This window comes from Arachis hypogaea, chromosome 3, assembly GCF_003086295.3.
Source record: "Arachis hypogaea cultivar Tifrunner chromosome 3, arahy.Tifrunner.gnm2.J5K5, whole genome shotgun sequence".
In the NCBI taxonomy this organism is placed as follows: Eukaryota; Viridiplantae; Streptophyta; class Magnoliopsida; order Fabales; family Fabaceae; genus Arachis; species Arachis hypogaea.
In genome coordinates this window covers 106,989,016-107,061,104 of record NC_092038.1, presented here as the reverse complement: position 1 = coordinate 107,061,104, position 72,089 = coordinate 106,989,016, and the positions used below count along the sequence as shown (strand labels likewise).

The 72,089-nt window shown below is 36.7% G+C and overlaps 1 protein-coding gene and 1 non-coding gene across 3 annotated transcripts; one reads left to right on the top strand and one right to left on the bottom strand.

Moving 5' to 3' along the window:
* Positions 1–18,934: 18,934 nt before the first annotated feature.
* Positions 18,935–19,042, bottom strand: LOC112793483 (small nucleolar RNA R71). Its single transcript, XR_003198171.1, has one exon. It is a non-coding gene; the product is annotated as a small nucleolar RNA R71 (small nucleolar RNA).
* A 17,190-nt stretch (positions 19,043–36,232) lies between these two features.
* On the top strand, positions 36,233–41,462 carry LOC112790853 (monodehydroascorbate reductase, chloroplastic/mitochondrial). Of its 2 annotated transcripts, none has more exons than XM_025833449.3 (16): positions 36,233–36,629; positions 36,717–36,985; positions 37,076–37,153; positions 37,458–37,529; positions 37,736–37,854; positions 37,943–38,027; positions 38,283–38,372; positions 38,770–38,871; positions 38,972–39,061; positions 39,224–39,304; positions 39,534–39,605; positions 39,690–39,784; positions 39,873–39,961; positions 40,035–40,097; positions 40,273–40,313; positions 40,595–41,462. In XM_025833449.3, exons 1-16 carry the CDS (start codon positions 36,617–36,619, stop codon positions 40,724–40,726), a joined length of 1,491 nt encoding a protein of 496 aa, XP_025689234.1. In that variant the 5' UTR covers positions 36,233–36,616; the 3' UTR covers positions 40,727–41,462. The 2 variants fall into 2 exon arrangements, with proteins under 2 accessions (XP_025689234.1, XP_025689233.1); XM_025833448.3 differs by having other exon boundaries at positions 36,244–36,629; positions 36,714–36,985.
* Positions 41,463–72,089: the final 30,627 nt, after the last annotated feature.

The window sequence follows — 72,089 nt, the reverse complement described above, 5'->3', positions numbered from 1 at the left end:
GTAACTTGTTTTACACTGTTGGGCAATACTATTTAAGTCAATGTTAATCTTTTATGTTATTTGTATTAATTTTGCATTGACATGAATTTATATTGTCTTACACTCTCCTCCCCTATGTTACAAATTTTATACCACTGGTATGCCATGGCTTCTATCATTTTCTCACGTACATGTTGAAGCTTCCATGTAAATGAGACCATTATCAATTGGCATTACTCAACCCATATTTCATTTACTTTCTATCTTTATTTTTGGGTTACTTTTCTTTCCTTTTTCTTTCAGGATGGCCACCCGGAAGGGAAGTGAAAGACGTTTACATGGGGAGATAGACAAGTCCATCTACAAAATCTTGAAGAAAAGCTCAGTTGGAACAACCCGTCCACCTGCACATCTCAGCATGCACCGAGGACGGTGCAATCTTTAAGTGTGGGGAGGTCGATACCGATCTCCGTGGGTTAGTACTTTCTTTTCAACACCAATAATCTTATTTTCTTTATTTGTTCATTGTTGCATCTGCATATCTGATTGCATATTTATTTGATGATTTTGTGCATTTAGTTACTACTTGGTTAAAATAATAAATTTCTTTTAAGATCCTATTTTTGAAAATTTTCACTAATTTAAATTGAAAATTTTTATGTTAAAAATTTGTTTGAAGTTGTAATTGGAACATGAATTATAGCTAAAGAACACACAACCTGTGAGACTTTGAGCTTATTTACATGGTTACATTATTTAACCATAATTATTTTTGTGTGTTTCCTTCTCTAGAATTGCAATCTTTGCTTTGTTCCATTCTGTATGTCCATATTTAATATATCTACATGCTTGCATATGATTGAGGCCATTGTTTGATTCTAACTTACTTATCCCAAAATTAGCCTCCCTTTTATATCACTCTTGTTAGCCCCCTTGAGCCTTTAATTCCCTCTTATTCTATAAATCATAACACTAGCCTTAAGCAGAAAAACAAATTTAAAATCCCAAGTTGAATCCTTGGTTAGCTTAAGATAGAAGTTGTGTAATTGTTTAAGTGTGGGAAACCTATTGGGAACATGGATGATAAAAACAAAGGGTAGGAAGTTGAAAAGAATGAAATAATTCAAAATAAAATTTTTGGGAAGCATGCTCATGTGAAGTCAAAATAATTAAATTACCATGTGCATTGAAAAAAAATATATTAAATAAGGGGATACAAAAAAAAGTAATATTACCCCCAATGCAAAATAAAAAGGATCAATGCATATGGGACGAAATTCAAAATTAAATTTGATACATGAGCATGTAATACAAAAGTAGGAAAAATTATGGGAAGCTAAGTATAATTTTAAATTTTTTATATAGTATGTATATGTTAGGTGAGATCTTAGACTACTCAAGGATTCACTTCACTAGCTCACTTAGCCTTATATATATACCCTCACCCTTACCTTGGCCCCATTACAACCTTGAAAAGACCTCATGATGTTTGCATTGGTACATTAAATATTTGTTGATTGGTTAGATGAAGAACAAAGTTTAGAAAGCATGACTAGAGAAGAATAGAGAGATTGACCCTAGACACTTGAGAGTTAGAGTGATATACACTACCAGTGAGGGTTCAATGCTTGATTCTATGTTCCCTGCTTTCATGAGCTATCTTCTCACAAGTTTACCTGTCCTTATTTTATATGATTTGAATTAGTGGGATTTGAATTATTTTTGTCTTGGAGAACTTATTTACTCTTAACCAAGTAGGTAGAAACATTTAGCATGTAGTTGCATTCATAGGTTGCATTTCATACATTTCACCATTCCTCTTCATCTCTTTATAGTTTCTCTTGAGCTTAGCATGAGGACATGCTATTGTTTAAGTGTGGGGAGGTTGATAAACCACTATTTTATGGTTTATCTTGTGCTCAATTGAGTGGTTTTTATCAACTCTTTACTCACTTATTCATACAATTCGCATGTTTTACATTTTTTTTCCTGATTTTATGCTATGACTGAAAACATGCTTCTTTGATCTTATATTTGCTTATTATTAATCCTCTCTTATTACCATTAGATGCCTTGATATGTGTGTTAAGTGTTTTCAGATATTCTAAAGGCAGGAATGGCTCAGAGGATGGAAAGGAAGCATGCAAAAGTGAAAGGAATGCAAGAAGTTGGAGAAACTGCTAAGCTGTCCAGCCTGACCTCTTCGCACTCAAACGGCTATAACTTTAGCTACAGAGGTCCAAATGATGCAGTTCCAGTTGGGTTGGAAAGCTAATGTCCGGGGCTTCGATTTGATATAAAATTTGCCATAGTTGCCTCGACGCCAGGCGACGCGAACGCGTGACCTGGCCAACACCCAATCCGCGCGGTCGCGTGGACGACGCGACTGCGTCACTTTTCCGCGACCTATACGGACCAGAAAGCGCTGGAAGTGATTTTTGGGCTGTTTCTGACCCAGTTTTTGGCCCAGAGAACACAGATTAGAGGCTATAAAGTGGGGGAATGCATCCATTCATAAGGGGGGCTGGCATAATTCTACTTTTCCATGATTTAGATTTAGTCTAGAAAGAGATTCTCTCTCTCTCTCTTTTTAGGATTTAGGATTTCTTCTTGTTTTAAGAATAACTATGGATCCAGGTTTTTATGTTCTTCTATTTTAGTTCCATAATTATTTATTCCGGCATTTGAATTGATCATTTACTTTTATAATTTAATTTATGAATTATTCCATGTTCCAGATTATTATTTGAATTAATGATATTGAGGTATTTTCAGTTTATTATTGCTCTTGTTAATTTATGATTATCATTGTTTACGAATTGAAGATATTTTATTCCAGCAATTTTACTTTTTTCCCCTTTTGGTTCTGATTAAGGATTTAGTAACTCAACAGTTATTAGACTCAACATAATTAATAACCGTTATCTTGCTAATTGAGCTGAACCTGAATAATCCCAACCTTTTCTTCGGAAATAATTAGGATTCAAAGGTCAATTTAATTAGTCCCTTGACTTTCCTTTACCTTGGCAAAGGTTGACCAAGTGGAGTTTAGATTCAACTTTTATTATAGTTGAGAGAGATAACTAAGTTAGACCTCTAAATTTCCTTATCTTGCCAAAAGTTGTTTTACAATTATTATTTATTTTTAATTGCCATTTAATTCGCTCGTCATTTAAATTACTTGCTTCTCACCTTCTAAACCCCGATTACAACCTTTATAACCAATAATAAGAACATACTTCCTCGCAGTTCCTTGAGAAGACGACCCGAGGTTTAAATACTCGGTTATCAATTTTAAAGGGGTTTGTTACTTGTGACACCCAAAACGTTTGTATGAAAGGACTTTTGAAGGTTTAGAAACTATACTTGCAACGAGGATTTATCCGCAAATTTCTAGACCACGCAAAAGTCTTCTCATCACGCATCTTGCGCGCGCGCGCCGATCACCCCTGTACACTCCTGGTACATCTTCCAGAGAGTTGGGCCACTCTCGCGCCTGCATTAAGCTCCCAGCACACGACCTCTGCCGCGTGCGCACACTAGGTGCCGACGCGTCAGTCCGCTGATGACGCTATGGACGCGCCCGCGCCCATGCCGCGCACGCACCCCTAGTCCTGCAGCAACCTCTGGGCCATTTTCCAGAGAGTTAAGCCAATCCCAGGCCGATCTCATGCCTGAGGCATAACATCATTGCCGCGTGCGCGCACCTGCCGCGCGCGCGCCAACATCCCTGCAGCCAACTTCTGGTACTTCTTCCAGAAAGTTGTGCCACCTCTAAGCCAACCTTGTGCCACCAGCACAAGCGCATGGGCGCCTACGCGCATTGTGCGCGCACGCGCCATTTCCCTATCCCGCTTTTCTGCGCAGGCGCGCGCCGTGCGCGCACGCGTGGATACCCGGCGTGAATATAACAAGGGAGCACACTTGCTCCCATCATTCTCCTCTCCCCTCCTCTTCTTGCCCCCTCTACCATCCACTACCATTTCTCCTTCCAAACACCTACCTCCCACCATCATCTCCGGTGGCCCCTACTTTGCTCCCCCTATTCTCCATCACCCCACTATACAACCTCCTTTCCCATACCCCCCTTTCCATCTCTCTCAAGGTACTTTACTATGCCTCCCTCTTGCTCTACTTCTCTCTTTTGCTTCTTAGTTAGTTGATTTTATTCTCTTTTAAGTAGTTCTTTTCTTTCTTCTTCTTTTTTTCCCCCTCTTTTGAACCCTCACTTCTTTGGGGTGTTTTTGCTTAGTTCTTTATGGGTGTTTTTCTTCTAACTCCTTTTGCATTGATGGATGAGATGTGTTGCATGATTTTCTTACAACCATTGTGCATTGTAGTGATTCATATTGGTTTGTGGAATGTTACATTGCTCTCCCTTCCCCCATTTGCTTACTACAAAAGGGTGCACGCCAAGTGTTTGAGGAAAAGCATACATGATTTTTTGAGCTCATTGTGACTCATTGCTTCTTAACTATGTGTTTTTCCCAATACCTTAGTCGCTCTTTGGTACACCCTCATATTCTACAATCCACCCGCTCACCTTTTCATAACTTGCTTTACACTCTTGGTATTTGTGGGTATATACTTCTCATGCCGTTTACTTGCATGCTTACACTACCCCTATACCACATGCCAGTGATTTGCCTTGCTTATCAAATATTATCTTAGTTACATGTTGCAGCTATCATGTAATGACGATACCCATACTCTTAGGGCACAATTTCTCACTTGCATGACCCCATTTTGTTACACTTCCTTGGGTCTGATATCATCTCTATTCTCTATTATCGTAGGATGGTCATCAAAAAGAACAAAGGGAACCCCGAAGAAGCCAAACACCAATAGAGCGCGCCAAGAACCAACAGCCAAACCCCTCCTAAAGAAGGTTAAGGGTCCCGTTGATGCTCTAGAGAAGGACAACCCTCCAAAGGACCCCAACAAGTTCCCTAACCGCTACTGCGAACTTGTTTACTCAAGGATGATTGAGCGAAATTATCACCCGGAGCCCCTTCTAGTCCTATTGGCCCACCTCACTCCGATAATGATGCCACACATTGACCGGAGGCAATGGAGGTTCCTCTTGAGGCAACCAAAGGAGGTCAATTTATCATGGGTGGTGGAGTTCTACTCCAACTACCACTCACCCTTTCTCACTTCAATCTTTGTGCGTCGAAAGCAAGTGCTAGTCACGGGGGAGGCCATCCAAGGAGTACTCAACATTGGACCATTAGCGGATGGATATGATGCCTATCAAGAAGTCTTGGCAGCATGCAACGAACGTGAGTTCGATTGGAGCGCGGTCCTCCGCGTAATAGCTTTACCCAAAGCATGTTGGATTCGGGGAACCATAAAGCAAAGACCAAAGGGTTTAGATGCACGTTTCCTCACTCAAGAAGCCGCGGCGTGGGCCCAAATCCTTTCTCACTACGTACTACCAAGCACCCATGGGTCATCCATTACCGCCGAGCTTGCCTTATTGGTATGGTGCATCCTAACCGAGAAACCGGTTGACATTTCGCATGCCATTCGCCAATCCATGGGGCGCATTCATGTTAAGGGAAACTTACCCTTCCCCGCTATGGTGACCAAATTAGTAGCGGCAACCGGTGTCCACCGAGAGGCTAAGGATAGGAGGAGCTCAATCCCGGTCGAGGGAGATGTTATTCCGACCAAGAGGTGCCTCAAGCCGCCAGAAGTCACCAAGGACCTTGGACCATTCACCCCAACTCGCAACACCACTACTTCATCCGCACCACAAAAATCAGCCACCCAACGCCTTGAAGACCTTCACAAGAAATTGGACCGTTATGAGAGGCGTAACCAGCGCTAATATGCTCACGTGATGGAGCTTCTAAGCATTGTCACCCCGCCTATGGAGGAACCGGATATCTCCACATTTACCACTACCTCAAGCGGACATAATGATGACAACGGAGATGAAGGACACTCAGGACTCGGCCACCCATTGCGCATCACCTATAGTACGGAGGACCGTGCTAAGTGTTAAGTGTGGGGAGGTCGGCCGACCGATCTCCGTAGGTAACACCCGAATAAATTTTTGAACTCCGTTATAGTTAGGATAGGTAGCATGATTAGGTTTTCTTCGACACCATTTGCATGATAAATTTGCTTGGTTGGAAAAATGAACTTTCTCCTAAGAAACTAATACTTTAGGGCAAAATCAAGATTTTGGGGCAACCTTGACATTGCCAATTTTGAATAGTTTGGTGCTAAACTTGCTTGAAGATTGTACTTTGGAACATGAATTCTGAGCTAAGAACACAAGCTAGTAAGCTTTGAGCCTTGTTTTGTGGCTACATCTTATAGTCACTTATTCTCCTTCTTGTGTGCAATTGTTTTCTCTCTATAAGTGTGATCCTTGCTTTGTTTGAGTCTATATGTCCATTACTCAGTGCATTCATGCATTTATATGATTGAGGCCATCATTTCATTAGCTCACTTACCCCAAATAGCCGTACCTTTTATCTCCCTTTGTTAGCCAATTTGAGCCTACGATTAACCCACTTGTTCTTAATTTTAGCACATTACAAGCCTGAAGCGGAAAACAATAAATGTCCTTAATTTGAATCTTTGATTAGCTTAGGCAAGTGTGTGTGAGTATCATTCAAGTGTGGGAATCTTGGGACATTGGGTGAATAAAAGGGTAGTTTTGTACTTTTATTGAAAATATTAGGAATTGGGTACATGCTCATGTATTGATCAAATGTATAGACCTTATGCATTGATGCTCTTATATATAGAAAGAAAAAAAAAAGAAAAAATGAGAAAAAATAGAAAAAAAGAAAAGAAAAAGAAAAAATAATATGGAAAAGAAAAAAAGAAAAAAATAGAAAAAGAAAAAAAAAGAAAGAAAAAAAAGGGGACAAAATGCCCCAAGGCAAGGTGTAGCTCAATAAAATCAATGCATGAGTGTTGTGAAACGAAAAGAGATACATGAGTATGTGAAAGAGTGCAAAATGGGTAGTTAGGCTAGCTTTGAAATTGTATAGGATGTCATAAGTTAGGTGGGGAGCTTAAGCTTATCAAAGATTCAAATCCCAAGCTCACTTGACCAAATATGCATCCTACCTTGACCCTAGCCCCATTACAACCTAAAGACAAGACCTCATGATATTTGTACACATGCATGGAATGAATGTTGATTGTTAGATGGAAAACAAATCTTGGAAAGCATGATTAGGAGAAAATTGAGAGAATCAACCCTAAACACTTGAGCGAATAGAGTGTAAACACTTCCGGTGAGGGTTCGAAGGCTCTAATTCTTGCTCCTGACTCTCACGAGCGTTCTTCATGCAAAGTTGCATATATTGCACTTGATGACTAAAAAAATTGGTAAGTCCCATGTATTGCCCACTAGCTTACCCTATATGCTTGAACGTATCTTAGGAAGGTTGATTTGTTCCTAACCAAGTAGATAGTAGCACTAGTCATAGTTGCATTCATGTAGGTAGGTTGCACCTCATGAGTCCTATACCTTCATGATCCTTTGGTTTTTTTTTACATTTCTCTAAGCATGAGGACATGCTAGAATCTAAGTGTGGGGAGGTCAATTTTAGGGTTTATCTTGTATCGATTTCAGGGGTTTTATCGACGATTCCATACGCTTTTCATATGAAAATACACGGTTTTGTGTTTCTCCCCTAGTTTTTGCCTTATGGATGAAAGCATGCCTATTTTGCACTAAACTAGATACATTTCTATTCTTCTATTGGTGCCATTTGATGCCGTGACCTGTGTATTAAGTGGTTTCAGGATATAGGGCATGGATGACCCGAAGGAGAAAAGGAAAGTGGGTGCAAAAGAGGGGAGCATGAGAAATTGAGGCTTGGGAACTTCAGCAAAGGCGCGTGCGCGTACTTGGCGCGCCAGCGTGGATTGCGCAACCAAAAGCCAAAGTCAGAAGCCAAGCCACGAGCCGGCACGTGTAGCGGCTGAGCCATGACCTCCATGGACGCGCACGCGTACGTCACGCGTCCGCTCGAATTGCGAGATGGCCCAGTGGCGCGCGCGCGTACTTTGCGCGAGCGCGCCGATGATTGAATATGATTTTTTTTAGGGGTCACGTGACCTGGGCGTGGAGACAGTTGGAGATCCCATTTTGGGGAAGTGCCTTGGCGGGAAAAGCTTAAAAGACCAGGGGTTAAAGGGTTAAAGGACTTTTAGCTCATTTTTACATGTTTCTAGATTTTTCTCCTTGTGGTAGTTACACTCTTGGGTAGAGAGAGAGATCTCAAGCTCTCATTAGGGTTCATCTTCTTCAATTTCTGAATTCTCAATCACTCTTTGGTGAGATCAACTTGCAATTCTCAATTTACTTTGTTCCTATTATAGATCTTCTTTTCTAATCTCAATTAGTGCTTGTAATTGATCAATTCTCATAGATCCTAAATTCAACTTTATAGTTTTGGATTCTATCAATTTCTTGAGAAGTTTATTTCTATTGTTGTTCTTAGTTAATTGTTGTTAATTTCTTGCATTGAAGTGCTTTTAATTCTAATTTCTTCTCATTCTTACTATGTCTTTCATCCTTTCTCATCAAGTGTTTGATAAAATGCCAATACTAGTTATGGAGTAAAAGTTTCTTACTTGGCACAGGGGTTTGGACCATTAGAGAACGTTGAATAGTTTATGTCAATTGTTGATTGGGAATTAGGAATTGCTAATTGACTTGGAGTGCACTAAAGCTAGATTTCCCTAGGGTAAAACTAGGACTTGTGACTCAAGTTAGTTAATCTCATTTGACTTTCCTCTATACCTAGGGGTTAACTAAATGAAGTAAAGCCTAATTGTTATCATCATTGAAGAAACTATAATGATAGAATTTCTAATGCCAACCCTAGGCCAAGTCTTTTAATATTGATAGTTCACCATCTATTCTCGCTAAACATCTAAAAGAACCATAACAAAGCTTCCTAATCAATAATATGCATTCTCTAGCAATTCCAAGGGAGGACGACTCAGAAGACTAGTACTCTCGGTTATAGATTGTAGGATTGTTTAATGCGAAGTTGTGAATGTCGATTAGACTATACTCACGATCATATCCATTATCGAATTCTAAATCGGCATGCTAAATTTCGTTTATCACAAATCAAGGTAGGTTTTGGTAAAATTAATCTTGATTAATTGTGTTTGAGTTGTGTGATTATGATATGGTTTGGTTATGCTTGAAATTGATTGTTTACATGAGTGATTCTTGTTGAAATTTTGGTGAAAATTTGATGAAATTTGATGATATTCAAGCTATGAATGCATGTTCTTGTGGCTACTAAAATTTTGAACCCTAGGACTCAAATTGGGGTTGAATTTGTGTTGAAATCCAGGAGGAAATAAGGGGATTTAGTGGCTGTAATTTTATTTTGAATTATAGTAAAAATTGGTTGCTGAAAAGATTGAAAAACGTGTAAAAACAGAGAAAGAATTTGAAAAATTTACGAAAAACACGAAGAACACATTGAGTGTGATGAAGAATATTAAAGAACACCTTTTAGATCTTAAAAAAGGCAAGGTTGTAATTATTTTGGTGTTTGAGGGGTTATTTTGTAATTTTTAAAAGTTAGGATGGTTAAAGTAGAAATATTAAAAGTTACGGGTGGTAAAAAGTGAATTTTAAAGGTTAAAAGTTAAAAAGGGATAATTTTCTAAAATATATTAATAAAATAATGCGAAAAGACAGATTTTTGTAATAGCTTTAGAAAGACAACTTTAAACTCAAAATCTCATAATCACCTTAATAAAACACTTAGGGAGGGGTAAAAACATATTAATGAGGCAAAGAGAAAGGAAAGATAAAAAGTTGAAGAAAAGATAAGAATCGGAGAAAAAGTCTGTAAAGTTTTAATGACAGAAACTAACAGAGATTAGTAAACGAACTAGGAGCAACATAGTTAGTTCTTGAGTTGCACCTTGGGCTAAGTATAATATGAAAAGTTAAACTGTTTCAGTATAGACTTAATGAACCTATACTTGGGACAGGTTAACTATTCATACCAAAATTTACATAAGCTATAACTACATACATTAAACCGAGAAACGAGAGCAGAGTAAAGAAACTAAGAGAAAAGAGTAAATAGAGTAGAGTAAACCGACTAAGAGAAAAGAATAATCAGATCAGAGTAAAGAGATAAAGAGAGTGATGAAGAGAAAATTGGTTGGTAAAGAATTCACAAATGAAATCTCATTGAAAGTATAGTTTCTAAACCAACAAATAATCCTTTCATGCAAAAAATTGTTTGTCACAAGTACAAACCCCAATAAAAATAACCGAAATATTCAAACCTCGGGTCGTCTCAAAAAGGAATTGCAGGGAAGTGTTCTTGTTATTAGTTATGAGACGTATATTTTGGTGTTTTGGATAAGGGACAAGAAAAGTAAATTACAAGAATAAAACTAATAGCTAAGAAAGCTCTTGGAAAGGAATGAGAACTAGAAGTCCTATCCTCATTATCATCATCAATTGTGACAAGAATTGTCCATTGCTCCCATTTAGTCAACCTCTAACTATGAAGGAAAGTCAATGGGATAAATCAACTTGATTCCTCAAGTCCTAGTCAACTCCTAAGGAAAGACTAGCTTTAGTGGAATTCAAATCAACTAGTAACTTTTAATTATTAATCAACAAAAGAGTTTGACAACTCAAGAGTCTCCAATTACTCATCCAAAGCCAAGAGGAGAAAAATATATTCTAGCATTCTTCCAAGCATTTAATCAAACACTTGGAAGGCATAAAAGGAAAGCAAAACCAAATTGCAAGAGAAATAAATCTACCATTACTCAATTGCAAGGAAATTAACAACAACAAATCAAATCAACAATAAAGGAACATAGAACATGAATTGTATTAAAAGAAAACAAGAGAAACAAGAGTGCATCAACATAAGAGTAAAGAATTACAAGAATTAAATGCTAAACTAGAGAAAGTAAAGGTAGAAGAACAAGGAATTGAAGAGGAAAAGTAAATCAAAGCATGAATTAAATCTAGATATAAGAAATCCTAATCTACCTCTAACCTAATTCTAGAGAGAAGAGAGAACTCTCTCTAGAAACTAACTAAAGCATTCCCTCCAAAATTCAGTTATGACTTCCCCCCTTGAATCCTCTTGATTTCTGCATGAAATAGGCTCAAAAATGAGTTGGATTTGGGTCTGGGAAGCCCAGAATTTGCCCCCAACATTTTCACTTTAATGAAGTCACATGCGAGCATCGCCGTGTACGCGTGGGTCACGCACACTCATTGCTTGGCAATTTTTCATCCACGCGTACGCGTCATGTATGCGTACGCGTCGCCATGCAACTTCGAATTCATGCGTGCGTGTCGACTGCGCGTGCGCGTTGGTGAATGCATCCCAAACCCTTGGTTTTCCATGATTTCTCCACTTGCTTTTCTCTTCATTCCTTTGATTCATCCCTAGCCTTTTCAACCTGGATTCACTTAACAAACACATCAAGGCATCTAATGGAATCAAAGGTGAATCAAAATTAATCAATTAAAGGCCTAAAAAGCATGTTTTCACACTTAAGCGCAAATTAGGAGAAAGTTATGAAACCATGCTATTTCATTAAATAAATGTGGAAAAAGTGGATAAAATCCACCTAAATTAAGCACAAAATATACCACAAAATAGTGGTGCATCAAATCTCCCCACACTTAAACCAAGCATATCCTCATGCTTAAATCAAAAGAGGACCAAAGGGTACTATCACTTATTCAATGTAAACTAAAATATATGCAATCTACCTACATGCAACTATCTAAATGAATGCAACTATTTGGTCAAAATAAATCAATTCCCAAGAGTATCAATATAAGCATAAGGGCTAAGGGTATTAACAACCAAGCCAAACCACAATTGAATTGAGTTATTAAAGATTATACAAACTTGCAAGATAAGTGATGATTCTCGGTGAAAACATGTAATTGAGCATCGAACTCTCACCAGACGTGTATCCACTCTAATCGCTCAAGTGTATTGGGTCCATCCACTCACTTCTCCTCTAATAATGCATTTTAAGATTTGTTTTTTATCTAACAATCAACAATTATTCAATGCATGCATACATATATCATGATGTCTTTTCTTCAAGGTTGTAATGGGGTTAGGGTCAAGGTAGGATGTATATTTGGTTAAGTGAGCTTGAATTTGAATCTTTGACCAACTTAAACTTCCCACCTAACCTATATGACAACCTATACAATTTCAAAGCTAACATAACTATCCATTCTTCACTTTTTCACATACTCATGCATTCTCTTTTTTTATCACAACTCATATGCATTGACTTTATTAAACTTTACTTTGGGCATTTTGTTCCCTTCTTATTTCTTTTTCTTTTTCTTTCTAATTTTTTTCTCTTTTTTTATTTTCTCATTTTTTTCTTTTTGCAATAAAGTATACACAAAAGCATCAATGCATATGGTTTTACATTTAATTAACACATGAGTATGTACCCAATTCCCAATATTTTCAACAAAAATATAACACACACCCTTTCCCAACCAATGTCCCAAGTTTTCCCACACTTGAATGATGCACACACTCACTAGCCTAAGCTAATCAAAGATTCAAATAAAGGACAATTATTGTTTTTCGCTTTAAGGCTTGTAAGGTGCTAACATTGAGAACAAAGGGGTTAAAATAGGCTCAAAGTTAGCTAACAATGGTTGATGAAAAGGTAGGCATTTGGGTAAGTGAGCTAAATGAAATAATGGCCTCAATCATATAAATACATGAATACACAAAATAATGGACATAAAGAATTAAACAAATCAAAGATTACAATCATAGAAAGAGAATAATGCACACAAGAAGGAAAATAAGTGGTTATAAGATGTAACTACATCATTAGGCTCAAAACTCACAAGCTTGTGTTCTTAGCTCAAAAACATGTTCCACAATATATAATTCAAGCAAGTTCAATGAAGAATTTTTTTACTCAACTCAATTGGGGTGCCCTATAGATAAATTCCTTGAAAAATTTTCATTATTTTGATTAAGCTTATTATGTATATATATGCAAAAATAGAAAAATGCGACTAAAAATCCTAAAAGACCTAAAAAAATAAAATGCAAAAGTGTTGGAATTAGAAATTTGTCACCCAAAAATGCTAACTGGTCCGACGACCTCCCCACACTTAAAAGTTTGCACCGTCCTCGGTGCATTCAAAGATGAACAAGGGGGTATGGCGACTCTCCGGATTGCCATCTTCAGCTGGTAGGTCAACCGGCTGTTGCATGTTCTTTCTCCTGCTTTCATTTTTGCTTATAATAATTCACCCTGAAAATAGAAGGCATGATAGTAAGAAAAGTAAATGCAAAATCAAGGAAGCATACATTGTCGGAATGATGTAATAATCACTAGAATTGAAGTGGGTGAAATAGTATGACATTGTTGAAAGTGAGTGTGCATTCTAAGTTGCGTGCGGTTTAGAACACACACATCAACATGAAAAGCTATGCCACAATTACACAAAAAGGAACATGCACTTCACTCATTCTAGTGTGCTTGAGATGCTCTAAACTTGTGGGTCAAAACAACAAACAAGCAATAAAGAAGCATGAAAGCATTCAAGCCAAAAACATATGTATACATATGATCAAGAAATACAATGCATTAAGATAAATGCACAACATCCATCAAGAAATTGCCTAATCAAAGAAAGAATTCAAATTACATGGTGGCCAAATCATGCAATTCAAAAGAATTAAAAGCTTGAAGGCAATGTCATTCACTTGGTATTCACAAAAGGTAGGCATGAAAAATTCAAAACCAAGTAGTAAAGTATAACCTCAATAATAAAATCCAACAATGAATATCAAAAACAATTATGCTAAAATAGCGTTCAGTTAATAGTAAGCAGCAATATATAGTAAACAAAATCAATAATCCAACACTTAGTATGAAGAATAGAAAATTAAACAAAGATGAAACTAACTAAACAATTAACTAACTAAAAGGAATGGTTATAAATGGTGTTTGGAAGTGTTGGATGAGGGGTAGGAGAAGGGAAGAAGAAAGAAGAAGGAAAGACATGGAAAGAAGATGAGAAAAGAAGTGTGTGAAACAAGGCGAGCCACGCGTACGCGTGGAGTGACGCGTGCGCGTGGTGATGGTAAAATGGAAGTGACGCGTAGGCGTATGTCACACGTACGCGTGGTGGGTTATTGAGAGCGTCGACGCGTACGCGTGAGGCACGCGTACACGTGGGTTGACTTGTGCCTCAAGCACAAATCTGGCACACTTCAGGCACAACTCTCGGGTAAAGTTGTGGAAGGGTGAAACTTCTGGATCCACGCGTACGCGTGGGGTACGCGTGCGCATGGATGGTCGAAAAGCTTGGATCCACGCGTACACGTGGATGACGCGTACATGTGGATGATGCGTAGGCGTGGGTTGGTGCTTTGTTTTTCAAAATTTTTCAAGTTCTTGCACCAAACCAAGCATTCCAATCCCTCAAACAGCTACCAAAACACCATAAAACCTTATTTAACATACTAAACTACCAATTAAATTCAATAAACCAAACAAAACATGAAATTAACTAATTTTACCAATATGTACAAAAGAGAAATTGAAAAGATTTTACCATGGTGGGTGTCTCCCACCTAGCACTTTTATTTATTGTCCTTAAGTTGGACTTATGGGGAGCTCCTCATCAAGGTGGCTTGAGCTTAAATTCATCTTGGAACATCCCCCAATGCTTGGACTTCCAATAAGCTCTATTCTTTACAATTAATCTCACCAAGTCTTGATGGATTTCCGCACAAGCTAAGGGCTCCCAGAGTTGATCCTCATGTATGTCGGGATCCCATATCTTATTTCTACACCCGTCTTTAAGTCGATTCTCATTAGTCCATCCGGGTGGCAAGCAAGATGAATTCTCAATGAAGTGACCAAACATTCTTCTAGACCCACCTAATTGAGCACTAGTCGAACCCTTGTATTTAACCCTTAAAGTGTCAACCAAAATGAGCCTTGATTTGCAATGCCAACCACGAAACATCCTTCTCTTACGCTTCATCCCGCAAAATTCTCTAAGTTGACCATCCGTTTCAAGCAAGCTGTATTCGAGTGGGATAATAAATCTAATAGAAATGAATTTCACCAACTCAAATATAGAAGTAGATGACAACCTAGGCAAAGAAACTTCCAAGGATCTCGGCAAAGCGTATTGATGAGCGGATAATTTGTATACTTTTTGGCATTGTTTTTAGTATGTTTTTGATATGATCTAGTTAGTTTTTAGTATATTTTTATTAGTTTTTAGTTAAAATTCACTTTTCTGGACTTTACTATGAGTTTGTGTGTTTTTCTGTGATTTCAGGTATTTTCTGGCTGAAATTGAGGGACCTGACCAAAAATCTGATTCAGAGACCAAAAAGGACTGCAGATGCTGTTGGATTCTGACCTCCCTGCACTCGAAGTGGATTTTCTGGAGCTACAGAAGCCCAATTGGCGCGCTCTCAACGGCTTTGGAAAGTAGACATCCTGGGCTTTCCAGCAATATATGATAGTCCATACTTTGCCCAAGATTTGATGGCCCAAACCGGCGTTCAAAGTCACCTCAAGAAATTCCAGCGTTAAACGCTGGAACTGGCACCCAAATGGGAGTTAAACGCCCAAACTGGCACTAAAGCTGGCGTTTAACTCCAAGAAGAGTCTCTGCACGAAATTTGCTTCATTGCTCAGCCCAAGCACACACCAAGTGGGCCCGGAAGAGGATTTTTATGTCATTTACTCATTTCTGTACACCTTAGGCTACTAGTTTTCTATAAGTAGGACCTTGTACTATTGTATTTTCATCTTTGGACATCTAGTTCTTAGATCATTGGGAGGCTGGCCATTCGGTCATGCCTAGACCTTATGCTTATGTATTTTCAACGGTGGAGCTTCTACACACCATAGATTAAGGTGTGGAGCTCTGCTGTACCTCGAGTATTAATGCAATTACTATTGTTCTTCCATTCAATTCCGCTTGTTCTTATTCCAAGATATCACTTGTTCTTCAACTTGATGAAGGTGATGATTGACGCCCATCACCATTCTCACTCATGAACAAAGTGACTGACAACCACTCTTGTTCTACAAGCATTTGAGGCTTGGTGAATATCTCTTGGATTCCTGATTGTACGATGCATGGTTGATCGCCTGACAACCGAGTGCTCACCTGACAAACGAGCCAACCATTCCGTGAGATCAGAGTCTTCGTGGTATAGGCAGGACCTGATGGCGGCATTCAAGAGAATCCGGAAGGTCTAAACCTTGTCTGTGGTATTTTGAGGAGGATTCAATGATTGAATGACTGTGACGTGCTTCGAACCTGTAACCTACTGGGCGTTAGTGACAGACGCAAAAGAGTGATTCTATTCCGGTAGGGGAGGGAACCAAACCAGTGATTAGCCGCACTGTGACAGAGTGCATGAGCATTAGTTTTCACTGCGAGGATGGGAGGTAGCTGCTGACAACAGTGAAACCCTACACGAGCTTGCCATGGAAAGGAGTAAGAAGAATTGGATGAAGGCAGTAGGAAAGCAGAGAGACGGAAGGGAAGGTGTCTTCATACGCTTATCTGAAGTTCCTACCAATGAATTACATAAGTATCTCTATCTTTACCTTTGTATTATTTTCGTTCATCACTATATCCATTTGAGTTTGCCTGACTAAGATTTACAAGATGACCATAGCTTGCTTCAATACTAACAATCTCCGTGGGATCGACCCTTACTCGTGTAAGGTTTATTACTTGGACGACCCAGTGCACTTGCTGGTTAGTTGTGCGAAGTTGTGTAATGCCATGGTATTGAGCTACCACGTTTTTGGAGCCATTACCGGGGATTATGAGAGTTGTGAAAAAGTAATGTTCACAATTTCGTGCACCAAGTTTTTGGCGCCGTTGCCGGGGATTGTTCAGTTTGGACAACTGACGGTTCATCTTGTTGCTTAGATTAGGTATTTTTTTTCAGAGTTCTTAAGAATGAATTCTAGTGTTTCAAGGTGATGCTCTTATCATCACCAAAGCTGATTGATCCTCATCAATTTAGCTCTTGAATGCAATGTCCTGCTGAAGCTTGGCTAGCCATGTCTAATTCCTTTAGACTAAAGCTTTAGACTAACATTGCATGATTCCTGGAATTCTCATTAAGAATTTTGATACCTTTATTTTTTTTTTCACTTAATTTTCGAAAAAGCACAAAAAAATCACAAAATCATAAAATCCAAAAATATTTCTTGTTTGAGTCTAGAGTCTCATGTTAAGTTTGGTGTCAATTGCATGTTTCTATTCTTATTGCATTCATGCATGTGTCCTCATTGATCTTCAAGTTGTTCTTGATGATTTCTTTGTTTTGATCTTTGAATTCTATTGACTTGAGTGTTTTGTTATATGCATTTTCATTTTGTTAGTGTCAATGGTATACAAACTGCTAAGTTTGGTGTCTTGCATGCATTTGATTTTAGTTGCATTTTGATTATTCCTTATTATTAAAAATCCAAAAATATTTTTAATTTGTGTCTTTTCAAGTCAATAATACAGAGAATTAAAGATTCAGAACATACTGCAGAGGAATCACACAGAAAAAGCTGGGCATTCAAAAATGCCCAGTGAAGAAGACAGACTGGCGTTTAAACGCCAGCCAGGGTGCCTGGCTGGGCGTTTAACGCCCAAAAGGGTAGTAGTTTGGGCGTTAAACGCCAGAATGTGCACCATTCTAGGCGTTTAACGCCAGGATGGCAAAGGGGGAAGATTTTGTTTTCAAAATCAATTTTTTTCAAGTTTTCAAAGTTTTTCAAAATCAAATCTTTTTCAAATCATATCTTTTCAATCAAATGTTTTCAAAATCAATTTCTTTCCTTTTTCAAAGATACTTACTAACAATTAATGATTTGATTGAACATTTTTTGCCTTTTCTGTTGAGGAAGGTTTTATGTTTGAATCATATCTTTTCTTGTTAGGCAAGTCATTAATTTTTAAAATCATATCTTTTCAAATTGTTTTCAAATCATATCTTTTAAAATTGTTTTCAAATCATATCTTTTTAATCACATCTTTTTCAAAATAAGTTTTCAATCAAATCTTTTTAATTTCTAATTTCAAAATCTTTTTCAAAAATCACTTGATTTCTTTTCCACTCTTATTTTCGAAAATCAATTAAGTGTTTTTCAAAATGTTTTCAAAATCTTTTACTTAAATTTTCGAAAATTACTTCCCTTCTTCTCACATCCTTCTATTTATGGACTAACACTATTCCTTAATGCAAAATTCGAACTCCATCTTCTTTGATAAGTTCGAATTTTCTACCTCTGTCTTCCATTTTTCTTCCTCTGACACCTCAAGGAATCTCTATACTGTGACATAGAGGATTCCACATTTTCTTGTTCCCTTCTCTTTCTTATGAGCAGGAGCAAAGACAAAGGCATTCTTGTTGAGGCTGATCCTGAACCTGAAAGGACCTTGAAGAGAAAGCTAAGAGAAGCCAAAGCACAACTCTCTTTAGAGCACTTGAACGAACTCTTCAAGGAAGAAGAACAAATGGCAGCCGAAAACAACAACAATGCCAACAATGCAAGGAAGGTGCTGGGTGACTTTACTGCACCTACTCCCGATTTCTATGGGAGAAGCATCTCTATCCCTGCCTTTGGAGCAAACAACTTTGAGCTTAAGCCTCAATTAGTTTCTCTAATGCAACAGAATTGCAAGTTCCATGGACTTCCATTGGAAGATCCTCATTAGTTCTTAACTGAATTCTTGCAAATCTGTGACACAGTCAAGACTAATGGGGTTGACCCTGAGGTCTACAGACTGATGCTATTCCCTTTTGCTGTAAGAGACAGAGCTAGAACATGGTTGGATTCTCAACCTAAAGAAAGCCTGGACTCTTGGGAAAAGCTAGTCAATGCCTTCTTGGCAAAGTTCTTTCCACCTCAAAAATTGAGTAAGCTTAGAGTGGAAGTCCAAACCTTCAGACAGAAGGAAGGAGAATCCCTCTATGAAGCTTGGGAAAGATACAAACAATTGATCAGAAAGTGTCCCACTGATATGCTTTCTGAATGGAGCATCATAGGTATTTTCTATGATGGTCTCTCTGAACTGTCCAAGATGTCTTTGGATAGCTCTTCTGGAGGATCTCTTCATCTGAAGAAGACGCCTACTGAAGCTCAAGAACTGATTGAAATGGTTGCAAATAACCAATTCATGTACACTTCTGAAAGAAATCCTGTGAACAATGGGACTAGTCAGAAGAAAGGAGTTCTTGAGATTGACACTCTGAATGCCATATTGACTCAGAACAAAATATTGACTCAACAAGTCAATTTGATTTCCCAAAGTCTGTCTGGAATGCAAAATGCACCAAGCAGTACTAAAGAGGCTTCATCTGAGGAAGAAGCCTATGATCCTGAGAACCCTTCAATAGAAGAGGTGAATTACATGGGAGAACCCTATGGAAACACCTATAATCCTTCATGGAGGAATCATCCAAATCTTTCATGGAAGGATCAACAGAGACCTCAACAAGGTTTCAATAACAATAATGGTGGAAGAAACAGGTTTAGCAATAGCAAGCCTTTTCCATCATCTTCTCAGCAACAGACAGAGAGTTCCAAGCAGAGTAATTCTGACTTGGCAACCATGGTCTCTGATCTAATCAAAACCACTCAAAGTTTCTTGACTGAAACTAGATCTTCCATTAGGAATCTGGAAGGACAAGTGGGTCAGCTGAGCAAGAAAATTACTGAACTCCCTCCAAGTACTCTTCCAAGCAACACAGAAGAAAATCCAAAAGGAGAGTGCAAGGCCATCAATATGGCCGAATTCTGGGAGGAAGAAGAGGCAGTGAACGCCACTGAGGAAGACCTCAATGGACGCCCACTGACCTCCACTGAGTTCCCCAATGAGGAACCTTGGGAATCTGAGGCTCAAGATGAGACCATAGAGATTCCATTGGACTTACTTCTGCCATTCATGAGCTCTGATGAGTATTCTTCTTCTGAAGAGGATGAGTATGTCACTGAAGAGCAAGTTGCTAAATACCTTGGAGCAATCATGAAGCTAAATGACAAGTTATTTGGAAATGAGACTTGGGAAGATGAATCCCCCTTGCTCACCAAAGAACTGAATGACTTGTCTAGGCAGAAACTACCTCAAAAGAGGCAAGATCCTGGGAAGTTTTCTATACCTTGTACCATAGGCACCATGACCTTCAAGAAGGCCTTGTGTGACTTAGGGTCAAGTGTAAACCTCATGCCCCTCTCTGTAATGGAGAAATTAGGGATCTTAGAGGTGCAAGCTGCAAAAATCTCACTAGAGATGGCAGACAACTCAAGAAAACAAGCCTATGGACTTGTAGAGGATGTTCTAGTTAAAGTTAAAGACCATTACATCCCTACTGATTTCATAGTCCTAGAGACTGGGAAGTGCATGGATGAATCCATCATCCTTGGCAGACCCTTCCTAGCCACAGCAAAGGCTGTGATTAATGTTGATAGAGGAGAGTTGATCATTCAAGTGAATGAAGAATCCTTGGTGTTTAAGGCCCAAGGATATACCTCTGTCATCATGGAGAGGAAGCATGAAGGGCTTCTCTCAAAGCAGAGCCAAACAGAGCCCCCACAACCAAACTCTAAGTTTGGTGTTGGGAGGCCACAACCAAACTCTAAGTTTGGTGTTGAACCCCCACATTTAAATTCTAAGTTTGGTGTTGGGAGGTTCCAACACGGTTCTGAGCATTTCTGAGGCTCCATGAGAGTCCTCTGTCAAGCTAATGACAATAAAGAAGCGCTTGTTGGGAGGCAACCCAATGTTTTATAATTAATTATTTTCTTTTGTTATTTTATCTTTTTTGTAGGTTGATGATCATAAGAAGTCACAAAAACAATGAAAAAAGCAAAAACAAAATGAAAAACAGGAAGAAAAATAGCACACCCTGGAGGAAGATGCTGCTGGCGTTTAAACGCCAGTCAGCCTAGCAGTTGGGTGTTTAACGCCCAGTCTGGCACCCTTCTGGGCGTTTAACGCCAGAAAGGGGCACCAGACTGGCGTTAAACGCCAGTAAAGGGCAAGAACCTGGCGTTAAACGCCAGAAATGGGCACCAGCTCGGCGTTTAACGCCAAAATTGGCTCAAAACGTGTTTTTGAATGCCATTTGGTGCAGGGATGACTTCTCCTTGACACCTAAGGATCTGTGGACCACACAGAATCCCCACCTACCTCACCACCTCCTCTCTTCTTCTTCACCCATTCACCAATCACCTCTACCACTCTCCCTCTCTTCCATATCTTCTTCTTCTACTCTCTTCTTTCTTCTTTTGCTCGAGGACGAGCAAACCTTTTAAGTTTGGTGTGGTAAAAGCGTTGCTTTTTGTTTTTCCATAACCATTTATGGCATCCAAGGCCGAAGAAACCTCTAGAAAGAGGAAAGGGAAGGCAAAAGCTTCCACCTCCGAGTCATGGGAGATGGAGAGATTCATCTCAAGGGTGCATCAAGACCACTTCCATGAAGTTGTGGCCATGAAGAAGGGTCAACTTTGATCAAAGGTTGGACCAAGTCCTCATAGACATTTGTGAAGAGGGCGTTCAATAAAAGAAAGATTCAAAGAGAGAAGCCGGTTCAACTGAGAAGGCATGACCTCAAGCCCATCACTAAGAAAAGGATGGAGCAACAAGAGATCCCACTCATCATGAAATCAAAGAATCATGAGAGAGGAGCAACAAAGACAAGGAAGAGACATTGAGGAGCTCAAGCACTCCATAGGGTCTTCAAGAGGAAGAACAAGCCGCCATCACTAAGGTGGACCCGTTCTTTAATCTCCTTGTTCTTTATTTTCTTGTTTTTCGAATTTTATGCTTATGTTTATCTATGTTTGTGTCTTATGATCATTAGTGTCTTAGTGTCTATGCCTTAAAGTTATGAATGTCCTATGAATCCATCACCTTTCTTAAATGAAAACTGTTTTTATCACAAAAGAACAAGAAGTACAGGATTTCGAATTCATCTTTAAAACTAGCTTAATTAGTTTGATGTGGTGACAATACTTTTTGTCTTCTGAATGTATGCTTGAACAGTGCATATGTCTTTTGAATTTGTGGTTCATGAATGTTAAAATTGTTGGCTTTTGAAAGAATGATGAAAAAGGAGACATGTTACTGAGGATCTGAAAAATCATAAAAATGATTCTTGAAGCAAGAAAAAACAGTGAATACAAAAAAAAAGAAAAAAAGGGGGAGAAAAAGAAAAAGAACGAAAAAAAAAAAGAGAGAGAAATAAGAGTTGTGATCCAAGGCAAATAAGAGTGTGCTTAAGAACCCTGGACACCTCTAATTGGGGACTCTAGCAAAGCTGAGTCACAATCTGAAAAGGTTCACCCAATTAAGTGTCTGTGGCATGAATGTATCCGGTGGTAATACTGGAAGACAGAGTGCTTTGGGCCACAGCCAAGACTCAATAAGTAGCTATGTTCAAGAATCATCATACTTAACTAGGAGAATCAATAACACTATCTGGATTCTGAGTTCTTAAAGAAGCCAATCATTCTGAATTTCAAAGGATAAAGTGAGATGCCAAAACTGTTCGGAGACAAAAAGCTACTAGTCCCGCTCATCTAATTTGGAGCTAAGTTTCATTGATAATTTGGAGTCTATAGTATATTCTCTTCTTTTTATCTTATTTGATTTTCAGTTGCTTGAGGACAAGCAACAATTTAAGTTTGGTGTTGTGATGAGCAGATAATTTGTATACTTTTTGGCATTGTTTTTAGTATGTTTTTGATATGATCTAGTTAGTTTTTAGTATATTTTTATTAGTTTTTAGTTAAAATTCACTTTTCTGGACTTTACTATGAGTTTGTGTGTTTTTCTGTGATTTCAGGAATTTTCTGGCTGAAATTGAGGGACCTGAGCAAAAATCTGATTCAGAGACCAAAAAGGACTGCAGATGCTGTTGGATTCTGACCTCCCTGCACTCGAAGTGGATTTTCTGGAGCTACAGAAGCCCAATTGGCGCGTTCTCAACGGATTTGGAAAGTAGACATCCTGGGCTTTCCAGCAATATATGATAGTCCATACTTTGCCCAAGATTTGATGGCCCAAACCGGCGTTCAAAGTCACCTCAAGAAATCCCAGCGTTAAACGCTGGAACTGGCACCCAAATGGGAGTTAAACGCCCAAACTGGCACTAAAGCTGGCGTTTAACTCCAAGAAGAGTCTCTGCACGAAATTTGCTTCATTGCTCAGCCCAAGCACACACCAAGTGGGCCCGGAAGAGGATTTTTATGTCATTTACTCATTTCTGTACACCTTAGGCTACTAGTTTTCTATAAGTAGGACCTTGTACTATTGTATTTTCATCTTTGGACATCTAGTTCTTAGATCATTGGGAGGCTGGCCATTCGGCCATGCCTAGACCTTATGCTTATGTATTTTCAACGGTGGAGCTTCTACACACCATAGATTAAGGTGTGGAGCTCTGCTGTACCTCGAGTATTAATGCAATTACTATTGTTCTTCCATTCAATTCCGCTTGTTCTTATTCCAAGATATCACTTGTTCTTCAACTTGATGAAGGTGATGATTGACGCCCATCACCATTCTCACTCATGAACAAAGTGACTGACAACCACTCTTGTTCTACAAGCATTTGAGGCTTGGTGAATATCTCTTGGATTCCTGATTGTACGATGCATGGTTGATCGCCTGACAACCGAGTGCTCGCCTGACAAACGAGCCAACCATTCCGTGAGATCAGAGTCTTCGTGGTATAGGCAGGACCTGATGGCGACATTCAAGAGAATCCGGAAGGTCTAAACCTTGTCTGTGGTATTCTGAGGAGGATTCAATGATTGAATGACTGTGACGTGCTTCGAACCTGTAACCTACTGGGCGTTAGTGACAGACGCAAAAGAGTGATTCTATTCCGGTAGGGGAGGGAACCAAACCGGTGATTAGCCGCACTGTGACAGAGTGCATGAGCATTAGTTTTCACTGCGAGGATGGGAGGTAGCTGCTGACAACAGTGAAACCCTACACGAGCTTGCCATGGAAAGGAGTAAGAAGAATTGGATGAAGGCAGTAGGAAAGCAGAGAGACGGAAGGGAAGGCGTCTTCATACGCTTATCTGAAGTTCCTACCAATGAATTACATAAGTATCTCTATCTTTACCTTTGTATTATTTTCGTTCATCACTATATCCATTTGAGTTTGCCTGACTAAGATTTACAAGATGACCATAGCTTGCTTCAATACTAACAATCTCCGTGGGATCGACCCTTACTCGCGTAAGGTTTATTACTTGGACGACCCAGTGCACTTGCTGGTTAGTTGTGCGAAGTTGTGTAATGCCATGGTATTGAGCTACCACGTTTTTGGAGCCATTACCGGGGATTATGAGAGTTGTGAAAAAGTAATGTTCACAATTTCGCGCACCACGTATCCCATCCTCCTTTTTCTAAGGATCTCCACCTCCTTACAAGATTTCTCAAATTCAACCCTTTGTTCATCAATTTTATCTTCTTCACCAAGAAGATTTGATGCTTGATCTTCAATTCCAAGGGAACTCAATTCTCGCTCTATCCCATCCAATTCTTCATATGGGATATGCTTTAGAGGATGTGCACTTTCCTCCTCAACACCAACTTCAATCTTGTTGGAGGGATTTTCTTTGACCTTAGATTCCCATGGAGACTCCGCATCTCCTAAATCCTCAACCACTTCTTCCTTGTCTTCATGAATCATAGGTTCCTCCAATTGTTCCAACACAAAGCAACAATCCTCATTTTCCACCGAAGTTTCCAATCTCTCCTTTATGCTATGCTCTTCAACCGATTCTCCACATGTGGCCATGGGAGTTTCTTGAGTGCTTAAGTATTGGGAGGCAAATCGATTTACCACCTCATTCAAGGTGGCCAAGGATTCTATTGCCTCCCTTTGTATTTCTCGTTGTTCTTGAAGTAACAAGGCGAGAGAATCATCCATTGGGGCTTGGGGTGGATAAGAGGGTTCATTATTTTAGAGAAAGGGTTCATAATAGGAAGATGGTTGGTGGACGAAATTGTGATCACATCAATGTAGTATTCTTTGTTGTTGTATGGAATCCTTATTATGGCACTTATGTGTGGACACAACTCCGTTCAACTAACCAGCAAGTGTACTGGGTCGTCCAAGTAATACCTTACGTGAGTAAGGGTCGATCCCACAGAGATTGTTGGTATGAAGCAAGCTATGGTCATCTTGTAAATCCCAGTCAGGAGGATAAAATTATGGAATTTAGAAAATCAAATATGATTAATAAAAATAAACAGAAAATAAAATGGATAGAGATACTTATGTAAATCAATAGTGGAAATTTCAGATAGGCGTATGGAGATGTTGTGCTCCTCTTGAATCTCTACTTTCTTATTACATTCATCCTATCCTTCTTACTCCTTTCCATGGCAAGCTGTATGTAGGGCATCACCGTTGTCAATGGCTACATCCCATCCTCTCAGTGAAAACGTTCCTATGCTCTATCACAGCACGGCTAATCATCTGTCGGTTCTCAATCAGGTTGGAATAGAATCCCTTGATTCTTTTGCGCTTGTCATCACGCCCAGCCTTCAGGAGTTTGAAGCTCGTCACAGTCATTCAATCCCAGAATCCTACTCGGAATACCACAGACAAGGTTTAGACTTTCCGGATCCTCATGAATGCCGCCATCTATCTAGCTTATACCACGAAGATTCTGTTGGGGAATCTAAGAGATATGCGCCCGGCCTAAGGTAGAACGGAAGTGGTTGTCAGTCACGCGCGTTCATGGGTGAGAATGATGATGAGTGTCACGGATCATCACATTCATCAAGTTGAAGTGCAACGTATATCTTGGAATAAGAATAAAAGAGAATTGAATAGAAAGTAATAGTAATTGTATTGAAACTTGAGGTACAGCAGAGCTCTACACCCTTAATCTATGGTGTGCAGAAACTCCACCGTTGAAAATACATAAGTAAAAGGTTCAGGCATGGCCGAATGGCCAGCCCCCAAAACGTGATCACAGGATTCAAAAATACAATCCAGGATGATAATATGATAGTAAAAAGTTCTATTTATAATAAACTAGCTCCTAGGGTATACATGAGTAAGTAATTGATGCATAAATCCACTTCCGGGGCCCACTTGGTGTATGTTTGGGCTGAGCTTGATCTATCCACGAGCTGAGGCTTCTCTTGGAGTTGAACTCCAAGTTATAACGTGTTTTGGGCGTTCAACTCCGGATCATGACGTTTTTCTGGCGTTTAACTCCAGACAGCAGCATGTACTTGGCGTTCAATGCCAAGTTACGTCGTCAATTTCCGAATAAAGTATGGACTATTATATATTGCTGGAAAGCTCTGGATGTCTACTTTCCAACGTCGTTGAGAGCGCGCCAATTGGAGTTCTGTAGCTCTAGAAAATCCATTTCGAGTGCAGGGAGGTTAGATTCCAACAGCATCAGCAGTCCTTTTGTCAGCCTTTTTCAGAGTTTTGCTCAAGTCCCTCAATTTCAGCCAGAAATTACCTGAAATCACAGAAAAACACACAAACTCATAGTAAAGTCCAGAAATGTGAATTTAACATAAAAACTAATGAAAACATCCCTAAAAGTAGCTTGAACTTACTAAAAACTACCTAAAAACAATGCCAAAAAGCGTATAAATTATCCGCTCATCACAACACCAAACTTAAATTGTTGCTTGTCCCCAAGCAACAGAAAATCAATTAGGATAAAAAGACGAGAATATACTATAAATTCCAGAATATCAATGAATATTAATTATAATTAGATGAGCGGGACTTGTAGCTTTTTGCTTCTGAACAGTTTTGGCATCTCACTTTTTCCTTTGAAGTTTAGAATGATTGGCTTCTCTAGGAACTTAGAATTTCGGATAGTGTTATTGACTTTCCTAGTTAAGCATGTTGATTCTTGAACACAGCTACTTATGAGTCTTGGCCGTGGCCCTAAGCACTTTGTTTTCCAGTATTACCACCGGATACATAAATGCCACAGACACATGACTGGGTGAACCTTTTCAGATTGTGACTCAGCTTTGCTAGAGTCCCCAGTTAGAGGTGTCCAGAGCTCTTAAGCACACTCTTTTTGCTTTGGATCACGACTTTAACCATTCAGTCTCAAGCTTTTCACTTGGACCTTCATGACATAAGCACATGGTTAGGGACAGCTTGATTTAGCCGCTTAGGCCTGGATTTTATTTCCTTGGGCCCTCCTATCCATTGATGCTCAAAGCCTTGGATCCTTTTTACCCTTGCCTTTTGGTTTTAAGGGCTATTGGCTTTTTCTGCTTGCTTTTTCTTTTTCTTTCTATTTTTTTTGCCACTTTTTTTTTCGCAAGCTTTCTTTTTCACTGCTTTTTCTTGCTTCAAGAATCAATTTCATGATTTTTCAGATCATCAATAACATTTCTCTTTGTTCATCATTCTTTCAAGAGCCAACAATTTTAACATTCATAAACAACAAGATCAAAAATATGCACTGTTCAAGCATTCATTCAGAAAACAAAAAGTATTGTCACCACATCAATATAATTAAATTAAATTCAAGGATAAATTCAAAATTCATGTACTTCTTGTTCTTTTGAATTAAAACATTTTTCATTTAAGAGAGGTGAAGGATTAATGGATTTATTCATAACTTTAAGACATAGTTACTAACTACTAATGATCATGTAATAAAGACACAAGTATAGATAAACATATAACATAAAAAAAAATGAAAAGCAGAAGAAAAATTTAAGAACAAAGAATGAGTCCACCTTAGTGAGGGTGGAGCCTTCTTGAAGGACCATTGATGTCCTTGAGCTCTACTATGTCTCTGAATTGTTGTAATTTAGTTTCTCTTAGTTTCCTCTTCAGAGTCCTTTCAGGTTCTGGATCAGCTTCAACAAGAATGCCTTTTTCCTTGTTCCTACTCATATGAAAGAGAAGAGGAAAAGAAAAGGAAGAGGAATCTTCTATGTCATAGTAAAGATGATCCTTATTATTAGTAGAAGAAGAAAGGGGATAATGGAAGGAGAGGGATGAATAGTCTGTATAAAGAGTAAGGATAGGGGAGGTGATAAGAGATGAAGAGAAGTGTTAGTAAATAAATAAATAAATAGAAGAAGATGAGAGAGGGATTTTCGAAAATATTTTTGAAAAGGATTTAGTAATTTCGAAAATTAAAGATGAATTAAAATTAAAATTAAAACTTGAAACAATTAGTTAATTAAAAAGAACTTTTTGAAAAAGAGGGAGGTATTTTCGAAAATTAGAGAGGGAAAGGTAGTTAGGTGGTTTTGAAAAAGATAAGAAACAACCAAAAAGTCAAATTTGAAAAAGATAAGAAAATAAGTTAGATAAGATATTTTGAAATCAAATTTTGAAAAAGATAAGATAAAAAGATAAGATAATTAGATAAGATAAAAAGATATGAAAAGATAAGATTAAAAAGATATTTTTTTGAAAAGATATGATTTTAAAAGATATGGTTTTAAAAAGATATGATTGAAATTAGTTTTGAAAAAGATTTAATTTTTAAAATTAAAATTAATTACTTAACTAACAAGAAACTAAAAGATAAGATTCTAGAATTTAAAGATTGAACCTTTTTTAACAAGAAAGTAACAAACTTCAAATTTTTGAATCAATCACATTTACTTGTTAGCTAATTTTCGAAAATATGATGTAAAAGATAAGAAAAAGATTTTGAAAAATATTTTAAAAAAATTTCGAAAATTAATAAAAAAAAGGAAAAGATTTAATTTTTGAAAAAGTTTTGAAAAGATAAGATTTTTAAAATTGAAACTTTGACTTGACTTGTAAGAAACAACTAATTTTTAAAATTTTTGACTAAGTCAACTCAAATTTTCAAAAATTAGGAGATAAAAAAGGAAAAGATAATTTTTTTATTTTTTTGAATTTTTTTTTTATGATGGGAGAGAAAAACACAAAAATGACCCAAAACATAAAGATTTTGGATCAAAACACAAGATGCATGCAAGAACACTATGAATGTCAAGATGAACACCAAGAACACTTTGAAGATCATGATGAACATCAAGAACATAATTTTGAAAAATTTTTGATGCAAAGAAAACATGCAAGACACCAAACTTAGAAATCTTTAATGCATGGACTCTAACAAACGAAAAATGCATATGAAAAACAACAAACAACACAAAACAAGAAAACCTCAAGATCAAACAAGAAGACTTGTCAAGAACAACTTGAAGATCATGAAGAACACCATGAATGCATGAATTTTCAAAAAAATGCAAAAAAAATTTTTTAAAGCATGCAATTGATACCAAACTTAAAAATTGACTCAAGACTCAAACAAGAAACACAAAATATTTTTGGTTTTTATGATTTTATGATTTTTTTGTATTTTTATTATTTTTTTTCGAAAATATTTTTGGAAAAACGAAAAATAAAAGAAAAATTTTTGAAAAAGATTTTTGAAAAGAAAATTACCTAATCTGAGCAACAAGATGAACCGTCAGTTGTCCATACTCGAACAATCCCCGGCAACGGCGCCAAAAACTTGGTGGACGAAATTGTGATCACATCAATGTAGTATTCTTTGTTGTTGTATGGAATCCTTATTATGGCACCTATGTGTGGACACAACTCCGTTCAACTAACCAGCAAGTGTACTGGGTCGTCCAAGTAATACCTTACGTGAGTAAGGGTCGATCCCACAGAGATTGTTGGTATGAAGCAAGCTATGGTCATCTTGTAAATCCCAGTCAGGAGGATAAAATTATAGAATTTAGAAAATCAAATATGATTAATAAAAATAAACAGAAAATAAAATGGATAGAGATACTTATGTAAATCAATAGTGGAAATTTCAGATAGGCGTATGGAGATGTTGTGCTCCTCTTGAATCTCTACTTTCTTATTACATTCATCCTATCCTTCTTACTCCTTTCCATGGCAAGCTGTATGTAGGGCATCACCGTTGTCAATGGCTACATCCCATCCTCTCAGTGAAAACGTTCCTATGCTCTGTCACAGCACGGCTAATCATCTGTCGGTTCTCAATCAGGTTGGAATAGAATCCCTTGATTCTTTTGCGCTTGTCATCACGCCCAGCCTTCAGGAGTTTGAAGCTCGTCACAGTCATTCAATCCCAGAATCCTACTCGGAATACCACAGACAAGGTTTAGACTTTCCGGATCCTCATGAATGCCGCCATCTATCTAGCTTATACCACGAAGATTCTGTTGGGGAATCTAAGAGATATGCGCCCGGCCTAAGGTAGAACGGAAGTGGTTGTCAGTCACGCGCGTTCATGGGTGAGAATGATGATGAGTGTCACGGATCATCACATTCATCAAGTTGAAGTGCAACGTATATCTTGGAATAAGAATAAAAGAGAATTGAATAGAAAGTAATAGTAATTGTATTGAAACTTGAGGTACAGCAGAGCTCCACACCCTTAATCTATGGTGTGCAGAAACTCCACCGTTGAAAATACATAAGTGAAAGGTTCAGGCATGGCCGAATGGCCAGCCCCCAAAACGTGATCACAGGATTCAAAAATACAATCCAGGATGATAATATGATAGTAAAAAGTTCTATTTATAATAAACTAGCTCCTAGGGTTTACATGAGTAAGTAATTGATGCATAAATCCACTTCCGGGGCCCACTTGGTGTATGTTTGGGCTGAGCTTGATCTATCCACAAGCTGAGGCTTCTCTTGGAGTTGAACTCCAAGTTATAACGTGTTTTGGGCGTTCAACTCCGGATCATGACGTTTTTCTGGCGTTTAACTCTAGACAGCAGCATGTACTTGGCGTTCAACGCCAAGTTACGTCGTCAATTTCCGAATAAAGTATGGACTATTATATATTGCTGGAAAGCTCTGGATGTCTACTTTCCAACGTCGTTGAGAGCGCGCCAATTGGAGTTCTGTAGCTCTAGAAAATCCATTTCGAGTGCAGGGAGGTCAGATTCCAACAGCATCAGTAGTCCTTTTGTCAGCCTTTTTCAGAGTTTTGCTCAAGTCCCTCAATTTCAGCCAGAAATTACCTGAAATCACAGAAAAACACACAAACTCATAGTAAAGTCCAGAAATATGAATTTAACATAAAAACTAATGAAAACATCCCTAAAAGTAGCTTGAACTTACTAAAAACTACCTAAAAACAATGCCAAAAAGCGTATAAATTATCCACTCATCAATGGTTCTTCTTGGTAGGGTGGTGGCGGTTCAACATTCTCCAATGTTTCCACTTGTTGCACAACACACTCCATGGTTGCTTGAAGCCGATCCATTGTTTCCTTGAGGCGATCTCTTGGTTCTTGTTCCAAATTGCAAGCACAAGTAAGATCATATTGCTCTTGGATCGATGGACATGAATATTCTTCCATGGAGGGTTGTGGTGGGAAGTAGAGTTCATCTTGTTGGTAAAAATTTGCATACATTGGAGGTGGTTCTTCTTGGTCACAGTATGGAAGAGGTGGTTCTTGGAAATGTGGGTATTGTGGTGGTTCCATATATGGTTCATTTGGCTCAAAAGGTGGTTGGTATGATGGATATGGATTAGGATCATATGGAGGTGTTTGGTGAAAAGGAGCTTGTGAGTATAGTTGATGGTTATGTTGAGGATATGGCTCATAGGCATATGGTGGTGGTTTTTGATAGTCACAAGGAGATTCACCATAGCCATTTGATTGGTATGCATCATAGAATACCTCTTGTTCAGAATTCATTGGTGGGGGTTATTGCCAAGAGGATTGATCATATACATATGGCTCCTCCCACCTTTGATTTTCCCATGCTTGATGCATGTCCTCATTGAAGCTCCCATTTCCTACAACATAATTAGGACCAAACTCATAGCCAAAGTGAGAATTCATAATGAAAAGACAAAATAAAATCAAAAGCTAACAACATATAATGAAACAAAGTCCTAAAACTAGCAAAAACTAACAAACAATCCAAAAATCAAGCTAGTCACAATATTCACATATATACAATAACCAATAACTAGGCACACATTTGCAATTCTCCGGCAACGGTGCCATTTTGATAAAGAGAAAATTGGTTGGTAAAGAATTCACAGATGAAATCTCATTGAAAGTATAGTTTCTAAACCAACAAATAATCCTTTCATGCAAAAAATTGTTTGTCACAAGTACAAACCCCAATAAAAATAACCAAAATATTCAAATCTCGGGTCGTCTCTCAAAGGAATTACAGGGAAGTGTTCTTGTTATTGGCTATGAGATGTATATTTTGGTGTTTTGGATAAAGGACAAGAAAAGTAAATTGCAAGAATAAAACTAATAGCTAAGAAAGCTCTTGGTAAGGAATGAGAACTAGAAGTTCTATCCTCATTATCATCATCAATTGTGACAAGAATTGTCCATTGCTCCCACTTAGTCAACCTCTAACTATGAAGGAAAGTCAAGGGGATAAATCAACTTGATTCCTCAAGTCTTAGTCAACTCCTAAGGAAATGCTAGCTTTAGTGGAATTCAAATCAACTAGCAACTTTCAATTATTAATCAACAAAAGAGTTTGACAACTCAAGAGTCTCCAATTGCTCAACCAAAGCCAAGAGGAGAAAAATCTATTCTAGCATTCTTCCAAGCATTTAATCAAACACTTGGAAGGCATAAAAGGAAAGTAAAACCAAATTGCAAGAGAAATAAATCTACAACTACTCAATTGCAAGGAAATTAACAACAACAAATCAAATCAACAATAAAGGAACATAGAACATGAATTGCATTAAAAGGAAACAAGAAAAACAAGAGAAACAAGAGTGCATCAACATAAGAGTAAAGAATTACAAGAATTAAATTCTAAACTAGAGAAAGTAAAGGTAGAAGAACAAGGAATTGAAGAAGAAAAGTAAATCAAAGCATGAATTAAATCTAGATCTAAGAAATCCTAATCTACCTCTAACCTAAATCTAGAGAGAAGATAGAGCTTCTCTCTCTAGAAACTAACTAAAGCATTCCCTCCAAAATTCAATTATGACTTCCCCCCTTGACTCCTCTTGATTTCTACATGAAATAGGCTCAGAAGTGAGTTGGATTTGGGTCTGGTAAGCCCAAAATTCGCCCCCAGAATTTTCATTTTAATGAAGTCACGTGCCAGCATCAACGCGTACGCGTGGGTCATGCGCACGCGTCGCTTGAAAATTTTTCATCCACACGTACGCGTCATGTATGCGTATGCATCACCATGCAACTTCGAATTCACGCGTGCGCGTCGGCTGCACGTGCGTGACGGTGAATGCATCCCAAATCCTTGGTTTTCCATGATTTCTCTACTTTCATGCTTTTCTCTTCATTCCTTTGATTCATCCCTAGCCTTTTCAACCTAGATTCACTTAACAAACACATCAAGGCATCTAGTGGAATCAAAGGTTAATCAAAATTAATCAATTAAAGGCCTAAAAAGCATGTTTTCACACTTAAGCATAAATTAGGAGAAAATTATGAAACCATGCTATTTCATTGAATAAATATGGGAAAAGTGGATAAAATCCACCTAAATTAAGTACAAAATGTACCACGAAATAATGGTGCATCAGAAAGAAGAGCAATAAAACCCACGAATTAATAATCATTGATTACGGGAATAACCCATGAACTGTTGATAATCTTTGATCTCGGGGATAACCCATGAACTGAGGATCATTGTTTGTTGTGTATTGATCTCGAGAAAACCTATGAAATGAGGATCGGTGTTCGTTGAGTATTGATCTCGAGGATAACCCATGAATTGAGGATCGTGTTTGTTGTGTATTGATCTCGTGGAGACCCACAAACTGAGGATCGTGTTTTGTTTGTGTGTTGATCTCGGGGACGCCCACGAAATGAGGATCACTGTTTCCCCTTGTGCGTAAAATAAGGGGTCGAGCCTTGCGCCGACTGCCAGTAGTCACGAAGGAGTGGTATTCTTAACCACCGACATGTATGCACGAAGGACACAATGGGAAGCCATATCTAGGACTAGTTCCTAGGTAATGTCGGGATGCAGGATGTAAACCGACACGTGAGCTCATGGCCTGCATAGGACAAACATGCATCATACTTGGTTGTGCATTTTTTCTGTTATGATTGTTGAATGAATGTGTGCTTTGTTTGTTTGTATTCTATTATCTGTGTTTGTGTCTTATTTTCTTGTATTCTTATGTTCATGTTTTGTGTTCTGTTTTCTCTTTTTTCTCTACTTATCTGTTTCTTCTATTTACTGTTTCTCTGTATTTTGCTATTTGTCTGCTAAACAACATAGAATTAATGAACGTAACTAATAACCCCGACCCTACTAAGAACTCCGCAATTCTTACCCCTTTTCTCTTCCTTCCCCCTTAAGATGGAAGCGTGAGTACGCTTCCGTAGTTCGCTAACAACCGTTCGCAAAGAGGATTCCATTCTAGATGGTCTTCTAAGTCTAGTGTGACTCTCATTCTCTGTTTATATGTATATATTGTAAGACCAACCAATGTCTGCACCCCATTTGTATGCGAACTTTAACATAAATCCTGTGTACGAGACTACTGTTATGTGGCTACTTGATGTGGTACCAGAGAGACATCATATGGCAATGTTTGATCGTGCAGTGGAGTAGTAGATGATGTTCCATCTTTTGATGACATTCCACCTGACTTGAGTTTTGAAGACCTAGAATGTACTTTCCCTCACTTTAGTTTAGAGGGGCTAGATGAGTTTAGAGTCTAGGCTAGCCTGGGTGCCAGCTTAGGGACTTCTTGAACAATTCAGGACCTAGGATGTTGTGTGTATATATATGTATATAGATATTATTTAGCTATATCTAGGGGTGTTCTAACTAAAAGTCTATACTCTAATAAAGGCTGGATCACCGAATATTGTCAACTGCTTGTGATGTATTTATGTGTGGTTGTTTATAACTGTTTTATCTGTTATTATTTATGAATTGATTATGAATGATTCTGTTTATTAATCCATACATTTAAAAAAAAAGTACCTCACAAAATAATTACGCTTTTAACAACGAATCAGGTTCATATAATAAATGATAGATAATAATTAGGAAGACAAGTTGGTAGTGCTTAGTTTCTAGTATGATCATGACGTACCAGAAATTGGGTCGTTACATTTTCCATGGAATTATGTACCATCACAGGCTTACACAACAGAACCAAAATATATATAGTAATAATCTTTCTCAATATCTGATTCAATTATAAAGTAAATCCTAAGAGTCGAGAAGATACGCAAACAGAAAAATACCAACTCTTTGCAAAAATTACGAAATAGCATAAAGACCAACTAAACCTAAATATCCAACAGCTTAAAATTCAGATCAAATCGTTATCTTCGTAATTTTTAGATCTCAATTCTGAAAAAATTCAACTGACCAGGAAATTATGATAAACATAAGCTCGAGGCTTCCAGGAAATGACTTCAACCCCCTGTTCTTTGCTATCATCTTTAGCACCATCTCTTATACTCAAAAGAACTGAAAAAAATGATAAAAAGGGAAAAAATCAAAATTTGAAGACAAATTAAGATAGGATCGCAAGGGAATCAAAATAGGAGAGGGGCAACCAAGATCCAGATCACAATGAAAAGTATGATATCTCACCTGGCGAAACTCCTCGAAACCCTCACTTGTGACCAGACAGGTACGGAAGAAGAGCCTGCTAAGTGTTGAACCCGTATTCTCCGTAACCGTCACCATCCGTTGGCCTGAACCCTTCGTCGGCGCCAATTGGGTGGAAACCTATAGTCCTACTGGGAGAGTAGAAAGACCGCAAGAAGCAGTCGGCCAGAGATCGAGAGAGAGCAAACCAGCGAGAGAGAGGATGTAACCCAGAGAGTGAGATGATATAAGAGAGAGAGAGAGAGAGAGAGAGAGAGAGATCGCAAAGCAGGCAATAGAGTGGAAAACAGATTTTTACCAACTCTCTTTGACTAATTAGCTACTTTCTAAATATTTATTTAAAAAAAAAACGAAAAAATGCCATATCAGCATAGACTCTACGAGGTTTTTATAGTTTATTGATAAATTTATTTATGATCTAAGAGAGAGAAACAGAGACAGAAAAAGAGCGTAGAACAGGCAATAAAGTGGACACAAATTTTTATCAATTCTCTTTGACTAATTAGCTACTTTTAAATATTCATTTAAAAAAAAATAAAAAACGAGAAAATGTCATATCAACATAGATTCCACGAGGTTTCTATGGTTTATAGATATAGATAGATAGATAATATCACGGAGACTAATCTGATCCTAAAATCCAAATGGTTTTTTTTGTTTCTTTGGTATCCTTTAATTTTAATCTATTAACAGGCTTAGCCCAAACGGCCCAATCATAACACCATGTCAAAAACGACCTTGGTGGCAGAAACATGGCGAGGCTCTGAGCAGCTCCAATGGAGAAACGCAACATATATAAATGATCTCGCCAATCGCCAATCGCCAATCGCCAATCGCATTTGTAAAACTCACCCTATTGATTGTTGAATGGGAGTTTAGCGTCTTTAAGTCATGCCCCTTCGAACTCTTCTAGAGCCACCCTAACACACTTCAACAACAAGAAGTCAAGTCATAAATATTAAATCATTATTATTTAATTAAGTAATTATTATAAAGGCATCAATGCCTTCCTCAGGTGCGTTCACGATCTTCACCTTCATTGTCTAGCATTTGATTGCTTCACCTGTGCACTCTTGTCATTTTCCATTACCGATTTCAGCAGTTCGCAGGCTCGCTATGGCAGCAGCATCCAGCTCCCTCTCACTCAAGCAGGGGCTCTTACTTCGCCCTTCGCATACCAATCCTCTCACCCGACCTCGTCCTTCTTCCACTTCCCTCCCTTCCAGAAGCTTCCGCAGATGCTACGCCGCTTTCGCCAACGAGAATCGCGAGTACGTCATCGTTGGGGGCGGAAATGCCGCGGGATATGCTGCTCGCACCTTCGTCGAACACGGCATGGCCGATGGTCGTCTTTGTATTGTCACCAAAGAGGTCCTTTTCTACTTTCTGACCTCTCTCTCTCTCTCTCTCTCTATCTCTCTCTATCTCTCTCTGTTTGATTGATACGATTTACAAATACAGGCATATGCGCCTTACGAGCGTCCTGCACTCACAAAAGCGTATTTGTTTCCACCGGATAAGAAGCCTGCGCGCCTTCCTGTAATAATTTTCCTCCTTTCCCTATGATATGCCTTTGCTAGTCCTGATTGCTGTTTATCCAATTGTTGTGCTGTCAACGGTGTACTGGAATTATACTCGGTTATTTAAGCTATCTAATTCTGGAAAGTTCTGTTAGAGTTTGTTTGTTTGTTTGTTACAAGTAGGCAGTTAGTTATTCGATGCACCTCATTGTATCAGTCTATTGCTTATAAGCTCAGTTATATCACGGTCAATATAAGATTACTCATTTCTCATTTACTCACCTGTCTTTGTAAATCCTTACTTTTATATTCTTAATTCCTAGGGTTTTCACACCTGTGTTGGATCGGGTGGAGAAAGGCAGACTCCAGAGTGGTATCAAGAGAAGGGGATAGAGGTACGCTCTCTTTTGCTGTTGCAATCATTTTGTAATACAAGTTGTCGAGATTGTTTCTACTTTTGTGTTTGTGCGCGTTATACTATTGAGACAGGATTGCTTGAAATGAAATGGATGGTTTTATTCTGGAAAGCTCTTAAATTGAAGTAGCATTGTCAGGCTGGAAACAGTTTTCATACATTTCATGCTACTGGTTTACTGTTCAGATGTTGTATCAAGATCCAGTCAAGGATATTGATATTGAAAAGCAAACTTTGACAACTAATTCTGGAAAACATCTGAAGTATGGCTCACTTATAATTGCTACAGGGAGTTCAGCCTCGAGGTATCAGTCTATTTACTTTAGTTCATCTTATATTGTTTTAATAAAAAACTGGTCCTCAAAATCTGATTGTCAACTGTCTTGATGATAGATTTCCGGAGAAAATTGGGGGAAACCTACCTGGCGTTCACTATATCCGGGAGGTTGCAGATGCTGATGCACTGATTTCATCATTGGTAATATATGGTCAAGCCTATTTTGACCTATTGTTTTACTAGTTTGAATTTTTTTTTCCCACTTTTGAAGTGGTTAAACTTTGCATTGGCAGCTTTAGCATCCTTCATGTGAATTGGGATTTTGCAAATTGTGCATATTTCCTCCGAGGGTTACCTCAAAACTGTCATGTATTATGATTCATTATGTATATATTTACAGTAGATAAATTTATTTGAACATATACTCTTCTGTTCCTCATGGATTTAAGTCTCCAGGGAAAAGCAAAAAAGGTTGTAGTTGTTGGAGGTGGATATATAGGAATGGAGATTGCTGCTGCAACAGTTGCTTGGAAACTTGATACAACAGTAAGTGTTTTCCTCAATCCTTATCTCCTGTCCTGATTCCATTATTACCTACTAATGTGTTCAGCTAAACCGAAAGAAGTCATTTAATTAGGTACTCTGGGTTATGCTTTGACAATCCTTACATTGAGTAATTTTGGGAATAATGAATAAGTGTATGACATTAATGCTTCCTGATCACTGTTTTTTTTAAATAGTCTACACTGTGGTAGGGAATGGCATGACAAAAACGACTTCTTACTGTTACTGTGTATACATATTCGCGTTGTTTTACCTACTCTGGTTATTATACTATGAGAGTTGTATACATATGTTGTCCGTATATACATTAAAAAAAGTTGGTTATTTTGTAAAGTTTTTGGCCTACTGACTCAAATTTTATGTCCTCGTTAAAATATAGATCATATTTCCCGAGGATCATCTCTTGCAAAGACTGTTCACTCCTTCGCTTTCCCGGAGATATGAGGAACTCTACCAAAAGAATGGTGTCAAAATATTGAAGGTCTGTAAAACTGTAACTTTATGTATTGGCTATGGTTGATATTGCTTAAAATCTCTTTACATTTCCTTTTCTTTTTCTCTCTTTAAATCATATTCAAAAGGGTGCCTCCATAAAAAATTTGGAAGCTGGCTCTGACGGACATGTAGCTGGTGTCAAACTTGGAGATGGATCTGTTGTAGAAGCTGATACGGTAATTATTTTCTTTTAATATATACTTTAATATAAAGCTTGACTGCTGTGACACCTTCTTTTGTTATTTGCTTTAGTAACATGAATTATTAGAACAGAGAGGTTACTTCTGTATTAGAGAAGTTCAATGAATTGGAAATTACGTTCTTCTTCTGGTTTGCAGGTAATTGTAGGCATTGGAGCAAAACCTGCTGTGAGTCCCTTTGAGCGGGTGGGCTTGAATACAGAAGTTGGTGGATTACAGGTAAAGCCAATGAATAACAGATTATTTACAACAAAATTATAGGCATGTTGAAATACAGTAACAGTTGAAGAGCCTTTTGTTTATGCCATCCTTTCACTGACTTTTCCTCTTCTGTGAATGTACATCATCAATTTTTGGAGACCGTGTTCTTTGTTTGAGCTACTCTATTTGAGCTACATTTACAGATGTAATTTGATAGAGCCCTAAACTTAAGTTATCCGTATTTCAGGTTGATGGTCAGTTCCGGACTGGCATTCGTGGAATCTTTGCTATCGGTGATGTTGCAGCTTTCCCTTTAAAGGTATATACCAAATACCATTCATTTGCTTGAAATTGAGTTCTCTTAATTTCTTGTTCACCTGATGTCTTTCCGAAAACTGGACAGATATATAACCGTACTGCTCGAGTGGAACATGTAGATCATGCTCGTCGCTCAGCACAGCACTGTGTAAAATCATTACTCACTGCACAAACTCACACGTATAATCAACCATCTCTTCCTGCAATTAACTTAGAATTTGTGGTTATGTCCCTGCTGATCTATCTTAGTTTCATTTATGCGTTTCAGGTACGATTACCTTCCATACTTCTACTCAAGGGTGTTTGAATATGAAGGGAGCCCCAGAAAAGTATGGTGGCAGTTCTTCGGAGACAATGGTAAATGTTCTTCAAAATAAAATATAAGAGAATTTTTCTCCGATCCTCTTACTCTTAAATTTTCTTTTGGCAGTCGGAGAAACAGTTGAAATTGGAAACTTTGATCCTAAAGTAGCTACCTTCTGGATTGAATCTGGTAGGTCTTTTACGGTCCCTTTATCTTCTGTGACCCTTTGTATTAATCTTTGGATTACGTAGTTTATAGTGATGTTCGAAAAGACATGCTATTGTGTTATTGCGGAATGTATGCAAGTGCTTATTTATCTTTTGATTTGCAATTACTAAGAATATAATTACTTGATGCCGTTCAGGTAAGCTAAAAGGAGTGCTGCTTGAAAGTGGGAGCCCTGAGGTACTTGCTACTGTTTCTTTCAATATTCAACTGCATATAGTAGCTGTTAGATTTAGATAGTATACACATGAAGTTGTTTGCCATTATAAAGAAGCATCTTCATGAAAATTACCTAATTTTACTTGGCTTTTAATTTGAGTTTTCAGACGCTTTAAACTCTTTTATACCTAAAAAATAAATAAAAACTTGCCTTTATTATATGTCCTAGTGTCACAGAAGTGCAGCTACAAGTCACAGATTTTTCGGGGGATCATTTTACATATATACTTTTTTTTCCTCAGGAATTTCAGCTCCTGCCTAAACTAGCCAGAAATCAACCCGTAATTGATAAGGCGAAGCTTCAAAGCGCATCTTCTGTGGAGGAGGCCCTAGACATTGCTTGGAGATCCTTGCAAGTTGAAGCTACAGTCTAATACAGATCTTGGCAATTCCACTCTGCTGTAACTGCTTTTCAGCGCTAAGATTACCGGCCATCAAAATCATCCTAGTAGAGAGTAGGGGCCGTCCCTTTGAGAGGAAATAATTTTCGTGGTATTCTCATCTTGGTCACGACGAGCTGAATGTCTCCTTTGGATATGATCCGCTGCCATTTGGGTCTATGTAACAACAATAATTTCTTAATAATTCAATACTTTGGATAAAGTATATTTTTGTTCTCGAAGTTTGATAAAAATTTTAAAAATATTCCTAAGTTTTATTTTGTTTCAATTATGTTCTAAAAGTTTTCAATTTACATCAAATATACCTTTGACTACTAAATTTTCAAAAAAATTTAAGACCAATCTAATAATAATGCATGAAAATTATACTTGATTTACTTGTGTTGAGGATTGTTTTTATGAAATTGTTGTTGAATTGGTCTTAAATTTTTTGAAAAATTAGCCGTCAGGGGTATATTTGATGCAAATCGAAAGCTTTTGAAACAAAATTAAAACAAAATAAAATTTAGGGTATTTTTGAAATTTTTGTCAAACTTTAAGGACAAAAAATATACTTTATCTCAATATTTTTAGTCATTATATACCCACAAATTCCCCCTTCTCCCTTGGGACATGGGGGAAGGTACACTTCTTGCAAGGTAGATATCATTACCACAGGGTTACTGTTAGCAGATTAGCCTTATTCAAATTTCATGGTTGTTAGAAACAAGTTTTTGACCAAAAATAATTTAAGGCCGGATAAAAAATTAGGAATGTAGAGTGAAAGGATAAGAAAAGACACGGACAAAATACAAAAGATAAGAAAAGATAAAACGAAAATATAAAAGGACAGATAGGAATTTTTATAATAGTCTTCTAAGAAATCTGTTTTTAGTAATTTAGGTTATAAAAAGGGTTTTTCTTATTAAACATTCAAAGAATTTGTTCTTAACAACTTAGATCCGAATGATAAAAATTGAAAAGAACTAACATTTAGAATTATCTTAGGTTAGATCTTTCAATTTTCTTCATCCAATAAGTAAAGCTAATTACTTGCCTCGCTTGAATACATATTGAATAACGTGCATAATAACTCCCATAAAATTTATTCATTAAAAATTGTATAAATTGTCTCACAAAAAGTATTTAAATAGATCTTTAACAAATTAGTCTAAAAGATAAGATAAGATAACTTAACTTCTAAAGATAAAATAACTAATTTAAATCAAATTTGATCTTGTTAGATTAGATCAAATTTGATTTAAATTTAAAATCCTAAAGATATAATAATCAATTTAAATTATATATGATCTTATTAAATTAGATCAGTTTTGATTTAAATTTAAAATACTTAAAAATACTAAATAAAACAAAATCAAATCAAATCTTTTGATAACCCTGACAATAATTCAAATTTAATTCTAACAAACTAAATTCGAATTTATGTCTTCCCAATAAACTTGAAGGCCATTTTTGAGATTCTTGCTATCTTCGCTTAACCCAATAGATCTTATGTGTTGCACCACTTTAGCACCATTGTTTTTGAGATGAACTCTTGGTCTCCTTGATGTCCAAGACTAACATTGTATAATTCTTCTAGTATTTAGATCCTTGAATATGACAAAATTACTATTCTGTCCCTTCTCTTTAAAATTATGAAAATACCCTTCTGAACACGTATCATCCTCTCCCTTTTGATAACCCCTTCGCCACCTCCATTCATGAATCAGGAGCATATAGAGAAATATAAGAACATCCCCGTCACTCGCAAGGAGTTGGCACACATCCTAAAGGACAAAGAAGAGGCAAATTAACCCACTTAGGAGATAAACCCACCATTTAAGCATCACATTCTAGCAAAATCGTACCCTAAGGGGTACAACCACTTTCGCAAGTTTGATGGTACCGTGAGTGCCAAGAAACACATCATATCATTTTTGGATGATCTCAGAGTGTTCAGGAACCATCAGAAGTTTGAGATTAGGGAGTTTTCGAAGTCATTGACGGAAAGGGCGTTCACCTGGTATGCTAAGCTAAAAGCCAATATCATCAACACCTGGGAGCAATTGGTGATGGAATTTTGCAACAAGTTTTTAGAGGAAGAACCCTCCATGCACATCATGGACCTAGGAAGAGTGAAACAAAGACAAAGAGAAGGATTAGTGACATTTATCAAGAGATACATAGATCAAGCTTTTATTTTGCATGGACACCCTCTTAGAACCACAATTGGCGTATGAGTGTATTAGAAACGTGGAAGATGGGTCCTAAATTTATCTGTTCATGAGCAACATAAATATCTTTTCTATACTCTTGAAGACAGCATCTGACATAACTGAGGCAATGAAGTGCAATGAGAGGAGATCTAAAGAAATTTTTCCTCTAGAGATGTGTGTTGCTAATTGTAGGAGCAGAAGGCGTTCCTATCGTCAAGGTCCTAACAGAAGCAGTCCTCCACCGTCGCTATCCCTTTCCATAGCTCAGGCCATGGTGGTCGTAAATGGATGGTTCGAGGACAAAACATTGAGTCCCAGAACATATAGAGAACCACTAGAAGATTTGAGGGACCTAAAGTACTGCTTGGTACATCAAAATAAGAGTCATGGTTTAACTGATTATTACATGGTAAGAATGGTATTTCATAACCAAGTAAAAAAAAAAAAGGAAAGATATTCCTACACAGAGAACAAAATCAAACAGGTGTGAAGAACACCCCTTTTCCTAACATGACATTGGAATGATAGCTGTTGCAAGAGAGATAATACTGATTGATATTGTAGATGAGGCTAAAAGAATGATCACCATGGAGCAATCCTAATATAAAGACACATTAGCAAGAGATCTTTCGAAATCTTGAGGATATACTATCATATTTAACCTACTCGGGCTAGAATCCCAAATTCAAAAAGAGATAGCCAAAGCCTTAATAGGAGTCATTCAAAAACTTGAAAAAATCTTTGGGGGCTATCAATTCCCTGCTCACAAGATTACCAAAAGCCCATGAAAATATCCTGGTGTTATGGAATCCCGACTCATTCAACAGGGAGTTCTGCCATAGTAAATCAATGCTCATTGAAGCAGTGGTGAAAAAACTCCATCTTTAATCGTGTACTCAAATGTTATAAATGATGCATCTTAAAAAGTTTGCATTGAAAAAGAATTCTAGAAAATGAGATATCCCACCCTGTGAGCTCCTTAATAAAAAAGAGAGAGCAAGAGCAGGGCAAAAAATTTTTTGGATTATGCATAGTATTAAATGTGTGTATAGATTCCTCCTCCAAAAGCAAAATGTGTATTTAAAATAAAATGATCACACAAGTAGGTAAAAGAAATAAAATTCCTTGAAGGAGTATGCATAATATTAAATATAAAGAAAAGCATGACACTCAAAAAGAGGTATAACAATAAAAGTCATAGAGACAGCAAAGAAAAAATATACTTTATTAAAGCCTTACATCTTTCACAAAAAATAACTAAGAAAAGCTTCAAAAGATCTTCAAAGAATGTGATGAAAAAAGTAACCTCGTTATACTTGGTTGATTGCTCTCACTTCGAGTTGACACTAGTTAGCTTAGACTTCATAGTGTGCAATTCAAATCTAAGCTTGTCAACTTTTGTTTGAAGAGTAGAAGTGCCAAAAGAAAAGGTATTATACTCTTTGGACAAGAATTTCTCTCTAACAAAGTTTAGGTACTCTCTAGATGAAGACTTCAGTTTGGAAGAGAGATTTTCAAGACAAGGACCTTTGAATTTAAATAACTTAAGGTTATTTATTTAGATGTGCTTCTACTATATCTCTATGAACACCCTACAAGTATGCAAAGATGTGCGTAGCAAAGAACATCTACACGTTCAGAAACACCTGATACCCAAGTTTCTTGAAAAGATGGTTGAAGTCGCTAAGAAGCACGAAGGAAGGGAAGTCTTGATATCACCATAGAAACACTTAAACTCGTTATGAGCAGAAGCTGGCAAACAACAATAAATCATATAAGTTGTTCAATGAGAAATCCACCTGGAACATTATCTTAAAGAGTCTTTAAAGAAGCTAAGTACTCTCAACTTTGATATTAAAGCTCTCAATTCTATGCGCATTTATCATCTTGTGGAACATCCATGCCTAGATATAGTATCTAAATATTATGTATATTGAATTATTATTCTGAAATCATGCTGAAGATAGTAAAAATTGAAGATAGTAAAAAATTGAATACTTGGGGATACTTTGAAATGCGGGATTGACTAACCTCAAACACCACTAATGTTACATATGTCTTATTTTGATCGGTATTCTAAAAAAAATTCAACACCCCAACTACATTTTTATGAGTGCTACAATATGAAATTCTTTTGAATCTTCAATCACTTTGAAGTCTCATACACAGAAGACATGGAGGTGTTCCTAATTTGTGAAGAAATATTAAGTGATGTTTCAAAAAAAAAGGCAATGACAGAAAACAAAAAGAGACGACTGAGCATTCATTTTGGTCTTATCTATGACCTCCCCATCAAGAGAGAAAGGGATGAATGAAGGTTTTTCATCCATGAGGTGTTCAGCTCACTCTTTTAAAAGAAAGCAACGACTATGATGATTGTGGTTGATTATCTCTTGCAAAATATGTAGAACCTATGCACAATTACTTAAGAGGGGGGGGGGTGAATTGAGTATTGCAACAACAATGAATCTTTTTGCGAAAGTTAAAGACAATATACAAAAGTGTTATTGTACTAGTATTTTTCCAAGAGCTTAACTCAATTGCTAAGCATTTATAAGGAGCTTTTACTTTCCAATAGACACCAACTCAAATAAATTGATCAAGCTTTTCACCAATCGGACTTAAGCTACTCCTTAAGTACTTACGAAGCTACTTTTCGATCACAATTTATTTGCTCAAAGGTAAAAGACAATAATATTGAAGAGATGAGTTTGGAGAAATGCAAATGCTATTTAGAGTGGTTCGGCACAATCCTTGTCCTACGTCCACTTTCTTTCTCAATCGCAATTGAGAAGTTCCACTATTGCCAAGCTTCAAGGTGCTCACGCAAAACCTTTTACAATCCGAGTCCTTAGTTTCTAACACCTCACGGTATATGATCACCACTCGTATACTAACCCACTCCACTTAGAGATACCTTCTCTAAGATTTGCCTAGAGTACTTAGTATACCTCTTTGGTATCCTCACCGACTATAGTGTTTATAACTCTTGACTCAACCTTGGAGATCACACTCCAATTTACAAGGTGTACAAGAAAACAATTCTTAGAGAATTGTTGAGATGAAATGAGTACTCTCTAGAAGAGTGTATGATTACAAGTTTAGCACTATTGAACCAATTGATATTGCTCTCTCAAATTGTGTATTATAACACCTTAAAAAAGTGTAGAATGAAAGAATATGAACAAGATAGTTTTCAAAAATTCAAGTCAGTGAAATAAGGCTTCAATCCATCTATTTATAGATTCCCCAAACCTTAGAAACGTTGGGGAATTAATGGGATGGAGCCTTTATGTCAAAACTAGCCGTTTTTTATGTTTTTGAATTATTTGCATCGATGCATAACACTTTGCATCGATGCAAATGTGTATTTGACGCTGAAATTTGAATTTTCAGCTAGGTTGCATCGATGCAAACATCTTTGCATCGATGCAACAAGTCGTTGCATGCTTTGCATCGATGCAAGATGAGTGTGCATCGATGCAAACCTTAAAGAATGGCTTAAAATCACTTCAAAATACTTAGGATTGATCTCAAACTTGTTGGAGTCAATTCCTATGCTTTTGTACCTTTGAAAACAAGTTTTAAACCATTTGGCTAGCATCGAATTGCAAGATGTGCATATGATATGATAATCAAAACATTTTGTGAGTGTGTGTTGAGAGATTTAGCAATTGGTTCTTAACAAGAAGTTACCTAAGTCCTAAGACACTATACTTGTCTTCAAATGTTGTGGACTTGAGTTTCTTGTTGTTGTTGTGTTGCTTTCAACTCTTCATTCCTCAACGTTGAATGTTGGTTGATCTTTCAATCATGCTTGTTCATTCAAGTTGTTTGTTGGTTTGTCTTTCATGTCGTTTGTTGGTTTGTCATTCATCAAAACCTATGAATACAAACTTCACATACAAGCAACATGATTTACAATTTCCCCCTTTTTGATAATGACAAACCAATTTTGAGGATATGTATTTATAAATGATTTTGAAAGCAACAATAATGCACTTTGTTTTATAGAAAGCTTTGGAGAAGACTTCACAAAAAAAAATTTTGCAGGAGTTCCCCCTAAATATGTGCATTTGTTCCCTTAAAGGGCGTTTATCAAAGAAAACGATTTAGATATCAAAGTTTTTGCTTAGCGGAAGTCTTTTTGAAATCATTGTTTCGCAAACTTATTTCTTCTTTTCAAATCCTCAAACTTCTTCTTTTTCAAAAGTTCAAAACTGCAAATATCCTCAAACTTCTCTTCCCCCTTTTGACATTATCAAAAAGAAAGGAGTTTGAAATGTGTCATAGAAGCATGCATAAAACAATGAATTTTTTAAGTTCAATTTCTCTATTAATCTCAAGGATGAGATATTCCCCATTTCAAAAAGAATTTGATTTCCTCTTTTTATATATAACAAGCATGCATAATTCCCCCTAAAGAAGTGAAATATATCAAAGCATGCACATTAACTTAAAATAGGGGTACCAAGCCTATTTTGAGTTATTCACCAAACAAGCATACAAGCATTAATCATTAAACAAAATTATGAAGGAAATATCAAAGTATTTAAACCATAATAGAAATCCTTAGCTTACTAGGAGTTAGTTTAACAATTCAAATAATCAAATAAACATAAAGCAATAAAAAGTGACTTGATGAAGAGGAGACAATCAATCTTGGTCTTCATCATCATCAGTATCCTCTTCATATGGTAGGTGGATGCCGAAATGCTCATATAAGTAATCAATACGACGATCCAAGCGACCCGTGCGATGATCTACACGAGACACACGACGATTAAGTGCTTCAAGTTGCCTACATGCTCTACTTCAATCCTTTGGATGTTTTGGTTGATGGATTGTAATTCTCTCATTACATCAACCAAGGAGGGTGGTTCTTGAGCTTGAGGTGCTTGTGGAGGAGCTTGCTCTTGAGGACCTTCTTCATCAACATTTCTTCTTCCCATTTTGTTGAGAAGATGAGTGTTGATACAAGATTGAGGTGGTACTTCCTTGGCAATCTCATTTGATACATCAATACCAACATAATCAAAGACTTTAGACCATAGGCAAAGAAATCCTAATCCACCATTCCTATCCTTCATCTTGAGCCTAATCATATGTTGTACTATAAAGTATGGCCAATTAATCTTAATCCCATTTATCATAGCCCACATGACAATCAAATCTTCATCATTTACATTCGCATGCCCGGATATTCTAGGTTGCAATACATAGGTGACTAGATATAACAAAGTTCTATGTTCCGCACTCATTGAATTGCAACTAATTTTGGAGTGAGCTCCTTGTACAAGGTTGAACAAATGCATGGCATTGTCCTTTGAATAACCCCATTCATCAATTGGGGTTTTACTACCTTGAAACAAGTCACCTTGATTTGGCAACTCCCAAATGGTGGCTAACTCATCACCATCTAGCCTATAATCCTTTCTTCCTATCTTGAAGAATAATGTGAAATTTGATTCATCTTCCTCATCAATCTCAATCATGAGTGTACTATAGGCTATGGCAACTAAATCCGGATAATATTTACTCTTAATTTGAACAAAATCCATGAGGCCTTGTTGAACTAGAATAGCCTTAAGAGTATCAAACTTATGAATGATAAGAAGGGTCGGATCCAAATACCTCGGAGGAATTTCCTCTCTTCCGGCGAGCCTTGCCTCATAGAATTGAAGATCTTCATTAGAAGCAAAGTACCTTGCCAAAGGATGATTATTTGGAGGTGGAGCCACACTTGAAGAGCCTTTTGACTTCTTCATAGTTCTCTTGATTTTAGGCATTGTGGATGATTTTGTTTTATGGGTTTTGTAGAGGAGAATGTGGGGACTTCAAAATGTAGTTTGTTTGTAGTGGGTATCAAAGTTTTGTGAGTTGTATGAAGCTATATGTGAGCTTGTTTTGGAGGTTATGGAGGTTTGAATTTGGGGATATGAGTTGTGAGGTTGAAGATGATGAAAAAGTGGGGTTTTGTTGCTCAAAAATGCCAAATTCACGTGTTTTTGTGCAAGTTGGTCGTGTTTGCATCGATACAATAGGCTTTGCATCGATGCACATAGCACGTCGTGTGCTTTGCATCGATGCAAAGCTTGGTTGCATCGATGCAACATGCATCATTTTGCCCAAAGTCACCAAATTTTCATCCTTTGGTGGTTCTTTCTTCAATTCTTTGAGTTCCATCATGTATATACTCACTTAAACCATTATAAACTTCAATTTGTTGATCCTCCATTGTTTATAATCTTCAAATTCTTCAATCTACCTCAAGATTAATCACTCATTCATCAACTCATAAACCTACAAAACAATGGCTAATTGGATATCTCCAATGCTTAAGTTAGTAAGAGATACAAAAATAGCAATACAATGAATTCAAACAAATCATATTAGATTAGAATCCAAGATACCAAGTTCATTTCGGATGTTAAAAAAACTTTCTTTACATAAAGGTTTAGTGAAGATGTCCGCTAGTTGTTTACTAGTTTCGACAAATTCAATAACCACATCACCCTTTTCAACATGGTCTCTTATGAAGTGATGTCTAATCTCAATATGCTTGGTTCTTGAATGTTGAACCGGATTCTTGGTTAAATTTATTGCACTAGTATTATCACATTTGATAGGAATGTGATCAAGCATGAGTCCATAGTCCATAAGTTGTTGTTTCATCCATAAAATTTGGGCGCAACAACTACCGGCGGCTACATACTCGGCTTCGGCGGTAGACAAGGCTACACTTACTTGTTTCTTACTATGCCATGAAACAAGAGAGTTTCCTAGCAAGTGACAAGTGCCGCTAGTGCTTTTCCTATCCAATTTGCAACCGGCAAAATCGGAATCGGAATAACCAATCAAATCACAAGTGGATCCTTTCGGATACCACAATCCAACATTTAATGTTCCTATGAGATACTTCATAATCCTTTTTACCGCACTTAAGTGAGATTCCTTAGGATTAGCTTGGTATCTCGCACACATGCATACACTAAACATGATATCTGGCCTACTTGCCGTTAGATAAAGTAATGATCCTATCATGCCTCTATACTTCTTTACATCTATGCTTTTACCTTGTTCATCTTTGTCAAGGTAGCAAGTAGTGCTCATTGGTGTGTCCATTGCCTTAGCATTGTCCATTCCAAATCTTTTGAGCAGTTCCTTGCAATATTTGGTTTGGCTAACGAAAGTTCCTTCTTTTCCTTGTTTGATTTGCAGACCAAGGAAGAAGTTGAGTTCGCCCATCATGGACATTTCAAATTCACTTTGCATGAGGTTTGAGAAAAACTTGCAAAGTGATTCGTTAGTTGAACCAAATATTATGTCATCGACATAAACTTGTACCAAAAGGATATTTTTGTTTTCAATCAAGATAAATAAAGTTGTATCAACCTTCCCTCTTCTAAAACCCTTTTCTATTAAAAACTTGCTCAAACGTTCATACCAAGCTCTTGGAGCTTGTTTAAGACCATAAAGAGCTTTCTTGAGTTTAAAAACATGATTAGGATTTTCATAATCCTCAAAACCGGGAGGTTGTTCAACATATACTTCTTCTTTAATGAAACCATTAAGAAAGGCACTCTTAACATCCATTTGATAAAGTTTGAAGTTATAAGAGGATGCAAAAGCAAGTAACATCCTAATTGCTTCTAATCTAGCTACGGGAGCATAAGTTTCGTCATAATCAATGCCTTCCTCTTGATTATAACCTTTAGCTACTAATCTAGCTTTGTTTCTAACAATTGTGCCATTTTCATCGAGTTTATTTCTAAAAACCCATTTTGTTCCTACAATTGTTTGATTACTTGGTTTAGGCACCAATTCCCAAACGTCATTTCGTTTGAATTGGTTAAGCTCCTCTTGCATTGCCATAGCCCAATGTTCATCATCAATTGCGGACTCAATGGTAGATGGTTCAATTTGGGAAACAAAAGCACTATATGCAAATAAATTTCTAAAAGTGGATCGAGTTGTTACCCCTTTCGAAATATCACCAATGACGTTGTCTAGAGGATGATCCTTTGAAGTACGCCAATCCTTTGGAAGTGCATTTATTTGTGCTTGTGATGGTTCAATTTCTTCAACTTGAACACTATCCTTTGTTGAGCTTGTAGAGGCTTCATTTAAATCTTTTTCTTTGTCTTCACCATTCAAATTTAGTGAATCAAAGTTTTCTACATTTTCATCAAAATCTTTTCTAGCACAACAACGGTTAGTTTCATCAAAAGCGACATGAATACTTTCTTCCATAGTCATGATGCGTTTATTATATACTCTAAAAGCTTTGCTAGTTAAAGAGTAGCCTAAGAAGATTCCTTCATCAGCCTTAGCATCAAATTTGCCTAAGTTATCTTTTTCATTATTTAGAATAAAGCATTTACAACCAAAGACGTGAAGGTGGGAAATATTTGGCTTTCTTCTTTTGTACAATTCGTACGGTGTTTTCTTAAGAATAGGTCGAATGATAATCCTATTCATAACATAACACGCGGTACTAACCGCATCCGCCCAAAAGTACTTAGGAATATTAGCCTCATTGAGCATAGTTCTCGCCATTTCTTCTAAATGACGATTTTTCCTTTCAACCACACCATTTTGTTGTGGTGTTCTAGGAGAGGAAAAATTATGCTCAATGCCATTTTCTTCACAAAAAGTTTCAAAAAGATTGTTTTCAAATTCTCCACCATGATCACTTCTAATAGATGATATATGCAAATTCTTTTCATTTTGAATAACTTTGGCTAATCTTTTGAATGCTCGAAATGCATCACTCTTGTTTGCTAGGAACAAGGTCCATGTAAATCGAGAGTAATCATCAACAATAACTAAAGCATAGTAATTGCCACCAAAGCTCATAGTCCTAGAAGGACCAAATAGATCCATGTGCAAAAGTTGTAATGGCCTTGTTGTTGAAACAATATTTTTGGATTTAAAAGAGGCCTTTACTTGTTTTCCCTTTTGACATGCGTCGCAAAGGACGTCTTTTTCAAAACGTAGCTTTGGTAAGCCAATTACTAACTCTTTAGAGACTAACTTGTTAAGATGGTCCATGTTAGCATGAGCTACTCTACGATGCCATAACCAAGTTTCATCATTTTTACTAACAAGACATTTCACATCATTTGAGGAAACTTCATTTAGATTAATCATGTATACATTGTCAACACGGTGCCCAATTAGCACAATTTCATTAGTGTCTTGCCTTTTTATCAAACAACATTTTGAATCAAAGGTGACTAAGTTTCCTTTGTCACAAAGTTGGCTAACACTAATGAGATTATGTTTGAGACCTTTGACAAGTATAACATTATCTATGGAGGTAGAAGGATTTTTACCAACTTTTCCAACGCCGATTACTTTGCCGGTGTTGTTGTCTCCATAGATCACGTTTCCTTCGTTTGTAGGCTCTATTGCGGTGAACTTTGATTCATCGCCGGTCATGTGTTTGGAGCATCCACTATCAACATACCAATTTGTATCCTTAGCTCCAACACGTACCTACAAAATAATTAAAATTGGGATTTAGGTACCCAAGTGAATTTGGGTCCTTGATGGTTAGTATGAGCATAATGCCCATAAGGTGCCCATCTCGTATCTTGACTACGAAAGTTTATATGTTTAATTCTAGTAAAGCATACGGGTGCTATATGACCTACTTTATTACAATAATGACATATGACATTTGGATTATGCATCCTATGCATGTTTCTAAATGGTTGCCTAGGTTGTTTCCTAAATGCAACATCTTTTGATCTATATGCATTGTGATTATAATTTCTAAATGAAGCATGTTGAGGAAGATGTTTAAAGGCTTCATTCCTTTTAGGCATGCTTGCCTTTTGAGCTTGCGGTTGCCTAATAGGAGTTTTAGCATTTTTAAATTTTCCTTTTTCAAAACCTAAACCTTCCTTATTATGAACATGCTTTTGGTTTTTCAACATTTTATCTAAGTTCTTTGAAGATTCATTGAACTTAGCTAAAGTGTTCTTAAGATTTGTAATTTCATTTTCATGCATTTTGCAAGATTTGTATGGATCACTACTTGTGCTACACTTATCTTTTCCAAGATTGATATTCTCATTTTTCAACATCTCATTTTGTTTTAAAAGATCCATATTCTTTTTCTTTAGGAGAGAATAATCTTGGGTAAGTTTTGTGTACACCTCAAGTAAGGCATCATATTCATCTTGTAAATTAAAAGAAGTGAAGTTGTCATCACTAACCTTTTCTTCGCTTGCCATTAAGCAAAGATTTGCAACCTCGTCGTTATCGGAGTCGGATTCATCCTCGTTCTCCCATGATATGTGTGCTTTCTCCTTCTTCTTAAATTTCTTGTTTTTGTCCTCCTTTTGAAGTTTTGGACAATTGGGTTTGATGTGTCCAACTTCTCCACACTCATAGCATTTTGGTACCTTTGTTTTGCTCTTGAAGTTTTTCTTCATTGCAAACTTATTGAATCTTTTTAATAAGAGTGCAAATTCTTCATCTCCTTCTTCTTCATTATCATCACTCTCTTCTTGCAGTGATGTTGTTTTAAGGGCGAGACTTTTCTTCTTGCTTTCTTCACCTTTTTGTCTATTTAGCATAGTCATTTCATAGGTGAGAAGATTACCTCGTAGTTGATCAAATGTAAGTTGATCATAGAGCCTTCCTTCCACAATGACGTTCACTTTGGAGTTCCATTTTGGTGTAAGGCTTGTAAGCACCTTGGTCACAATTTGTTTATCATTGTATTTTGTGCCAAGCATGCTTAGATTGTTGAAGATCTTGGAGAGTCTTTCAAGAGCTTCTTCAATGCTCTCTTCATCTTTCATTTTAAAATTTTCCCATTCATGAACCAACATAAATACCTTTGATTCTTTAACGTGGTCGGTTCCTTCGTAAGTGATTTGGAGTTTATCCCAAATCTCTTTAGCGGTTTCACATGTAGAGATCTTCATATAATCATGCTCGTTAAGTGCACAATGAATGAAGTTGATGGCTTTATCATTCATTGCCACTTTCTTCCAATCATCGTCACTATATTCATCTTCTCCTTTCGGTACTTGCTTTGAGACGGAGACTTCTCCTTCTTTAGCGCTTGTTGTCTTTGTTGGAATGTGATTTCCATTCTCAATCACTTTCCAAATTCTCACATCTTGAGAACGGATCCAAATTCTCATCTTATTTTTCCAATAAGAGTAATTTGTTCCGCTAAAAAGAGGAGGTCTAGCGGTTGAGTTACCTTCGCTAGTGTTGTTGTTGTTAAAGCCTGTGCTTGCCATGATCTTTTCCCTTAAACGGTTAAGTCTTTCAAAGGGTTAAGCTCTGATGCCACTTGTAGAACCTATGCACAATTACTCAAGAGGGGGGTGAATTGAGTATTGCAACAACAATGAATCTTTTTGCGAAAGTTAAAGACAATATACAAAAGTGTTATTGTACTAGTATTTTTCCAAGAGCTTAACTCAATTGCTAAGCATTTATAAGGAGCTTTTACTTTCCAATAGACACCAACTCAAATAAATTGATCAAGCTTTTCACCAATCGGACTTAAGCTACTCCTTAAGTACTTACGAAGCTACTTTTCGATCACAATTTATTTGCTCAAAGGTAAAAGACAATAATATTGAAGAGATGAGTTTGGAGAAATGTAAACGCTATTTAGAGTGGTTCGGCACAATCCTTGTCCTACGTCCACTTTCTTTCTCAATCGCAATTGAGAAGTTCCACTATTGCCAAGCTTCAAGGTGCTCGCGCAAAACCTTTTACAATCCGAGTCCTTAGTTTCTAACACCTCACGGTATATGATCACCACTCGTATACTAACCCACTCCACTTAGAGATACCTTCTCTAAGATTTGCCTAGAGTACTTAGTATACCTCTTTGGTATCCTCACCGACTATAGTGTTTATAACTCTTGACTCAACCTTGGAGATCACACTCCAATTTACAAGGTGTACAAGAAAACAATTCTCAGAGAATTGTTGAGATGAAATGAGTACTCTCTAGAAGAGTGTATGATTACAAGTTTAGCACTATTGAACCAATTGATATTGCTCTCTCAAATTGTGTATTATAACACCTTAAAAAAGTGTAGAATGAAAGAATATGAACAAGATAGTTTTCAAAAATTCAAGTCAGTGAAATAAGGCTTCAATCCATCTATTTATAGATTCCCCAAACCTTAGAAACGTTGGGGAATTAATGGGATGGAGCCTTTATGTCAAAACTAGCCGTTTTTTATGTTTTTGAATTATTTGCATCGATGCATAACACTTTGCATCGATGCAAATGTGTATTTGACGCTGAAATTTGAATTTTCAGCTAGGTTGCATCGATGCAAACATCTTTGCATCGATGCAACAAGTCGTTGCATGCTTTGCATCGATGCAAGATGAGTGTGCATCGATGCAAACCTTAAAGAATGGCTTAAAATCACTTCAAAATACTTAGGATTGATCTCAAACTTGTTGGAGTCAATTCCTATGCTTTTGTACCTTTGAAAACAAGTTTTAAACCATTTGGCTAGCATCGAATTGCAAGATGTGCATATGATATGATAATCAAAACATTTTGTGAGTGTGTGTTGAGAGATTTAGCAATTGGTTCTTAACAAGAAGTTACCTAAGTCCTAAGACACTATACTTGTCTTCAAATGTTGTGGACTTGAGTTTCTTGTTGTTGTTGTGTTGCTTTCAACTCTTCATTCCTCAACGTTGAATGTTGGTTGATCTTTCAATCATGCTTGTTCATTCAAGTTGTTTGTTGGTTTGTCTTTCATGTCGTTTGTTGGTTTGTCATTCATCAAAACCTATGAATACAAACTTCACATACAAGCAACATGATTTACAAAATATTCATACAATAATTTAAAGAGGAGGGCATGAATACATGTATGATTATTCAAATATTTAAAACTTATGCGGTACACCTGAAGAGGTGTCTAAAGGTGTTCTTTTCATCTCCATCGGTGTTCTTAACAACAACAAAAAAAAACTCCTAGAATGGAGGTACTTATACAAATCATAATCAACACACATTAAAGTGTTTTTTCTTTCTCGTCAAAGAAGCAATGAAAATAAAGTAAAGAAGTGTTCATTTGTAAGATGACACAAAAAAGGTGTCACCCTAAAAATATTCACTTAGAAGATGTCCATTAAAAAAGAGTTCATTCAAAAAGGGCACTAATAATTCGAATAAAGATTTTCACCCATCTCCATCAATTAGGTGTTCTTCAAAATTATGAGTACATACTAGAAAAGCATGTTTTAACAACGGGAAGAAAGTGTACCTGTACATCGAAGTCCACACATTAGACACCCTCTGAGTTAGCATGAGTTCTTATGACAGTTTTCTTTTGGGTCATCAGAACTACTTAGGGCTAGCTACTGTTAATAGAATCTCTAATTCCTCTACAATAAGAATTTTTCCAACTACAAAAGATCTCTCTACGGTGAAAAAAGATTTCTACAACAAAAATATTCTATCCAAAGAAGGGTTAGAACTTTTCTACCATCTCTCCCTAATATATATACTCATCTACATTAATCACGTTCGATGCCATAGAAATTTATCATGTATGGGCAGAGTCTTTTAATCATGGTCATGGTCTAATTAAGTAAAGTCATGGGGTATCTATAAATCATACAAATACTTGCATGAATGCATACTACATACCACATTTGTTACTTCAAATGTTCTTAAACATGTTTGTCGATGCGTAAAATCATGTTATACATGATCAACCAACAAATTTAGACAAGAATACTCATCTATTTTTCACTAGGCCTATTGATAGAGGCTTTGAAAGAAATCTCAAAATGAAAAAGTAGACGTTGTTGAATGAAAGAAATTAGAAAAGTAATCATTTATTACCTTCCTCAAGATGATCTTAATACTTTTCCTGAAGTGAACAACAATTTCAATTTTAAAATTTTGTATCATAAGAATATTACTTGAAAAATACCTCTACAAAGAACACCACCTCAAAGGACACTAACCCAAACTATAAAGAAAAAATTGTAGAACACTCAACGTCAATCTTTGTTCAATTCACAAAGTCATATATTTTTAAAAGTCTTCAACTATATATCAACAACTACAATGAATTAGAAGTAATCAACATTAGAGCACCTGAACACCCCAACCCTTTGAAAGCAATATATTCCAAAAATTTAAGAAGGACAAAGAATATTGCATGTCAAAGAATCAACTAGGGAGTTTTCTAATGAAATAAAAAAAATAAGAGGTATGAAAATTATTTATCATATTCTCTACTTGATAAGACCATTCATTTTTCATATTCTCACATTATCATATTCTATTTGGTGAAATATATAAAGGTATTACATGATATTCTAAGTTTACAGCTTTGGGAGAATACAAATATTGAACACTCTATTAGTAAATTGCTCTAAATGAAAAAATTTATTCTCAAATTTCTCATTATTGTGCTAGGTTAATAATTTTTTAATATTTCCAAATATCTGTTTTCTAGTTACAAATGGGTATTGCTCATAATTTTTGATTTATTTCTTTTTCCATTTGAATTGTCATTGGAAACATGTACAAATGAGGATATGACCTTTCAAGTTGTAAGTTAAAGGAGCTTTGTATGGAACTCCTTAAGTGAGAACTAAATCGGTGGAAGTGGATTGGTTGGATTTGAAGTGTAGAAAATGTTATTTAGTTATAAATGAATTAAACTAGATGTCCTTTCACTAATGTCACATGCCATGAACACTCTTTTACCCGAATACCTCTTTGCCACGAACACCCAGAACAGTGTCAAAGATGCTATTTTTAGTTAAAGAGACTTAAAATAATGGGAACACCCCAAAATACCTTCTGCCAACTATCCTATTCAGTAACAAGTCTTATGATAAGCTGATGACATTGTAACCATTGAATAATGTATTTTTCCTTTAAAATGGTTTGAGATTATAAAAGGATATCAATCCACTTCTCTCAAAAGACTTTTCTAAAAATTGGAGAGATCATCTTTATCCTTTGCTATCCTCTAATCCTTCTCATTATTCTTGACTTTGTTCATCAAATTCAAACAAGTGAATTCACAAAATTATTATTTGAGTGTTCCACTAGAACACCTGATTACAAGTTCTACTTAACCCTTGTCTACTTTAAAAGAGCTCATTCATCCTTCTGTAACATTAGTGAAGGTCTCAACACTTGTTCCCTACCACTATTTCTTATCTTTAGTTCTTATGTTACTTATTTGCCACTAATAAAAATATTTTTCTCACAAATTTTTTTAACCCTTAATCTCTTCTCTTAATCTTTCTTTGGTTAATCTATTCCTACAAAACTACGCTCAAATCAAGTTCTATATAGCAAAATGTAAGAACTAAATAATATTAGGTAGTGTTTATGGTGACATTATAATGCATGACTATAGTGGCTATGTGGTAGGAGAATAAAGTAGAGTCTGATCTGAAAGTTTCTTTAAATTACTAGGTTTTGATTCATGCAAATACACGGGATCACATAACTTTTTTTCGCGACATGTAAAAAGGAAAGAGAAAATTACCATCAATTCACAAAAAAAATTTGATTATGAAACATTTTGTGTTATTCATGAAGATGGAAACATGGGGTGTTGGACAAGGGGTGGTGGGTTCATCATTCTTGCAATGAGAGAGATACTAGTTTTTTTAGTTAGTAAAAATGTATCTCGCATAAAGCGAGAATAAATTTTTAGTTTTTCTAAAATTTTTGAAATTGTATCTTGCTATTAGCCAAAAGGAATTTTCTTTTTTATTTTCAAAATTCATAACGTCGCTAAGGAGAAGGAATTTTGGATTTTTTTAAATAGAAAACATGACTAGGAAGGAATAATATGACATTTTCGAACATTTGTATACTGCAAAAAGCTTTCTTTGTCAAATTGAATTGACCAAAAGTAGTTAAGAAATTAGTTTTTTGTTCCTATATAAATAAGTTAACCTCGCATAAGCTGATAAGCAAAGCATATTCATTCACTTTCTTCTACTTCTATATTCTTAGTTGTGATTTCTTTTAAAGTTTTAGAGTGTGAGAATATTAGAGTTGAGAAGTTTTTTTTGGAAACAATGGAAGCTAATGTGTGTGTGATGGTGAGAAGTATATTTTGATAGTGAGATGATAATATATACAAATGTGGGTGTAAAATTTATTTGGATGAGTCCAACATCAGTTATTATTCCTTGCATGATGTCATTTGTAGAGCTACAAAGTGGACTATGCCAACACATGTACTGTGAGTTTTTAAAGAGAGTCAGTAATATTTTATACAGGCAGCCTTTGTTAGTTTTCGGTGGTGTAATACAATTTCAAGTAATAAATGTGATCGATGAAGCCACCATGCTGGAGATGTTAATGATCTATCGACAGAATCAAAATTATGTGTGGATGATCGAGTTGTATGTTGAATTCGGGGAGTTGGCTATTAGTCACAAAGTGAATAAAACCTTTGTAAATAAAGGGGACGACATAGACTGGGAAGAAAACAATAGTGACAGTGAAGAAGAGTTCTTAACCAATAATGACATGTTGGGAGGAAACGAGACTATCGACACAAAATTTTAGATTGTAATAAACACGGTAGCAAGCTAACATCCTTTTGGTGTGCCATCTTTCATGTGTTTTTTTGGATCTCAAAGCTATGAACGCACCAAAATTTTCTGAGTTGGCAAACTCAGATATGTCCCCGTATTATTTTTTTGTTATGACAATTTTACTCTCAATTTTAAAATTTTGACTATACGTTTTAATTTTAGATGTTGAATTATTTAAAATATATTTGTTGAAAGCACATTTTTTATGGATTTAGTTAAGGTACCAGTTAAAGTGTGTTTTAAAAAATGTTGATTAATTTAAAATGATAACTTTCACTGATTTTGAAAGTTCTTTTTAATAACATTATTTTTGTTGAGTTAAGAAATTAACTAACATAATTGATGATGACAAACATTAATTTTGTTGGGCTAACTACCCAATTAGTTTTGATGATTTTGTTCTAAGTGATGCAGGCTAAAATTCAATAATGCAACAACCCAAATAAATGGAACAGAAATCTGAAGCTTTCATAGTATGCTACACTTACAAATAAAGCCCAAATTAATTTAGAACTAAGAAATATAGTTGTAGCAGCTCAATATGATGGAAATTAAACTAGAAACAAAAAGGGCTACAAAGCACTAAAATCCCAAGGTTGTTAAGCAATAGAATTAGTTGGGCTGAATAGAAACATATTTAACCCAAGTCCAAGTTGACTCCATCAAGCTTCTCATCCAAGATTGAAGACTTCCCTCTCTCTACTTGCTTTGGTCAGCATCAGAACAAAAGAGAGATAGCTTCGTTCCTTATTCATTTCATCAAAGAAGAAAGAAAGAGAAAGCTTAATCAAAGAAAGCAAAAGTCTAATCACCCAAATCAAACCCATCATTATAAGTCAAAAGTTAAAGGTGATTCATTTCCATTTGCATGCATGTTAATTTCTTCACTTCTTCTCCAACTTTCTGTGATACTATTTTTGGTTAAATGAAGAAAGAAGTCTTTGATCTCTGCTGTTGTAAATCAATGGTTCACAAAGTTTCTTGGAGGCAAAGCACATTTTTAATGGTTTCGATTTAGGTTTACCACTGAACAACTTTCTCTTTGCTACTCAAATGTCTTCGGTCAAGCAAAAAGAAGACAGTTTCAAAATCCCTAATTTAGGAATTAATGGAAGATAGTGAAATGCTATGTTGGTAGCACACAACTCGAGAAGTTGACTCTAAGGAGTGTATCTCAGCAACATGCAACGAGATACAAAAAGAAAAAATGTTGTTCCTGCTGAAGCAAGGAAAGATAACCGGTGTTTTGAGGTTTATGTTCTGATAAGAGTTCTCTAAAGAAGTTCATCTACTTGGACAGTGCTTCCTAGTCAAAGAAGCATTCCGCCAGAATGAAGAACTGAATCGGAGGCTAACAAAATCTGGTTTATCACATAGCAAAGAGGCTGTTGAAAAGTCAATCTCCTTCATGTTTTACAGATTGTAATTTTCTTTTTAATGTTTATCTTTCTATAATTTCTTGAGGTAAAAGGCTGAATGAGTGAGTCATTGAAAGAGCCTAAGAGAGAAAAAGGAAGAGAGATACACATGAGTGAAAAGCCTAGAGTTATTTCAGATTTCTTTAGGTTGAGTCTGTGTCTTGTATCTTGTACCTGTGAGGTACCTCTTTCTTAGTTGGGTGAGCACTAAGAGTGAATAGTTAGTATTAGCAAACCAAGTCAAGTTAGGTTAGAACTTGAGAGTGAAAGAATTGTGTCAATCCTGTGGAATTGGTGTATGTAATACTTTAACTATTGTGGAAATTCCACTACTGTTGTGGTGGAGACTGGATGTAGGTTGCATTGCACAAGGTAATTGAACCAGGATACATGATGGTGTCAGCTTCTCTCTTCCATGCTCTACTATGTTTTTTGATATTCATGAGACAAAAATAAATTGTCTCATAAATTTTTTACTGCTGAGTTCAAACAGAATCAGAATTAAAAGTTTGACTTAAAGGGTTATTTCAGTAACATAAAAGAAGGCCACAGATTCAACCCCCCTTCTCCGAACCTTCTACAATATTCAATTGGTATCAGGAGCTAAGGTCTTAAGAATCAAGCTTCACCTCTTGGAGCAAAGGTCCAATGGCGAACAACTTGGGCACAACCACAGTTGCCTACACTCTAACTGAAGGTCAGTCAAACAACAGGCCACCCTTCTTCAATGGGAAAAAATATGCCTACTGGAAAGAGAGGATGAGAATCTTCATCCAATCCATTGACTACAACATATGAAAGATTGTTGTGAGCGGTCCCAAGATTCCAACAAAAACAAGTGCTGATGGAGTAATGACTCTGAAAGAAGAAGCTGAATGGAATAAAGACGATAAGAAGAAGATGGAGCTGAATGCTAAGGCCATTAACCTTCTTCACTGTGCTATCAGCTTTGAAGAGTACCGAAAGGTGTCTAAATGCAAAACAGCCAAAGAAATCTGGAAAAAACTCCAGGTTACACACGAAGGCACTAAACAGGTCAAAGAAACAAGGATTGATATGCTGCAAAAAGAATACGAGATGTTTAATATGAAGGATGGAGAAAACATTGATGAAGTGTTTGAGAGATTCTCAATCATAATCAACAACCTTGATGTTATGGGTACAAACTACTTAGAACAAATCCTAGTGAGAAAACTCCTTAGAAGCCTCACAAAGGAATGGAAAACTACTGCCACTGTCCTAGCTGAGAGCAATAACCTAAGCCCTATAACCTATAATGAGATGAGAGGAAAACTCCTTGCCTATGAAACCACACACACAAACCTGGGCTCAAAGAAAAAGGGAATAGCCCTCAACTCAAAAGTAGAATAAAAAGAGAGTGAGTCTAGTGATGGTATTTCAGATGATGAGCTTATGTTTTTTGTTAGGAGATTTAGAAGGATGATGAAGAACAAGGGCAAGTACAAGGGTTCAAGCTCAAAGGAACACAAGATGGACTTGAGCAAGGTGAGTTGTCATCATTGCATGGAGGCTGGTCATTTTAAGCTGAATTGTCCAAAGCTTAAGAAGGAGGACAAAGGGAAGAAAGAAAAGAAGAGAGTGCTCATGAAAGCTTGGGAGGATCTTGAGAATGACTCCAATGAGGAAGAAGATTTTGAAGGTGAAGATAAGATCTGCTTCATGGCTGGTAATGATCATCTTGATGAGGTAAATTACTATGACTTGTCTATAGATGATTTACATGCTATAATTGATGATTTTACACTGAACACCTCAAAACTGTTGGATAAGTACAATAAATACAGATCTGAAAAAGATGTGTTAAAAGCTTAAGATGATTTTTTAAAAGAAAAGGGGAAGGAAACTGAATGTGCGTTGGAAATTATTGAAGAAAATAGATTTTTAAAATTTGAACTTGAAAAACTAAAGGGAAAGCACATTGTGGACCCTTCTCATGAACTTATTGCTGAAAATGAGAGACTAAATGAAATGGTTAAGAGGCTGAATGGTGACTTAGTGAAATTTGTTCAAAGTTCTAGTAACTTGGATAAATTACTTGCAAGTCAAAGACCATTTTTTGAAAAATCAGGTTTAGGTTATGTAACCAAAGAAAATGCAGTTTTTAATGATTCCTCTATGAAATTTGTGGCTTTTTCATCAAATACAAAATTTACATCCAACAAATCTGGTATTGGATATATTTTCACACTTGAGGAGAAATTTGATAAAGTTTACACAAGTGAAACTGAGCCACCATCAAGGACCGAACCTACATCAAATAGGCCAGGTCTGGAATACACTTTGAAGAATGAGGTTGCTCTAAAAAATCCACCATTTTACAACAAAACCTCATATTAAAAGAGTACTAAAGTTTTCAAAAATTTTGATGGAAATACTTTTGCAAAGAGGAATAATTATAACAAAAATTAGTTTGTCAAAAGAGCACCTCTTCTAAAAACCAGAAAAGTCCAGTCCTTTAATCATTTCCAGCATAATATATCATCTCAGTTTTAGAAATATGCATCAGAAAATTATTATTTCAATTGTCAGAAATTTGGTCACTCATATTCCCAATGATTCATTGAAAAAAGAATTGTGGGAAACCAAATTTACAATGTTGTGTGTGATTTCAATGCACTTGGGCAACCAAGATGGATTAACTTCAAAGGATCCAAATTAATTTAGATACCTAAAGTTACTTGAAGTTTTTCATGCAGATTTGCCTAGCATCCAAGAACAAAAAAGATATGTGTTACTTGAAGTTTTTGTTACCTTTGGAGATGATGAAAAAGGTAAAATAGTTACTGTTGGAAAAGTAGGTAATAAACAATCTACTTTTATTGATAATGTCTTTTTGGTTAATGGCTTGAGGCACAATCTTTTGAGTATAAGTCAACTTTGTGATCTAGGATATTTAGTGACTTTCAAAAGACTTGAATGATGTGTGGTGAATGAAAAGACCAATGAAGTGCTCTTTATTGCTAAGCGTTGTAATAATGTGTATGGACTTACCCTTGATGAACTAAAGGATCAAAATGTAGCTTGTTTTCATTCCAAAGAATCTGAAAAGTGGCTATGGCACAAGAGATTAGGTCATGTAAGTATGTTTCAAATAAACAGACTTGTAAAGAAAGGTTTAGTAAGAGGTCTTCCTTTGATAAGGTTTGACAAAGACATCACTTGTAATGCTTGCCAAATGGGAAAACAAACAAAAAATTCATTTAAGTCAAAGGAAGAGATCTCTACTAAAAGGCCACTTGAATTGCTACATATTGATTTGTTTGGTCCAACAAGAACTCAAAACCTAGGAGGTAAACATTATGGTGTAGTGATTGTGGATGACTATTCTAGGTTTGGTTGGGTTTTATTTCTTGCAAACAAAAATGAAGCCTTTTTGGCCTTTGAAATCTTTTGCAAGAAAATTAAAAATGAAAAGGATTTAAAGATATCTTCTATAAGAAGTGAGCATGGAACTGAATTTGAAAACCAATTTTTTGAATCCTTTTGTGAGGAATTTGGAATATCTCACAACTTCTCTTGTGCAAAGACACCACAACAAATGGTGTTGTGAAAAGAAGAAATAGAAGCATTCAAGAAATGACAAGAGCTATGCTTTGTGAGAGAAATGTTCCAAAATTCCTTTGGGATGAAGTGGTTAACACGACTTGTCACATTTTGAATAGAACTATCATAAGGAAATTCTTGAAGAAAACCCCTTATGAACTTTGGAAAGGTTACCCACCAAACTTGGACTACTTGTACAACTTTGGATGCAAATGTTTTGTTCTTAATAAAAAAGATAATTTGGAAAAATTTGATCCAAAGGCGTATGAGTGTTATTTGTAGGATATTCCACAACTAGTAAAGCATATAGAGCTTATCATCATGATATTAGGATAATTGAGGAGTCCATACATGTTACATTTTGTGATACTAACTTGGTGCAAAGTGTTTTGTAAGATTGTGATGTAGGGAATCAAGCTGAAAATAACAATGAGACTACACAAAATCATGAAAATGAAAATTCTGAACATGCTGAACCAGAAACTGCAGATGCTGAAAATCCATCAAGAGACAATTCCATTTTGTCTCATGAATCTAAAGGAAATCCTGAAACTAGCAGTTCCTTAAATCCTTTGATGACTGAATCTGCCTCCAAGTCCACCAGACCTCGTGAATGGAGATTCTTAAAGAATTATCCTGAGGAATTTGTCTTTGGGGATGTCTCTCATGGGGTTAAAACTCGGTCTTCAACTAGAAAGGCAAGTGAAGAAACCAACATTGCCCTTCTCTCTCAAATAGAGCCTCAAAATGTCAAGGAAGCCCTTGATGACCTTTCTTGGGTAAAGGCAATGGAGGATGAGCTTCTTGAGTTTGAGAAGAACCAAGTTTGGACATTGGTTCTAAGGCCAAATGGAAAAAAAGTGACCAGCACCAAGTGGATATTTCGGAACAAGCTAGGAGAGGATGGTAGCATTGCAAGAAACAAAGCAAGGCTAGTGGCACAAGGATATGACCAAGAAAAAGGAATAGACTTTGATGAATCCTTTGCTCCTGTTGCCCGAATTGAAGCCATAAGACTTCTCTTAGCTTATGCTGCTTTTTGTGGTTTTAAATTATATCAAGTGGATATGAAATGTGCATTTTTAAATGGAGTGATAGACATGGAAGTGTATGTGAAGCAGCCACCAAGTTTTGAAAATAAAGAATTTTCCAACCATGTTTTCAAATTATCAAAAGCTCTCTATGGTTTGAGACAAGCTCCTAGAGCTTGGTATGAGAGACTTAGCTTTTTTCTTTTAAAAAATGGTTTTTAAAGAGGCACCACAGACACTACTCTATTTATCAAGAATTCTGGTGATTCTTTCATTCCAGTCTAAATATATATTGATGACATTATTTTTGGATCAGCCAATGAATCCCTTTGTATTGAATTTGAAAAACTCATGAGTATGATGGGTGAACTTAATTTTTTCCTTGGGCTACAAATTAAACAAACTGAAAATGGTATTTTCATTCATCAAGAGAAGTATGCCAAGGAACTAGTTAAGAAATTTGGTATGGAAAATGCCAAAACCATGGGAACTCCCATGCACCCTAATTCAAAATTAGACAAGGGAGAAACTGAGAAAGATGTAGATGAGACTAGGTATAGAGGAATGATTGGCTCTTGGTGCATGGTACACGAAATTGTGAGTTCACACTATTCTCACAACTCCGCGTAGCTGACCAGCAAGTGCACTGGGTTGTCCAAGTAATACCTTACGTGAGTAAGGGTCGATCCCACGGAGATTGTCGGCTTGAAGCAAGCTATGGTCACCTTGTAAATCTCAGTCAGGCAGATTCAAATGGTTATGGGGTTTTAATAATTAAAAGATGAATAAGACATAAAATAAGATAGAGATACTTATGTAATTCATTAGTAGAAATTTCAGATAAGCATATGGAGATGCTTTATTCCTCCTGAATCTCTGCTTTCCTATTGCCTTCATCCAGTCATGCGTACTCCTTTCCATGGCAAGCTGTATGTTGGAGGATCACCGTTGTTAATGGATACCGTCCTTCTCTCAGTGAAAATGGTCAGGCTACGGGTTACGTAGGGCTAATCATCTGTCGATTCTCGATCATGTCGGAATAAGATCCATTGATCCTTTTGCACACTGTCACTGCGCCCAACAGTCACAAGTTTGAAGAGCGTCACAATCATCCCATCCCAGATCCTACTCGGAATACCACAGACAAGGTTTAGACTTTTCGGATCTCAAGAATGCTGCCAATTGATTCTAACTTATACCACGAAGACTCTGATCGCACGGAATGGAAGGTGATAGGCAAAATTGTGACTCATACTTTTCACAACTCGAACAATTCCTAGCAATGGCTCCAAAAACTTGGTGCACAATACTATGGTTCACACACATTCTTCACAACTTCGCACAACTAACCAGCAAGTGCACTGGGTCGTCCAAGTAATAAACCTTACGTGAGTAAGGGTCAATCCCATGGAGATTGTTGGTATGAAGCAAGCTATGGTCATCTTGTAAATCTCAGTCAGGCGGATTCTAATGGTTATAATGGTTTTCGAATATAAAGATAAATAAAGCATAAAATAGAGATAGAGATACTTATGTAATTCATTGGTGGGAATTTCAGATAAGCGTATGAAGATACTGTGTTCCTTCTGAATCTCTGCTTTCCTACTTCTTTCATCCAATCATTCTTACTCCTTTCCATGGTAAGCTGTATGTTGGGGGATCACCATTGTCAATGGCTACCGTCCATCCTCTCAGTGAAAATGGTCCAGGTGCACTGTCACCGTACGGCTAATCATCTGTCGGTTCTCGATCTTGTAAGAATAGGATTTACTATTTTTTGCGTTGTCACCACGCCCTACAGTCGCGAGTTTGAAGCTCGTCACAGCCATTCAATCCCTGAATCCTACTCGGAATACCACAGATAAGGTTTAGACTTTTCGGATTCTCAAGAATGTTGCCAATGGATTCTAGCTTATACCACGAAGATTCTAATTAAGGAATCCAAGAGATATTCATTCAAGCTTATTTGCTTGTAGAACGAAAGTGGTTGTCAGGCACACGTTCATAAGTGAGAATGGTGATGAGCGTCACATAATCATCACATTCATCAGGTTCTTGGGTGTGAATGGATATCTTAGAATAAGAATAAACGTGAATTGAATAGAAAATAGTAGTAATTTGCATTAATACTCGAGAAACAGCAGAGCTCTACACCCTTAATCTATGGTATGTAGAAACTCCACCGTTGAAAATACATAAGTGATAAAGGTGTTTATTGGTTCCGGCCACAGAGAGGGAACTAGGATAACCAAGAATTAATGGTTCAAAAAGACTGAATGGTCTAAGAGAGACCCCTAATACAATAGTAAAAAGTTCTATTTATACTAAACTAGCTACTAGGGTTACAAAGACAAGTAATTGCTGTAGAAATCCACTTTCGGGGCCCACTTGGTGTGTGCTTGGGCTGAGCTTGAGATTTACACGTGAAGAGGCTTCTCTTGGAGTTAAATGCCAAGTTGTAACGTGTTTTTGGTGTTTAACTCTGGTTTGTGACGTGTTTCTGGCGTTTTACTCCAGAATGCAGCATGGAACTGGCGTTGAACGCCAGTTTGCGTTATCTAAGCTCAAATAAAGTATAACCTATTATATATTTCTGGAAAGAAGTGGATGTCTACTTTCCAACGCAATTGAAAGTGCGCCATTTGGAGTTCTGTAGCTCTAGAAAATTCATTTCGAGTGCAGGAAGGTCAGAATCCAACAGCATCTGTAGTCTTTTTTCAGCCTCCTATCAAATTTTTGCTCAGGTCCCTCAATTTCAGCCAGTAAAATATCTGAAATCATAGAAAAACATACAAACTCATAGTAAAGTCCAGAAATGTGAATTTTTCATAAAAGCTAATAAAAACATCCCTAAAAGTAGCTAGATTCTACTAAAAACTACCTAAAAATAATGCCAAAAAGCATATAAATTATCCGCTCATCGCAATACCAAACTTAAACTGTTGCTTGTCCCCAAGCAACTAAAAATCAAATAGGATAAAAAGAAGAGAATATACTATAAATCTCAAAATATCAATGAATATTAGTTCTAATTAGATGAGCGGGACTTGTAGCTTTTTGCTTCTAACAGTTTTGGCATCTCACTTTATCCTTAGAAGTTTAGAATGATTGGCATCCATAGGAACTCAGAGTTTAGATAGTGTTATTGATTCTCCTAGTTAAGTATGTTGATTCTTGAACACAGCTACTTTTATGAGTCTTGGCCGTGGCCCTAAGCACTTTGTTTTCCAGTATTGCCACCGGATATATAAATGCCACAGACACGTGACTGGGTGAAGCTTTTCAGATTGTGACTCAGCTTTGCTAAAGTCCCCAGTTAGAGGTGTCCAGAGCTCTTAAGCACACTCTTTTTGATTTGGATCATGACTTTAATCACTCAGTCTCAAGCTTTTCACTTGGACCTTCATGACACACGCACATGGTTAGGGACAGCTTGATTTAGCCGCTTAGGCCTGGATTTTATTTCATTGGGCCCTCCTATCCATTGATGCTCAAAGCCTTGGATCCTTTTTACCCTTGTCTTTTGGTTTTAAGGGCTATTGGCTTTTTCTGCTTGCTTTTTCTTTTTCTTTCTTTAATTTTTTTTTGCCACTTCTTTTTTTTTCGCAAGCTTTGTTCTTCACTGCTTTTTCTTGCTTCAAGAATCAATTTCATGATTTTTCAGATAATCAATAACATTTCTCTTTGTTCATTATTCTTTCAAGAGCCAATAATTTTAACATTCATAAACAATAGGATAAAAAATATGCACTGTTTAAGCATTCATTAAGAAAACAAAAAGTATTGTCACCACATCAATATAATTAAACTAATTTCAAGGATGAATTCAAAACTTAAGTACTTCTTGTTCTTTTGTATTAAAAACATTTTTCATTTAAGAAAGGTGAAGGATTCATGGAATTATTCATAGCCTTAAGACATAGTTACTAAATACTAATGATCATGTAGTAAAGACTCAAAACATAGACAAACATATAGCATAAAACTGAAAAACAGAGAGATAAGAACAAGGAAGTTAAGGAATGAGTCCACCTTAGTGAGGGTGGTGCCTTCTTCTTGAAGGACCAATGGTGTTCTTGAGCTCCTCTATGTCTCTTCCTTGCCTTTGTTGCTCCTCCCTCATAGCTATTTGATCTTCTCTAATCTCATTGAGAATGATGGAGTGCTCTTGGTGTTCCACCCTTAATTGGTTCATGTTATGACTCAATCCTTCTAGAGAAGTATTGTGTTGTTCCCAATAGTTGTTTGGAGGAAAATGCATCCCTTGAGGCATCTCAGGGATTTCTTGATGATGAGCTTCCTCATGCGTCTCTTGAGATCCATGAATGGGCTCTCTTGTTTGCTCCATCCTCTTCTTAGTGATGGGCTTGTCCTCTTTAATGAGGATGTCTCCTTCTATGACAACTCCATCTAAGTTGCATAGATGGAAAATGAGATGAGGAAAAGCTAGCCTTGCCAAGGTGGAGGGTTTTTCGGCTACTTTGTAGAATTCTAGAGAGATGACTTCATGAACTTCTACTTCCTCTCCAATCATGATGCTATGGATCATGATGGCCCGATCCACAGTTACTTCGGATCAGTTGCTAGTGGGGATGATGGAGCGTTGGATGAACTCTGGTGGACGAAATTGTGATCATCAACAATGGTGCCAAAAACTTGGTACCGCTCTCAAACGTGAATCACACTTTGTCACAACTCTGCACAACTAACCAGCAAGTGCACTGGGTCGTCCAAGTAATACCTTACGTGAGTAAGGGTCGATCCCATGGAGATTGTTGGTATGAATCAAGCTATGGTCATCTTGTAAATCTCAGTTAGGCGGATTCAAATGGTTATAATGGTTTTCAAAAATAATAATAAATAAAACATAAAATAAAGATAGAGATACTTATGCAAATCATTGGTGGGAATTTCATATAAGTGTATGGAGATGTTTTGTCCCTGTTGAATCTCTGCTTTCCTACTACCTTCCTTCAATCCTTCATACTCTTTTCCCTGGCAAGCTGTATGTAGGGCATCACCATTGTCAATGGCTACATCATATCCTCTCAGTGAAAATGGTCCAAATGCTCTGTCACAGCACGGCTAATCATCTATCGGTTCTTGATCATGTCAGAATAGAATCCATTGATTCTTTTCGTCTGTCACCACGCCCAACAATTGTGAGTTTGAAGCTCGTCACAATCATTCAATCCTTGAATCCTACTCGGAATACCACAGACAAGGTTTAGACTTTCCGGATTCTCAAGAATGGCCGTCAATAATTCTAGCTTATACCACGAAGATTCTGATTAAGGAATCCAAGAGATATTCGTTCGTTCTGAGGAAGAACAGAAGTGGGTGTCAATCACGTGTTCATAGGTGAGAATGATGATGAGTGTCACGGATCATCATATTCGTCATGTTGAAGTGCAACGAATATCTTAGAATAAGAACAAGTTGAATTGAATAAAAGATAGTAGTACTTTGCATTAAAACTCGAGGTACAACAGAGCTCCACACCTTAATCTATGGTGTGTAGAAACTCCACCGTTAAAAATACATAAGTGACCAGCCTCCAAAACATGATATGAATTCGAATAATAGGGAAAAGGATCTGGTCTAAGGACTAGGCGTCCAAAGATGTGGTCAAAAAGACACTAGTACAATAGTAAAAAGTTCTATTTATACTAAAACTAGCTACTAGTGTTATAGAGATAAGTGATTGATGCAGAAATCCACTTCCGGGGCCCACTTGGTGTGTGCTTGGGCTGAACTTAAGCTTTACATGTGCAGAGGCTTCTCTTGGAGTTAAACGCCAAGTTGCAACGTGTTTTTGGCGTTTAACTCTGGTTTGTGACGTGTTTCTGGCGTTTTACTCCAGAATGCAGCATGGAACTGGCGTTGAACGCCAGTTTGCGTCATCTAATCTCGAATAAAGTATGAACTATTATATATTACTAGAAAGCTCTGGATTTCTACTTTTCAACGCCATTGAGAGCGCGCCATTTGGAGTTCTGTAGCTCCAGAAAACCCATTTCGAGTGTAGGGAGGTCAGAATCCAACAACATCAACAGTCCTTTGTCAGCCTAAATTAGATTTTTGCTCAGGTCCCTCAATTTCAGCCAGAAAATACCTGAAATAAAAAAAATACACAAACTCATAGTAAAGTCCAGAAATGTGAATTTTGCATAAAAACTAATGAAAACATCCCTAAAAGTAGCTAGATCCTACTAAAAACTACCTAAAATCAATGCAAAAAAGCGTATAAATTATCCGCTCATCACAACACCAAACTTAAATTGTTGTTTGTCCCCAAGCAACTAAAAATCAAAGAGGATAAAAAGAAGAGAATATACTATAAATCCCAAAATATCAATGAATATTAGTTCTAATTAGATGAGCGAGACTTGTAGCTTTTTCCTTCTGAACAGTTTTGGCATCTCACTTTATCCTTTGAAGTTTAGAATGATTGGCATCTATAAAAATTCAGAGCTCAGATAGTGTTATTAATTCTCCTAGTTAAGTATGTTGATTCTTGAAAACAGCT

What these genes read in the sequence shown, in the direction of transcription:
- LOC112790853 (XM_025833448.3), top strand. An exon ending in TTGCAGCTTTCCCTTTAAAG is followed by an intron (nt 39,606 to 39,689) that starts GTATATACCAAA and finishes AAAACTGGACAG; the next exon opens with ATATATAACCGTACTGCTCG. An exon ending in CTCACTGCACAAACTCACAC is followed by an intron (nt 39,785 to 39,872) that starts GTATAATCAACC and finishes TATGCGTTTCAG; the next exon opens with GTACGATTACCTTCCATACT.